General features: G+C 35.7%; 7 protein-coding genes across 9 annotated transcripts; 5 read left to right on the top strand and 2 right to left on the bottom strand.

Moving 5' to 3' along the window:
- Positions 1-9,126: 9,126 nt before the first annotated feature.
- Positions 9,127-12,788, top strand: LOC130947744 (probable serine/threonine-protein kinase WNK9). Its single transcript, XM_057876450.1, has 7 exons — positions 9,127-9,569; positions 9,700-9,737; positions 9,909-10,136; positions 10,234-10,454; positions 10,621-10,778; positions 10,873-11,314; positions 11,452-12,788. Exons 1-7 carry the CDS (start codon positions 9,489-9,491, stop codon positions 12,462-12,464), a joined length of 2,181 nt encoding a protein of 726 aa, XP_057732433.1. The 5' UTR covers positions 9,127-9,488; the 3' UTR covers positions 12,465-12,788.
- A 1,091-nt stretch (positions 12,789-13,879) lies between these two features.
- LOC130948247 (pentatricopeptide repeat-containing protein At2g22070-like) lies at positions 13,880-16,981 on the bottom strand. The gene has a single exon (XM_057876957.1). The coding sequence runs from the start codon at positions 16,865-16,867 to the stop codon at positions 14,501-14,503; it is 2,367 nt and encodes a 788-aa protein (XP_057732940.1). The 5' UTR covers positions 16,868-16,981; the 3' UTR covers positions 13,880-14,500.
- Positions 16,982-36,239: 19,258 nt separating this feature from the next.
- Positions 36,240-43,502, top strand: LOC130948185 (uncharacterized). The gene is made up of 8 exons (XM_057876900.1): positions 36,240-39,271; positions 39,492-39,621; positions 39,733-39,821; positions 40,007-40,245; positions 41,034-41,120; positions 41,308-41,407; positions 41,502-41,694; positions 41,799-43,502. Exons 1-8 carry the CDS (start codon positions 37,040-37,042, stop codon positions 42,647-42,649), a joined length of 3,921 nt encoding a protein of 1,306 aa, XP_057732883.1. The 5' UTR covers positions 36,240-37,039; the 3' UTR covers positions 42,650-43,502.
- Positions 43,503-43,913: 411 nt separating this feature from the next.
- LOC130948006 (uncharacterized) lies at positions 43,914-50,572 on the top strand. Of its 2 annotated transcripts, none has more exons than XM_057876720.1 (9): positions 43,914-46,510; positions 46,801-46,933; positions 47,039-47,127; positions 47,310-47,548; positions 47,867-47,953; positions 48,233-48,332; positions 48,432-48,624; positions 48,717-49,025; positions 49,107-50,572. In XM_057876720.1, the coding sequence occupies exons 1-9, from the start codon at positions 44,279-44,281 to the stop codon at positions 49,538-49,540; spliced, it is 3,816 nt and encodes a 1,271-aa protein (XP_057732703.1). In that variant the 5' UTR covers positions 43,914-44,278; the 3' UTR covers positions 49,541-50,572. The 2 variants fall into 2 exon arrangements, with proteins under 2 accessions (XP_057732703.1, XP_057732702.1); XM_057876719.1 differs by having other exon boundaries at positions 43,915-44,070; positions 44,200-46,510; positions 48,717-50,572.
- Positions 50,573-52,622: 2,050 nt separating this feature from the next.
- On the top strand, positions 52,623-55,658 carry LOC130947304 (imidazoleglycerol-phosphate dehydratase, chloroplastic-like). The gene is made up of 8 exons (XM_057875970.1): positions 52,623-52,993; positions 53,091-53,215; positions 53,453-53,557; positions 53,784-53,876; positions 54,344-54,418; positions 54,612-54,674; positions 54,991-55,100; positions 55,381-55,658. The coding sequence occupies exons 1-8, from the start codon at positions 52,759-52,761 to the stop codon at positions 55,406-55,408; spliced, it is 834 nt and encodes a 277-aa protein (XP_057731953.1). The 5' UTR covers positions 52,623-52,758; the 3' UTR covers positions 55,409-55,658.
- A 488-nt stretch (positions 55,659-56,146) lies between these two features.
- On the bottom strand, positions 56,147-57,666 carry LOC130947305 (photosystem II D1 precursor processing protein PSB27-H2, chloroplastic). Of its 2 annotated transcripts, XM_057875971.1 has the most exons (4): positions 57,580-57,666; positions 57,141-57,324; positions 56,645-57,057; positions 56,147-56,477 (listed from the first exon to the last, which is right to left on the bottom strand). In XM_057875971.1, exons 2-4 carry the CDS (start codon positions 57,220-57,222, stop codon positions 56,340-56,342), a joined length of 633 nt encoding a protein of 210 aa, XP_057731954.1. In that variant the 5' UTR covers positions 57,223-57,324; positions 57,580-57,666; the 3' UTR covers positions 56,147-56,339. The 2 variants fall into 2 exon arrangements, with proteins under 2 accessions (XP_057731954.1, XP_057731955.1); XM_057875972.1 differs by lacking the exon at positions 57,580-57,666 and having other exon boundaries at positions 57,141-57,569.
- Positions 57,667-57,803: 137 nt separating this feature from the next.
- Positions 57,804-64,960, top strand: LOC130947303 (uncharacterized). Its single transcript, XM_057875969.1, has 3 exons — positions 57,804-58,722; positions 60,929-61,236; positions 64,273-64,960. The coding sequence occupies exons 1-3, from the start codon at positions 57,896-57,898 to the stop codon at positions 64,629-64,631; spliced, it is 1,494 nt and encodes a 497-aa protein (XP_057731952.1). The 5' UTR covers positions 57,804-57,895; the 3' UTR covers positions 64,632-64,960.
- Positions 64,961-70,635: the final 5,675 nt, after the last annotated feature.

Below are 70,635 nucleotides of genomic sequence, written 5' to 3'. Positions count from 1 at the left end.
AAGCTTGCCCAAAAAATAAGTAAGGGTTTAAAAGGAGTTTTCCTTAGATAATAAATTAAAATTATATTAAGTATACATTAAAATTAATTATTAAAATTATCAATATTAATATAAAATACATGTTAAAATATAAAATATATATTAAAAATAAATTAAATAATATATATTCGTACATAAATAAATTGCTACTAATTTTAGTGTACAAATAATATTTTTAAATAAATTAATAATTAAATGTCACGTTAAAAGAAAATGAGCTTAAACTCCCATTATTCCATGTGAATAAAAAGTTTAAAGTTGTCCATGCGTGCTCAAACTTTTTTCGATCTTAAAGACATAGAACCAATAATTTGTTTCCATTTTCGACCTAAAGAACCATATCACTTTACATAGCTTCTTTCTCTAAAATAGAAAAACATTTGACTAATTTAACTACTTTGACGTTTTTCTTAACCATATGGAAATAATACATGGAAGACTGTACCTCCTTTAGTGGCGCATTATTCAATGGTCACTAATTAAGCGAAGAATATGATCCGATTGAAATGTATTATATATAAAGATAAAGATGTGAATAAAAATGTTACAAGGACTTAACCATCAGAAAAAGCAAAAGGGGTAATAAAGGGTAATTAATTAGTGGCAAGAACCCATCATTTTACAGTTGCAGGATTCAAAGCTTTTTGCATTAGTGTGGTAATAATAATGAATGTAATTGTTGGAGCACCCCATTATTTTGTCCAAAGGATGAAGATGATGATGATGATGATGTGGTGCTGTGCCTGTGAGGAACTACTGTATTGTTGATCAGTGGATATTGCATTTGTGATCTGTTCCTTTGCCTTTTTTCGTTGCTGCAATTTGCATATGGACCCACCGTTGCAAAAATTGCAATTGCATTCACCAATATAAATCCCTTCCTTTAACTGTTACATATATAAGCTAATTATTTTGGAAGATGTAAAAACAATGAAACACATACACAATATCTAATGATGCTAAATTGTATGGCTATCATATATATATTTTGCAGGAACTATTAATCGATGGCTTCACTGATATTTGTTAGAGCTATGACGATAATTGATATGTGCAGTGGCATGCACAAGAATCAACTTTATATAAGTCAAGAATCAGCCAACTGGTAAACCAGAGGCACCGGTGACTTTAACCGGATGTTGCTACTGATAGGCACACGGATGTTTCTTTTTCTTGTAAATTTGATGGTTTTGGATATGATTTCTATGTTTCATGTGTTACGCATTAATAAAACATAATTAATTATATAGAATCAACTAATGAATGATCAAAGCATCTGTTCCGTGATTCTCTCCTATCACTAACGTATCTTCCCTCATGTTTTGAACGTGGTCAACAATAATTTAAAAAACAAATTAAATTATAAATTAATAAAACTAATTATAATTAATTATGTTGTTCTATTTTTTGGCTGATTATTAGTTGGTTTCATATACTTTTCCTTATATTTATAGCAGTAAGTAGCAGAAAATAAGTAATGCTGTTCAATTTTTTTTTCTTTTTTGAATTTTAACGATTAGTTGATAAGTAGAGGATTTTATTTAAAAGTTTGTTATTAGTTAACTATGATTTACGAATACTAACATAAACATGGAATACGATACGATAGGAGACACGATAACACACAAATTTTAAAATCTTATAAGACACAAAAAATGATATATATAAAATATAAAGTATTTTTTAGATAAATTATAATAAATTTTTGATATTTTATTGGTATTAAAATATAAAATAATTTTTTAATTGTTTTTAATTTATTCTTTTAACTATATAAAAGTATTTAAAATATTTTTTGTTTTAATAAATAATAATATATATTTATTTCTAAACTCATTTCAAGAATATATGTTAAGAATAAGGCTGAACATGCTGACACGTAATGATATTTAGGTATGTTTAAGTGTGTCTAAAGAAAAAATTTATTTTTTATTTTTTTATTAAGACACGGTTGGACAAGACTGACACGTGTGTCGGATGAATGTCGATAAGTGTTGTATTTGAAATGTGTTGGACACACGTATATGATAATTCAATAAAATATCAGTGTTTCATAGCTAGTTAGTGAATTATTATTTATATAAGACCGTAAAATTTTAATTTCTATTACTTATTTAAATAGACCAATAAATTAACTACTCAATCAATCTAAATTATTTAATATTGATCAATCTAACGACTATCAATTGTAAGGGTAAACTGGATATATATATATTTGCGATTCAATATGATATTTAAGAGGTGTATAATGTATTAGCAATATAACTACTAATATTAATATATTGAGGACTAAATAAAGGTGATTGAATGATTTGAATCCCCACATAAGCAACTTTGCAATTGATTAATTTTTCCATTAATTAATAATTGAGTTGAACTACTTGTCATTATTTATTGGTTGAAAGCATCATCCCAAAAGACAATATACATATGACTGTTGTAACCCTTTCTAGTCTCTGCCATTTAGTCAACACAGGGATCAATTATCCTCAAGAAACGACGTATAGGAGACTATTGTGTGGGCAAAAGGCAATAATTACTTGCGAATATCTGTTTCTAGCAAGTTCAAATTTCAGAGATATATCTAATTCATCATTACTCATCCAATAATTGTATCTTGTCTAATTTGGCATATCCTACTACGAATCAAGTGTAGCATCTGCATCTCCTAAGGTAAAAATATAATCATATGAATTTTTGCTTTATATAAGTTTTAATGCTCTAAAGTTAATTCATTTTATTTTGAGTATATGTTATTTAATAGAATCAGTATAGAAATCGCTGAGAGCTCCTATGTATGTTGCATGCATGGTGATGATGGATTGTCACAAGTTGAATATACAATTAAGTATTTGTGATACTTTTAATTTCTTTTTTCTTTCTTTTTGGGGGGGTGGGATTGAGTTGGACATGGATAATGGGCTTGAAACTTTAAGCCCATATAGATAAATGGGCTTAAAACTTTAAGCCCTAAAGTACATTCTTGGGCTACATTTTTGGGGGGTTTAATAGCTTATCAGAAAAAGTGCGTATAAAAAGTGTTGGATATAGCCCAAGTCCTAAAAGAAAAAAGTAGAAGATAAACCATGTAAAACTCTTTCGGTATCAAAAGTGTGAGGAGTGTGTAGGTGTGTTGTGTACTTTTAGAATTGGGGTTGTTCAATCCACTGGCAAAAAAAAAAAAAAAGTAAAACTCTTTTTGTATCAGTATTAAGATAAATGAATCCCTTCTCATTTGAAAATTTAATATAATTTAGTTATATCTAGATTTTGTTCCAGGAGTAATTTGTAGATTATTTTACTATCAACTAGAAGAGTAGACCATTGTTTAATCAAAGATTTTCCGCAACATTAAATTTCTCCAAGGAATTCAAATAAAATAAAAAATTTCTCTCTTTCATTTTTCAAAAAAGAAAAAAACTTAAAAGTCAAAATTTCAATTGTAGGATAGAATGCTTCTTTCTGTAGTGATTTTTTCAACGTTTTGTCCAACAAAGAGTGTTAGGTGAGATTGTATTGAATAGGTGTGGGAATTCATATAAAATTTTAATCTTTTATTGGTAGGTCATATTTAAGTATCAATGTAAAGTTTATTTTTGTGACATATACCCAAAATTTTTCATGTGGTAACAAACCAAAGAGATCAGACATTGCTGGACATAAAAGTGAGCATTGATATTAGTATTCTTTTATAGTGCATTTACTAATTCATGCTTTAAAAATACTTATAAAATAGAATGAATAAATTTGCTGTAAGGAACTTCTGAGAATGCTAAGGTTTAGGGGTTTAGTAACTTGGTTATTCATGTAACAAGTTTTGAAACTAAGGTAAGTGAAGTGAGTGATGGGAATAGATTGAAACATGTGAGTGAGTGAGTGAAATTTAGCAGTCTTATAAGGCAACCTTGTGGAACAGGTGGACTCACATGGAAGCAGAGGCTTGTGGTAGATGCTCTTAAAAAGACAGGCATATACTTGCTTCAAATGCAAGAGGAGAGTGCCTTTTAGCACCTTGGTGAAAACCATGGTTTTCTTGAGGAACAAGTCAACTAGGAAAGGTGAAATGGATACCAATAGATGCTTCTATTCTGTGGTGATGATCCACAGGTTATTGGTCTTATTGTTCTTATGCCATAAGGGAGAAAAGGTTTGAAAGGGACACTGTACCTGCAACAACAATGTTAAATTCAATATATACTAGTTTCACCCTTGTCTAAGCAAAAGAAGGTTAGAGGGTCTCTGCTCTGATCTTTATCTATCTTACCCCTCTCTCTCATTGAGTTTGCTTCCTCTGAATGAGTCACAACTAGCTTTTAACCAAATGGGGTGGCTACAATCCCTCCTCTCTCCCTTGAAGAAGCTCTGGTTTCGGTTGAATTCGAATCAAAACAAGAGTATGCATTCTCATTATGTTTAGTTAGTTCTCTCTTCATGATGCTGGTTTACATTGTTTATCTCATGGTTTCTTCTCCTAATAACATTGCAGGAAGAGGGATTTACATTCTGTATGAAGATGTCAAATCTTGCCAGTATGAAGATGTGCATGTCCTTTGGTCTATACTAGTGGAATCACATTCCCCTTCTTTGCCATCCAAAAAATAAAAAGCCATGGGAACATAGCATTACACACATTCAGAAGCGGCTGCTCCTAATGTACATAAAAATATTTATAATTAATGTTCATATAACATAAAGAGACTATTTTATTTTTCACTTCTTTCTTTTAATAACTTTTGTAGCATCAAAGCAGAATGGTTTGATTCTCTTTCAATTTTGTTCTTAAAGGATCTACTATGTTCTTATACAACTTCTTTTCTTTTTCTCTCTGAATGATGTTAGTTATTGTTATTATGTCTATTTTAAGTTGCTGAGATGGTAGTTTGTTCCTTCTATTTCCCTCGTTGAAGTTGACCAATGAAAGTAACTTGGGTATTTAAATTACATAAAAATAAGATATTAGACTATTATGGAGGCATTGAAGCAGTGACATTGACATGTATATGCCATAGTAACCAAACCACTAGGGGCTAGATTATTTATTTGGCAGTTGAAATCGCTTTCTGCAAAACAAAGTAATCTGCAGAGAAAATGTAATCTCAACCTATGAAAAAGGTGGGTGGAAGAGGTGTGATATGCTGATATTAGAATTATTTTTAGTCATGTGACCCATGTTTTCCAATAGGAAATCAATAGTTGCAACTTTTTTAAGCGACACATGAGACAATTAAATATACTTTGTGACAATTATATGTTGTTAGCTGCATGATAAGCATTTAAAAAATTGCAATGTGTAAGTGCTGCTTAGACAAATTGCAATTTGTAATCTGTGTCATCTTGATCAAGTTGAACACCTCTTACCTACAAAAGTAAAGTGTAAAAACTAAAAACACATTACATTACATTACATTACATTTTAGCTTAAAACACATTACTAAAATTGAAGGATATTTAAAATATCTCAAGTTCTTAATACTTTGATGAAAGCAAAGTTACCTTATTCTTTTTATGTAATAAGATGCTATGACCTAAAATTTTAGCTTCTACATCCTGAGTTAAACCATTTCTTCAAGACGCCAAAGGACTAACAAGTAAGCAACCTTCAACAATCTTAACTCTGCCACTAACTATAAAATACTCTAACCTAAGAATTTAATTTTAATGCACTGTCAGTGTAAAGTAGGTTTACACGTGCATCTAATTACGTAATGTCACATCAGTAAAAATAACTATCTTTCACATTAACCGCGTGAATGGTCATTTAAAAGAACGGATTGGATATGATTGCACGACTGTATAAAACGTTTTTGTTGAAGGGAAACATATAGAAAATTGCATCAAAATTAAACTCATAACCTAAATCCCTGATCATATCTCCTAATGGGAAACATATAGAAAATTGTAACCAACTGCTGTATGTCCTGCATCATGTTAAATTTCATCATGCAATGAATTTAGATGATCATGATCATGTTAGTTATGTTGTCCAATAATGATGGTCATCACATTCTTGAAGGATGTGTGACTAAATTTTGTTGTTGTTTGATGCAAGGTGACCATGACTTGAAATATGGTTTATTATTCAGTGTCTCGGGACACAATGTCTATGTCAATATCTCATTTACCAAAAGTGATTGTGTTTCCGTGCTTGTAAACAAATTCGATATTATATGAGAAGCCAGGTTTCAAGTCCTTCCGAGGAAAAAGGATTCAGTGAAAAAGAGTAGACAGAAAATTGAGAATTTCACATGCAATGATGCAGACACTGTCCCATATTTATTTATTTGTTTTGTCTTCAAGCCTAATGACAAACACAAGATTAGGGGATTAAAAGAATCAATACAATGTGGCTTATTATTAAATGGAATTTTGAAAAAGGAAGAAAATTGGAAGTGAACTTCTCTGTAGCCTCTTGTTTTGGACAGACACACTTTGCACCTGGAAATCGTTTATTGGATCACTATAATATAAATAATAAATCATCAAGACAAACATAACTTTGGATTTTTGTACACTTTGATTATAGTATTACTACTATTACTCATATTACACGACTTTCTATTATTGTCTTTTGTTCTATCGTTTATCGCTTATTAAATCTTTTATGATGAAGGTGTTTGATCCAAAAGACCAGACAATGCATGAGGATTATTTAATTTTTGCGCAATTATTAAATGAACTTATATGTTTTTTTAGGGTACTAAGTGTAAACTCTCTAGTATTTGAAAATTGAGAGAGTCAACAACTAATTTTCAGTCTCTGTTTGAATTTACTTTAAAAATCGAATATGAGTCATAATGTTTAAACAACTAAAACAATTATCACCTTTAGTAACCAATTTGGGATTGATCGAGTGGTTAGCTCACTCATCTATTTAAACAAGTGTCGGGGATTTGAATCCCGACAAACTCTTAAATAGAGCTCAGAACCGCGACTGATTAGTGCTTGACGTGTGGGGGATAACCAAAAAAGTTATCTCCTTTATTAGGTTACTTAATACTTCTTTCTTTCCTTCTCATGTTCAATTAGTAATTATGTTGAAAGCTCATTTAATTTCTTATTGCCTCTCACTACATTTCAAAAGTACACCAAACATATCTTTAGGGCCAAGACAATGACAGTAGCAAAAAGGAAAGATGTGAAAAGCTATGTGAAAGAGCTAAAAAAAGTTTACAAACATAACTCTAAGGAATCTATATACAATGCTTAATTAAGTTATTGAAGCATGTATGTATGAGTTTAACAGGCTCATCAACCAATTAAGCCATACACAAGCAAGAAGCTTTGGGATTTTAGACAATCATTTACAGCAAGCAAGCATAAGAAGAAAAGGCCTAAATTAACAGATAGTGATGGTATACTGAATATTATTGACTAATGTTGATATACATCACAATTCAATTTAATTCAATTCAATTAAACCGAAACCTTTTCTAGTTTCTTATATATCAATGCTATTAAATGATGAAGTATATATTTTCCAGGCTTATTGAATGGTACAAAAAGCTTTATCATGGATCAGGTCTTACTTTCTAATATCTTTTATTTATTATTTTTATTCCAACAAAATACACACCGAAAGACATACAAAATGGTTGTCAGAAAAGGAAGATTCTGGTTCCTATAAGCTGCAAAATGTGGCAAGCTAAGGCACAATAGAAACAATAGAATACCAAACCAACCCTTTTGCCTTATCTGCCACCGGCCTCTCAATGATGGAAAGCACTAAAAGCCAGTTGGGGCAGCATGTGCTATGCATATAGCCATATATTATACCAACATCTGTTACAAAGAAATGCACATTAATCAAAATTTTAGGTCACTTGTTTGGTATATATCCTAAGGCAGAGGCATGCATGCTTATTTATCGAAGTGCTGGTTTTTTATTATAAAAATAAAAAAAAATTAATTTTGATGCACTACCAATATAAAATAGAATAATACAGTTTTATATAACGATATGTCAATCAAAATAACTATTTTGATCACAAAAATAGTCATCCGAAAAAACAAATAAAATTGGATAATAGTATAAAATGTTTTACAATGAATCAAAATTAAATTCTTATCAAAACTAGAAAAGAAAAAAAATCCTATATCCTAATTAAACTTGATAAAGTATTGCTCCAAAAACCAAAAGTAAAATATGAGGTGTGAAACAAAGCAATTGAGCTGCAAAAATCTTGCAAGTTCCAAGCATGCACGTTAGGGTAGAGGGTCTAGAATGGAATAGGAGTATGAGTGGTCCCCTACTCCACATTGGGGCCCACCAAGTTGATCCACCCTACTTACTTGTTAACCAATTATTTCTCCACTCTAATCCTCATCATCTGTGGTCCGTGGTCCCTAACACCAAAATTTGTAGGCTACCTGTCCTATGCAGTACACAACTCTGAAAAGGACACAACCTATTTAAGGGAGAGTACGTAGATGAAACTAACAACTCAATTTTTAAACATATTAGATTGCTGCTAAGTGCTAACTAGTGATCTAAACTCTTTAAAATGATAAGGTTTTTTGGAAAGGAAAATAACTTAGGAAGAAAAATATATTTGGATTGTAATCTTATTATTATTTATATTAAAGCAACTATGTATTAATAGTTTTACATCTTACTAAGAAAGCAACTCTAATAATAAGACCACCATAGTCCCAAGTAGATAGAACATTTGTGATGCAAAGCAACCTCTTCCCATGCCATAAATGCAAATGCCCAAATTCCACTCCTTTGTGATACAAACACCCTGAACACCACATAAATTATTTGTTTAACGAGAAAAGCTTAAAACTTTGGCTGGCCCATGAAGTGCAACCTGTTAGACTCAGAGAGTGATTATGGTTTTACAGCTCGTGATGAGATGGAAGAAAAGGAGAGTGTGTTTTGTCAGCTTCTTTATGGTGATCAATTACATGTTCTTAAATCACATGCCTACTATAAAAATATTTATATGGTTAAATTCATTTTAAATAAAATTATTGTTTATTAAAAAAATATAAATATTTATAGAATACATAATATTTATGCAGGAAAGCGTGGTGGTAGATTAGAGGTATCACTCTCCAACCTTGTGAAAATCTTTGCCTTGTATTCCAGGGTAGTTTAGTTGGCACTTGTTGGCAATTAACTTCATTTCACTTTGTCTTTTTGATGGAACTTCCTAGGCACACAAACACTTTCTCTCTCTTTCTCTTTGTTCTCTCTAGCTAGCGTCACGGAATACCAAAAATTAGTTATCAAAGTTTTGTTTAGTTTAGTTTGGTTTCATCTGATTCTTCCTTCCATATTCCATATGCATTGACAAAACTAATACCTTTTTCTTTTTTCTGCTTTTTTAAATCTTTTTCTGTTGTTCTTTATCTTTGTGCTCACATAAAAGCAAATAAAAGGCTTTGTGGAGTGCAAATCAATAAAAAACAAAAGAAAATAGCATATAGATATTAAGAAGCAAAGCATGAATGGTGGTGCAAGTGCAGAGGCAGAGGCAGAGTACTCTGAATTTGTGGAAGTTGATCCTAGTGGAAGATATGGAAGAGTATATACAATACACTTTATACAACTCTTCAGATTTTGGTTTTTTTTTTTTTTTTCAAAGTAATTTACACATTATTATGCTATCAAGGGCCTTATTTTGATTATTGGTTTTGAATTCCATGTTTTGACAGTATAATGAAATTCTTGGTAAAGGAGCTTCCAAGACAGTGTATGCACCATATCCTTTATTATCTTGTTTTTCAGCAGAGCCACCTCAAAATTTTCAAAGCAAAATCTTCAATTTCTTTTAGATTTTCTTCTTTTTGCAAGTTGAAAATTGTGGGGTGCCACCAAAATGAGATTTTTGTTTTTAATATGAGGTCATGTCCATTTGTTGCAGTTATAGAGCATTTGATGAGTATGAAGGGATAGAAGTTGCATGGAACCAAGTGAAGCTTTACGATTTTCTGCAGAATCCAGAAGACCTTGAGAGATTATACTGTGAAATTCATCTTCTCAAGACATTGAAACACAAGAACATCATGAAGTTCTACACTTCCTGGGTTGATACTACCAACAGACACATAAATTTTGTCACTGAGATGTTCACTTCTGGGACTCTAAGACAGTAAGCCTTATCCATTTTGTGTTATATCTTACTTTCAATGCTTGGTTTCATTTGCATGTCATTTCAGCTTCTTGATCTTGGCTTTTACAAACTGCAGGTACAGGCTTAAACACAGAAGGGTTAACATCAGAGCTGTTAAGCATTGGTGCAGGCAGGTTTTGGAAGGGCTTCTCTATCTACACAGCCATGACCCTCCTGTGATCCATAGAGATCTCAAGTGTGATAACATTTTCATCAATGGCAACCAAGGAGAAGTTAAAATTGGGGATCTTGGCCTTGCTGCAATTCTTCGCAAATCTAATGCCGCTCGCTGTGTTGGTGAGACAACATGAAATTAGCCTTTATTTTTTATTGTCACAATGATCAAATACACATGTTATTCCTTCTTCCACAATTAACTATTCAGATGAATTTTATGATGTTCTCAGCATATTTTGAGTTTGTTAGCATGGTTTATTTATGTTCATTGTTTTACTTCATTTAGGCACACCTGAGTTTATGGCCCCTGAAGTATATGAAGAGGATTACAATGAATTGGTTGACATATACTCTTTTGGAATGTGCATATTGGAGATGGTCACCTTTGAATATCCTTATAGTGAATGCAACCATCCTGCTCAAATTTACAAGAAAGTTTCCTCTGTAAGAATTATTTCTTTCTTTGGCCATGATTATTTTTGCAATTTGATTTCATTATTTTTGTCCAAATTACTAACATGGAATGCATATTTTTCAGGGGAAAATGCCAGAGGCTCTTTACAAAGTAAATGATCCCGAGGTTCGGCAATTTGTAGAGAAATGCTTAGCAACTGTGTCCCTCAGACTTTCAGCAAAGGAACTATTGGAGGACCCTTTTCTCCAACTTGATGATTATGGATATGACTTGAAACCATTCCAATATCAAAGAGACTGCTTTGAAGTAACCCCAATAATTAGACAATCTCTTAATGGAATTCATAGCAGCAACACCACCTTAATGAGTGGCTCCACCGATAATCCTAGTGGTTATGGACCTGTATCTGAACTGGATTATCACCAAGATGATTTTGAAACAAGTGAAATAGATCTCTTTGATTGTGAGGAGGACGAAAAATTAGCTGAATTTGACGCCTCAATTAAAGGTAGGAGAAGAGAAGATGATGGCATCTTTCTGAGAATCAGAATAGCAGATAAGGAAGGTTGGCATTTCCCTTGTTATTTCCTTCTTCAACATTTTCAGTCTTTGATGATTCCATATTCTGTTGCTCTTTAATTCTCCTTGGTTACTCAGTAATTAGTTACTAAACAAGCCATATTAACAATGTCTTCTACATAGGTCGAGTTCGAAACATCTATTTCCCGTTTGACACCGAGACTGATACTGCATTGAGCGTTGCTTCTGAAATGATAGCTGAACTTGACATAACTGACCAAGATGTAACAAAGTTAGCAGATATGATAGATAATGAAATTGCAAACTTGGTCCCTGAGTGGAAAAGGGGACCCAGAATAGAGGAAAGTTTACAATGTGAAAGTGAACATTTCTGCCACAATTGTGCTAGAAACAGTTCTTTATTTGATTATGCATCATCAGATAATCCATGTGCCAAGAATCTGCAATTTTTCCATTGTTCTAAGAACGGATGCGCAGCAGTTCATGGCAGATTCGAGGAGATTACTTATCAAGTTGAAGGGTCTGAAAACTGTGCTACAGAAGGTGCACAAGATCCATCATACCAACCCAAAGGCATTAGTTGTACTGATATCTGGGCGCAGCGCGATGAACCAGACTTGTGTTCTGAAGAGTTAAAAGACATACAATGTGACGACAAGTCTAATGAGACATCAAATCAATCAACCATCAAGGATGGTGGAAGAACTATTGATGTGGATGACCAAAGTGATCTCAATGCTAGAAAGCTACCTTCTATTCCTTCATCGGATTGTGTTCTTCTGGACTATGAGAATGAAATTAGACAAGAACTGAGATGGCTAAAAGCAAAGTACCAGATGCAGTTAAGAGAGCTTAGAGACCAGCAACTAGGGAGTAAACCAAAATTTGCTAGCACATCCCCTGACACCGAAAAATTAGAGCTATCAGCTACATCCCACTCGAAGTTACAGGACAAGAAATCATTGCTGAGGCCTATGGTTTGTGGTAACAATTTTCTTGTTGATGCTGAGAAGTGCACAAGTTTGGCTGATCAAATGGTTCAAAATGGTGATGAGACAAGTGAGGCTAACAGTCCAGAACAAATGATCACAGCCAAGGATTTCTTTGCAGGAGCTTTGCTTCCACAGTCCCTTTACAGGGCCACTTCTCTTCCTGTTGATGCAGTAGATGTCTAGAATCTCCAAACCACTCAAGTTTCCAAAATTTTCTCATCATTAAATGGGACACCATTGTAAGTAAAATTAAAGAAAACCCAGATGTAACTTAGTGTACGTAGTTCTAGGCACCCTTTTCTCTATGAAAATCACTTCGAACTTGACATGTTATGAAAGAGTCAGATGTAAATCATACACAGATTAACACAATCACATTAATGTAAGCAAAATCTTCTCCTTGTGTTGCAACTCCATCTCCTAGTTAGAGGTACCTACTTATGAGATGCTATTGTTGTGAAATGCTTTCTTGTATGCTTGGTTCATAAAATGCTCTAAGTTCTTATACATTCATATTTTTCTTTCTTCTTATACTGAGTTGTATGCATACCTTATCCAGAATGTAGGGGAAAAATATCTTAGACTTTTATATAAGCATGCACAAAGGTAGCTTGACCAACACCTACCTACTATTCTCCATTTTGATGGATAACGCCAAAGATCAGATGACCCCTCTGACAAACATTGTGGGGCGATTTCAAAGGACAAACCAACAAATTTGTGTGATGCTTGTTCACCCTTCTACAAAATATGAACATACAAACATAACAACGGCCATGTAGTTTTGCTGCTGCATATAACTAGTGGCCAACTTGGTAGGGTATATATACATACACACATTAATATAATAGAAAGTTCTAAGGTATAAATAAGTTAGGTCCCTATCCATTAAATGGCCACTTTATAAATGAGCCATGTAACTATTTTTATATCAAAATTAGACATAAATATGAATACAATAAAGCAAAGTACAGAAAAATGTAACAGTGGTGATGGAGGTTCAAACTCTCAATTTAGATCTTAAAGAAAAAGACACCTGAATGAGACAAGTCAAGATTATTTATAGAATTAACTATGTATAACACATCAGCAACAATGAAAAATAATGTGATGGCACTGTTATTCTTGGATGATTATCTGTTATCATTAATGCACATGCTGGAGAGGCAGGGTATGGTGTCCACCATTTTTACCAATAAAAGACTTCAATATGGCATGGCATTATAGGATAAGAGGAAGATATAAAAGGTTACGGCCATGTACACGAATGAAAGAAGAAATGCATCATAATTTATACACGTAGACGAATACTTTTATAACTCTACTTTAAAGTAATGGCACTTTACAAGTGAGTTGAACGGTAAATATAATAGAGATTAGGCAGTCGCTAGTTGGAAAGCAAAAAGCAAAAGCTACGTACTATCAACACCGGCATAGCAGATCCATCATTGTCTAAAATAACATATTGACTTGTCCATGATTTTAAGCAAAATTACGTTGCTTAACGGATATATCTTCCAAGCTTTTATTAAAACTACAATGGACATATATTCATTATTCCCAATGAATAACACAAATAACACATAAAATCAGCAACTTCTGTCAATTATGTTCTTGTATATTTCCATCTTACATATTACTCATTACTCTGTGCTTTACAGATATACTATCGACAGAGCATCACACCTACATATTTTATGCTCGTCTTAATGTTATTAATCTTGCTACAAACTACATTCCTATAGGATACATTTCCCTTAAGCCACTATGAGTAATACAATGATTAACTGTCATCAATATACCCAAAAAAAAAAATGAAAAATCATTTCCCTCAGGCCTATGAATCAGATGCAAGAATTGAAAGTCAATTAAAATGGGTGTGGATACTATGAACCAAAGCAGACTAGGTAAAGAGAGACCACCGAATTATCTGAACTGATTGATTCAAATCCAGGGTTATAGAAAATGTGCCGCCTCCAATTTGGTAAGATTAGACCTCAACTGCAAGATATCTTGACAGGCATGAACAAGAACACAAGCATTTGATTGTCTCGGAAGCATTCTAGCGCGCGTCCACTTGAAGTCAGACCTCAGGCAAACTCATCTAAAAAAGTGAATGATTTTAAGCTCCTGTGTACATTTATATATTTTCAGTTTAATATACTTGTAAATTACTCATCAGTTCTAGTCGGATTCTTCATGAAATTCCACTGTTTCTTCTACCAGTAATCCTGACATGAACATGAACCATCCTTGAAATGATGAAAACGTGTGGAGTCTCTTACAATAATTTCTCTACCGACAAGCTTAGAGATATATTTTATGGCGGAATGACAGTCATTGCAGACTCTAAGGTTCTTCATGATCCTCAGTGTGGCATATCCTGGAGTATTTAACAAAGCAAATGCAATAGCGAGTTTTTCGCTATGGTGTCTAAGGATTTGTTCCTTCACTTCCTGGTCTAGATCATGCAAGACAGAATCAGTGTCTGGAATAAAGCCCATTTTCTTTATCTCCGTCCATATTTTTGAAATCATTCTATATATTGCATCTCTTTGTGGATGAAGCCCATCTTCAACCCCAAAAATATGGACCTTGTTCTGGATTTGAACCCAGCTGATTCCTTGTTCCTTCTTTACTGCTCTGTCCTTCATTGATTTCCTAATCATAGCAGCATCTTTCCATCTTCCACAAGCTGAAAGCGTATTAGCAAGTGCTGAGTAAGCCCCACTATTGTTGGGATCAAGAAGCAGCAAATTTTCAGCTGCCACTTTAGCTAAATCCACATTTTTATGAACCCTGCAAGAAGCCAAAAGTGAACCCCAAGCTATAACATCTGGTTCAACAGGCATGTTTTTTATAAAATGATATGCTTCTTCAAGCAATCCAGCACGCCCAAGCAGGTCAATCATGCAAGCATAATGGCTAGAGGTGGGTTCAATCTGATGAACATTTTTCATTAAACTAAAGTAACTCTTACCCTGTTGTACCAATCCCACGTGCGAACAAGCAGACAAGACACCAACATAAGTAATTTGGTCAGGCTCTATGTCAAGTTTCAGCATAGTGTCGAACAGTTCTACAGCATCTTTTCCAAGACCATGTTGAGCTAGAGCTATAATCATGCAAGTCCAAGTCAATTTATTCTTGTTAGAGCATATCTGTTTGAATACTTTCCTTGCATCTCTGATGCTTCCTGATCTTGAATACATGGTAATTAAAGCATTACCAACAGAAATTGATGATGCTTCTTGCAATCTTATGGCAGTTGCATGAAGCTGCTTACCGTGATCAAGAGAAGCCAAGCTTGAAAAGACACTTAAAACTGCTGCTAAAGTATAGTTGTTTGGCTTTGGACCTTCTCTAACCATTTTCCTGAAGAGATCCAAAGCATCGCTAAGTAAACCATTCTGTGCATAACCTACAATCATGGCTGTCCATGCAACTATATCTCGAAATTCTAATGAGTCAAATATATCTCTTGCTGGGTTTATATCTCCAATTTTGACAAAGCCATCTAGCAGTGATGTGAATGCTATAACATCAAGATTTGAGATACCTGTAATATCTACAATCCTATGAGCAATCTCAATGCCACCAGACTTTGCATACATTAAGATCAGAGCATTTCTCACGGCTCCAGATATGTCTATATTAGCTCTTACCATGTATGCATGGACTTGTTTCCCAAGTTTGAAATTTTCAAGATTGGCACAAGCTGACAAAATACTTCCCAAGGTGTACTTATCTGGCTTTGAAGATGAACTGCTAAGCATAAGCGAAAAAATTTCAAGGGCTTTGACATCATGTCCTTGATGAGTATATCCCGTAATGATCGAATTCCAAGAGACAATGTCTGGATCAGTCATTTCCTGAAAAAGGGCAAGTCCAAGGTCAAGTTGACCAAAATGCATATGCATCGAAATCATAGTATTCCAAGTTGATTTGTCTTTGAGCCTCATCCGGTCAAACACAACCTTCGCCATTACTGAATCACCTGACTTTGCATACATGTTGAGAAGTGAATTAGCCACAGGAACAACACTGGACAATCCAAGTTTTACAATGAAGGAGTGAACCTTTCTACCAATATCCAGTGCTTCAGTTGCAGCACATGAAGCAAGAACATTGGTAAATGTGAACTGGGTTGGCGACACTCCACATGAAATCATCCTGAGAAACATATGAATGGCATTATCAAAACGACCCAACATGTTATACCCCACTATCATTGAAGTCCAGGAAACAGAATCGGGTTCAGGAATTTCATCAAACACTTGCTGTGCAGCTTCCAAGTTCCCCCTTTTGGCATAAGCTGACAGAATGGTGTTCCAGGAGAAAATGGTCTTCAGCGGCATTTCAGCGAACACGCGGTGAACATCAGAGAAGGAACCAGTTTTAGCATAAAAATTGAGGAGATTGTTCATCAAGAAGACACCTAAGTGAAGGCCGTGTTTGATTATTCGAGCATGAACGGATCTTCCGACAAAAGGGTCTCTGGATTTGATAGCGGATTGGAGAACATCGGCGTATAAATCGGAATGGGAAGCATAAGAAGTAGTGCAGGGAGGTTTTGTGATCCCCATCAACACAAAGTGAGAGTGTTGAATTCAGCAGCCGCATGAAGATGGAGGCTCTGGTGGTGAAGTCGCGGAGAAGTTGGAGGAATTTAGAATTTAGAATTTAGATTCTGAAATCAACCTACAAATTATATCGTGTGTTAGTTGGTTTATAAACTAACTTTAACTTCCGTCACAATTTTATCAAATTAAAGTCATATATGTCGTGGTAATGAATTGTTTTCTTTCTCTGAATCTAATATATGTTCACATTTTCTGATATTAATTTAGGCTACAATCTCCCACAACTAAAAAAAAAAATAGCTTGGCAATTGGCACTTAGTTACACCAGTGTATTGATAATAAGTATTAATCTGTCTATTTGTCCAATTTTTTCTTTAATGATAATAATAATTACTTAAGATGCTAAATAATAAAACGTCTTACTTTATAATTATATATAATAAAATATATCTTAAAAAAATAAAATAGATAAATAAATAATACAAGGAGGTTTTGTGGATCACAATCATAAAACATAAATATAAATATGGGGATGATCTTATTTTTATTGTGAGAAAATAATTTTTTCCTATAATGTTTGGTAAAGAATTTATTAAATTTGGAAAAAATTATATCAAATTTGATCTAAAAAATTAGAAATAGTTACCAGATTTTTTTTAAAAAAGATCATTAGATTTTTTATGTAATCAAATTGTTAGTTTTTGTAAAATTAATGTTGTAAATGATTGGTAGAATCTAAAGAAAATATAATTAAGTAAAATACTTAAATTTAAATAAAGTTGTTATAATTTATAAGAGTTTTAAATTCATGTACGTGCATTTTTGCATTTATGTTGCTGCTGTATTTTCTTTTTTTTTTCCTCTCAAGTTGCTACTGCTTTTTCTTTTTCTCCTTCTTTTTTTTTATTTTTATCTTCCGTTATCATCGTTGTCATCATCATCACCCCATTCTCCTCCTCCTTTTTTATTTAAATTTCTTCTTCTCCTTCCTTTTTCTCCTTCTTCTCGTCCATCTTCATAATCGTCATTATCATCATCGTTATCATTATTGTTATCATTATTGTTATCATCGTATTCTTCTTCTTCTCCTCCTTTTTCATCATCTTTCTCTTTTATTATTGTCATCACCACTACCACGCCATTACCTGCATCTTATTCTTTTCTCATTTGAATTTTTTTGATCTCATCCTTCTTTAATTTTTCCTCTTCCACTTCCTACCCCATCATCATTATTGTCATCATCGTCGTCTTCTTTTTATATGTACAATAGTTCTGTTAACTAGATCAAATCAAAACCAGATTCATAATTCCTTTCATGAATCTTTTATGTAAATAGAATTAGTTACAAATCTTTTTCCTTTTTGGTTTAGCTTAATTTAGAAATTTTATGATTAGAAATCTTTCCTTTATTTTTGGCTAATATTTTTTTCTTCTTTCACATTTTCTAGTTATTTCTATTTCTGTAATTCCTCTATAAAGAGGATTATTTCCTGTACATTTGACAGAACATTATATTCAAACACTTCAATTTGTTATCAGAGCAGAATCTCTGCACTATGTCTCTGATTTATAGCTATGGCTGACAGTTTCTCAGTCATTAATCCTGAACAAAAGAAAAACACCGCTCCTACTCTATCAGATTTAAAATCTGAACAATAGGTACTAGTTAGTGGTGATTTCCATTCATTTCAGATCACTACATTTTGACTCAATGGGTCAAACTACTTTAAGTAGTCTCAATCAATTCAGATGTATATTCGTGGAAGAGAGAAGATTGGATATCTCACCTGTGAGCGAAGCCAGCCTAAAACAATATAATGTGTGGGATACTAAAAATTTCATGGTGATGACATAGCTGGTGAACTCAATGAAGGAGGATATTAGTAGTAACTACATGTATTACCACTGCCAAAGAATTGTGGGATAGGTCAAGGAGATGTATTCTGATCTTGAAAATAAATTCTAAATTTATGAACTTACTCTAAAAGCTAGAGAAATTCAACAAGAGAGTGACAATGTCATTAAATATTTCCACACATTGAAGTGGGTGTGGCAGGATCTTGATCATTTCAATAACTACAAGTAGAATTCAGCCGTTGATACCAAACACTACCAACAAATAGTGGAAGAAAGGAGGATATTCCAATTTCTTGCAGGCCTCAACGTGGAGCTAGATGAAGTTTGTAATAGAATTATTAGAAGAGCAATCCTACCCTCAATTGGAGAAGTATTTGCTGAAGTTAGAAGAGAGGAAACTCGTAGAGCTATGATGATGGGAAAAGGCAAGACTGAATAGATTTCTTTGGAGTCTAATGCACTCTTAGTGGCACCTGCTGCACTTAAAAGTTCATCAAATCAGAAGCACCCCTCCAATCTTTGGTGTGACCACTACAATAAACCTCGTCACACCCGAGAAATCTGCTGGAAGATTCGTGAAAAACCATCACATCTTAAAGGTAGCAAACCTGGTCTCAAAATACGTTCTACCCCAACTGCCTATGATACTGAAAAATCATCCTTGAGTAAAGAATAGGTTGAGCAGCTCATAAGGCTGATAAATTATTCCAGTTCTGTGTCTAGTACTCCTAGTGATTCTTTAGCTCAAACAGGTAATTTTAGTATTCCTATGTTCCTTAACTGCACCTCAAACCTGAATGCAGTATGGATTGTCGATTCAGGTGCATCTTACCATATGACCGCCTCTCCCCTTTATTTAAAAATTATTCTCCTTGCTTTGAAAATGAGAAAATTAGAGTTGCTGATTGTAGTTTTTTATCTATGGCTGAAAAAGGTACAATTAAATTGTCCAAAAATATTGACCTAAGAAATGTCCTATATGTACCAAAATTTTCTTGTAATCTTCTCTCTATTAGTAAAATCTACAAGGATTCCAATTGTGCTGTGACATTCTTTGACGCTCATGGTATTTTTCAGGACCGGACCTCGGAGAAGATGATTGGAAGTGCTAAGATGATGGATGAACTTTATCATTTTAAGGATATTTCGGAGGATAAAGTAGCTCAAGAATTTTGTGGTATAAGTTCTATGCCTATAAAGGACCAAATAATATTCTGGTACAATAGACTAGAATACCCTAGTTTTCTATATCTCAAACATTTGTTTCCAAGTTTGTTTAAGAATATTGATTCTTTCTTAAATGTAAAAGTTGTATTCGTTCAAAGAGTCATAGAGTTCCTTATTACTCTCAACCTTATCATGCATCTAAACTTTTCCACTTGATTCATATTGATGTATGGGGTCTATCAAAAATAACAACTCAATTTTAAAAAAATGGTTTGTAACTTTTATCGATGACCACACAAGACTATGTTGGATCTATCTCATGCATGAAAAATCCGAGGTTTCTAAAATTTTTCAGTATTTTTCAACAATGGTAGAAACACAATTTGACACAAAAATTTCAATATTAAGAAGTGATAATGACAATGAATACTTTAATAAAAATATTGGTGAATTTCTTTAAAAGAAAGGTATTCAACATTAATCTACATGTCCTAATACACTCCAACAAAATGGCATTGTTGAAAGGAAGAATAAACATCTTCTTGAAGTAGCATGTACCATTATGTATAAGGGTAACGTTCCAAAGTATTTATGGGGAGATGCTGTCCTAACAACAGCCTATCTCATAAATCGAATGCCCACACGTGTCTTAAATTACTGCACATCGTTGGATACTTTTAAAAAGAATTTTTCAGCATATAAATTACATTTTGACTTACCTTTAAAAGTATTTGGTTGCACTGTGTTTTTGCATACACCTTCATATCGAAGTAAACTTGATCCAAGGGCAGAAAAATACATTTTTATTAGCTATTCCCCAAATTAAAAGGGTTATAAATGTTTCAATCCACACACCAAGAAATTCATGTAAGCATGGATGTTACTTTTTTGGAATATGAAACCTTTTTTTAGAAAAATTCTCTTCAGGGGAAGAGTTTAAGTGAAAAAAAATTTTTGCATGAACCTTTACCACTCCTATCTTACATATTGAGAATACAACTTTTACTGATCAAGTAAATTCTGAAATAATTGCAAGACAAGATGTGAAAACCAATTTTGAAATTCTACCAGAATTAGTTGGAATTCAAATAGAAAAAGAAATACCACAATCAGAAAATAAGTTTTGATATTATGTTTAGAAATATCCCAAGAAAACTAGAGACCAGTCCATCATCTCTGTACCAACCCAATCTAAAAAATCGAAAGACGGCTCAACTGTAGTATTTCAGAAACTTTCAGGTAAATCTGAAATTGTCACTTCTAATAATAACTTGCCAATAGCCCTTAGGAAAGAAACCAGAACCTGCACCAAAAAGATACTCAAAACCAGCACCAACAATCTTATTTCCAATTATGTCTCTTACCAAAATCTCTCTAAAAAAATCGAGCTTTTACTTCTAAAATTACAAATTTGTTTAAGCCTAGGAACATAGAAGAAGCACTAGATGATCCCAACTAGAAATTAGTAGTGATGGGAGAGTGGCATGCACTCAAGAAGAATTAAACTTGAGATATTGTAGATCGGCTACAAAATATAAAATTGGTTGGCTGCAGGTGAGTTTTCACTATCAAATGCAATGCTGATGGAAGCATAGAGAGATATAAGACTAGGTTAGTAGTTAGGAAATTTACACAAACCTATGGAGTAGACTATCGAGAGATTTTTGCTCCAATTACTAAACTCAGCTTTGTGCAGATTCTCTTATCTCTTGTTGTGAATTAAAATTGGCCTTTACATTAATTGGATGTAAAGAATGCTTTTCTAAATGAGGAGCTAGAGGAAGAGGTGTTCATGAAACTTCCACCTAGATTTGAGGCTGAACTAGAGAGGAATAAAGTGTGCAAACTAAAGAAATCTCTCTATGGATTGAAACAATCCCCAAGAGCTTGGTTTCAACGACTTGGAATGGTAGTAAAGGGACTTGGTTATACTCAAAGCTAAGCCGATCATAATTTTTCTATAAACATTCAGCAGCTAATAAAACTGTCATCTTAATTGTATATGTAGATGACTTTATTCTGATAGGTGGTGATTTTTTAGAGTTAAAAAACTTGAAGGAGAAGCTTGGCAAAGCATTTGAAATTAAAGAACTTGGCTCATTAAAATACTTTTTGGAATTGAATTTTCAAGGTCTTAGGAAGGCATTTTTATGAACCAACGAAAGTACATCATAGATCTTTTAAAAGAGACAAGATTACTTGGTTGTAAAGCTACTGAAACACCTATAGAGTCTAACTTAAAATTGAGGCCAGTTGAACCAGAAAATATAATGGACAAAGGGAGATATCAGCGGTTGGTAGGGAGGCTAATCTATTTATCCCATACACGCCTAAATATAGCCTTTTCTGTGAGCATGGTAAGCCAGTTTATGCATTCACCTAGTCAAAAACACATGGATGTTATTTTTAGAATCCTAAGGTACTTGAAGGGGTTGCCTGAGAAAGGGTTACTCTACAAAAAATATGGAAATCTTCAAGCAGAAGCCTATACATATGTGGATTGGGTTGGAAATGTCATAGATAGAAGGTTAACATCTGGGTATTGTATTTTTGTTTGCGAAAATCTAATTAGTTGGAGGAGTAAAAAATAAAGTGTTGTGGCACGAAGTAGTGCAGAAGCTGAGTTTAGAGCAGTGACTCATGGAATATGTGAAGCACTATTGGTAGAGAAAATCCTACAAGAACTAAAAGTTCTTATTTCTCCACCAATAAGGTTGTATTGTGACAACAAATCTGCAATTTCTATTTCTCATAATCCAATACTGCATGATAGAACTAAACATGTTGAAGTTGACAAGCATTTTATCAGGAAAAAGATTGAGAGAGGAAAGATTTGCATCTCATATGTTCCAACCACAGAATAATTAGCAGATGTTCTAACTAAAGGATTACCCAAGAATACCTTTGATAGCATAATAAGCAAGCTATCAATGAAAGATATCTTCAAGCCAGCTTGAGGGAGAGTGTTGACTAGATCAAATTAAAATCAAATTCTTAATTCCTTTCATGAATCTTTTATGTGAATAGAATTAGTTATAAATCTTTTCCTTTTTTGGTTTAACTTAATTTTATAAATTTTATGATTAGAAATCTTTCTTTTTTTTTTAGGCTAGTATTTTTTTTCTTCTTTCCCTTTTTCTAGTTATTTCTATTTCTATAATATCTCTATAAAGAGGATGATTCCCTGTACATTTGACAGAACATTATATTTAAACACTTCAACTAGTTCAAATTCAGAATGTATTGAAACTAAATCCAGAATGCATCAAAGTTGCTGATGATACGCAAACAAACTCGATTTAAAACAAGTACATACCAAGTGCACCTTATTTAAATCCAAAATGTACCAAAATTATTTAATGATGATGTCACACAAACGAACACAATTCAAAATAAATACAGACTAAAAATGCATTTTATTTAAATCTAAAATACACCAAAATTACTTAATGATAACTCAAAACTACTCATCCTTCTTCTTCTTTATTATCATCATCATCTTTTTCTTTTCTTATTCTTCTTTTCATTCTTATTTTACCTTCTCTGATTCTTCTTGTTTTACTCTCTTATTAAAAATAAAAATAAGAAAAAACCAAAAAAAACACATAATACTATAAAATCATAAAGAAGAGGAGAAACCTACATTTATTTACCTAAATAAGATTGCAATACATTACAAATATGTTCATTCAAGTCTAATATGAGAAGTAGTGCTCATAAAAGAAGAAATAAGATTAACAGAAAAAAGAAAGAAAGAAAAAAGAATAAAAAGAAGAAAAAATACAGCATTAAAAAAGATATTTTTAAGCTTTTGTAACAAAATTTTGGTGTAAAAATTAATAAATTTATGTTATTGTTAAAAAATTTTGGTGTTATTTGTTTTGATAAATGATGTATAATTCAAAATTCTTTCTCTTTCTCGTTCTCATGTTTTGCTATTTCTTATTCTTTTTCATCTTTTTCTTCTTCTTATTTCATTTTTTCATAATTCTCCTTGTTTTCTTCTCTTAAGAGGAATAAAACAAAAAAAAAAAGAGAAAAAAATCAATGCTGCAAAATTATTAAGAAAAAAAGAGGAAAAAAAAGCACAGTAACAACAACGACGATGGGGAGAAAACATACAAAAAAGGAAAAGGAACGTGAAGAAAAAGGAGGAAGCATGCGAAGAAGAAGGAAGAACGCAAAGAAGAAAAATGATATGAACGTTCACATTTATGTTTACATTCATGTATTCACACTCTCATTAATGAAACTGATTTTTGTTGGATTTAAACTAATTTAATTGGACTTAATTGTCAAAAGACTTAAATGTGTAACAAGACTGGTTGAATTCACTAGTTGCATATATTTCCATTGCCACAAGAGGTTAAAATTGAGACGACGATGAAGGCAGCAGTAAGTAACGACTAACTGCAATGAAGGAGGCTGTCGAGATAGAGAAAAACAAGAGAAAACGACAAGAAAGAGAAGAGGATGAGCGCCAGCAGCGAGTAATGCCTCCAGCGTGCGACACAGAAGAGGGATAGCGGTGGTAAATCATTGATAAGCATATGAGATCTGAGACATGAGAAGAGAGAGTGAATTGCATTGCTTAGTTCACAGAGCCTTTTAGAATTTTTCGCTGTAAATACGTGTATAAAACTTGTGTTAGTTATGGTCATTGGGGATGTAATAAAGTTTTATGGAGTTAAACCCCAAAATGGTCTTTGAGATTGGCGTCGTACACTAAAATCATCCTTGAAATTTTAATTGAACTAATTACGTCCCTAAGATTGACAAAAATGCACCACATTAGTCCCTGATCCATTTTTCATTAACAACGTGATGACATGGCTTGATGACATGGCATGTTAGTGATACGTGTCACTCCATGATTTGGCCACGTGTAATGGTATGATGATGTGTTGACCAGTGACATGTGGCATGCTGACGTGGATGGTTGTGACACGTGTCACAACACTATTTGGCCACGTATCTGTTTGTGCCACGTGTCTCAACAGTATTCGTCTACGTGTCATCCATTATGTCATCATTATAAATGCTCCAAATTAATCCCTCACTTTACATTAAGTGATTCATTTTAGTCCATGAAATTGAATGTCGTGCACCAAACTAATCCCTTCACCAGTTTTTTCTCATTTTTTTAAAAAATTTAAAATTTTCAATATTTTAGATGTATTAATTTCAACTCTATTTTTTTACATATTATTTAAATACAAGTGCTTTTATAAAAATTTTAAAATTTTAGTTTTGATTATATAAATTTTTTTTATAATAATTTAACATTTGTAAATTTTGTAATATATAAGTATGTTACTATAAAAAAAGAATTATATAATTGATTAGACACATATTTTCATAAAAAAATGTGTTTTTAACAAGAAATCAATGACTAAAATACACATTTTTTCCAGTTCTTATGAAATACACGTTTTCATTGTGTGTAAATGGGCTAGATCGAAGGCACTTCAAGTATCCTCACTACCATCTCCGACCTCCTCAGTCTAGACAAAAGAGGTCGGAGATGGTAGTGAGGGTGCTTGAAATATCTTCACGTCAACTCCAAGACAGCGGTTCAAAGTACCCGCAACAGAAAAAATATTTTATAAAAGCACTTGTATTTAAATAACATGTGAAAAAATATAATTGAAATTAATGGATTCAAAGATATTGATAATTTTGAATTTATAGAAAAAAAGGAGAAAAAACTAGTGAATGGATTAGTTTAGTGCACGACATTCAATTTTAAGGACTAAGATGAGTTACTTAACGTAAAGTGATGGACTAATTTGGTACATCTACAATCATGACATAATCCTGTGTTTGGTTTATGTGTAGTTTGAGATATAGACACAAATACCATAGACATTGAAGACATAGACATAGTGATACATGTATCTTTTTAATTTGTTTGGTTACCAAGCACAAGACACAATAATAAATTAACTCTTTATAAAATGTCAACATTGTCCTTGCCACAAAGTATCACCACCACCATCACCATTTTCTCTCTGTCACGGTTTAAACAACCACCTCCACTTTTTTTACTATCATTAACAACTCTTGAACTATTAAAAGAAATTAATCAAATAAAATAACCCAAGATATTTAACAAATGGTCCTAACCAGCTTCCGATAAAATACAATTTCTTTTTAAAAAAGCAAAGAATATTCCATTAACAAATAGTCCTAGCCATTTGCCTCCAACAACACCAAAGTCTTTCTTTTATCATCAGTTTAAAGATCCACCGGCAAGGTCAGTAGCCATTGTTGTAACATTGATTTTAAAAATGATAAAAATGATAAAACCCTTGAATAAGAGAGGCAAAGACAGAAGCAAATCGAGAAAAAGAGAAGAAGAATGGCAGATCTGAAAGCTAACGACATTAAAGACGATGATAGATGCGATATGGAGTACTAACAATGGCGGATTTAGGCATAAACAAAGGTAGATACACCAAGAAGTAGAAGAGGCAGATGAATATGCCAAGAAAAAGAAGAATAAAAAAGAAATTAAGAAAATAGACAAAGGTGAAGAGGAGGAAGAGAAAAATATGTAACTATTCTTGAAGAGAAATAGACTATGATGAAAAAAAAAAAGAGAAAGATGGAGGTGAGGAGATAGAGGAGTTCAGATTCACTGAGAAAGATGAAGTGGGAGGAGATGAAGTAGGAAGGAGAGTAGTGATAGGAATTTTATAAAATTAGTAAGGGTAAAATTGTCCAAAAAATGATATAATTTGTGTCCATCTTTAAAAATCTGTGTCTCACCATTTGGAAGAGACACAAAATACACGTATTCTATGTATTCTTGTGTGTAACCGTGTCTCTCATTTTTTTGTGTCTCATCAAACAAACAGTGAATGTGTGTCACTGTGTCCATGTCTCTGATAGACATGAACACTAAACAAACGCTGCCTAATGGATGATTGTGGACAAATACTGTTGCGACACATGCCACAAACAGACACGTGACCAAATAGCATTATGACACGTGGCGCAAGCATCCCCGTCAGCATGCCATGTGTTACTGGTCAACACATCATCATACCATTACACGTGTCACTAACATGTCACGTTATCAAGCCATGTCATCATGCCGTTAATAGAAAATGGATCAGAGACTAAAGTGGTGTAGTTTTGTCAATCTCAGAAATATAATTACAACAATTAAAATCTCAGAGATGATTTTAGTGCACGACGCCAATCTCAAAAATCATTTTAGAGTTTCACTCAAGTTTTATGGCTAGTCAGTAATAATGCTATCCTAAACCAATTAGGAATTTATTCAGTGACATATATCTAAGAATTTTGAGTTGCATGCGGATGTAGAGGAATTAATACTCCATGTCCTCCGCAATTGTCCAATACCGAAGAATATTTGGATTAGCATTTGCATTAGCAATTTCCTTCAAACATTTTGGAGTGAAAAAACTACCATTTGTACCCATGAACTTTGCGAATGCTGACAAAAGTATCCATAGAAGAAAAAAAGTGACTTTATACCCATGAAAGGCTGGATCTGTCTGTCGATAGTACCCGAACGTCATTAAAACATTAGCTCTGTTAACTTAAAGGCCAACATGGCACGTTAAGTGCTTACCTGGCTTTGAATCAGCAGTCTGATGTGTCCAAGCATGTTGTTACCGTTATAACATCACTCAATTCCCTAATTTATCGTCAAATATTTCCCCAATTTTAATTTGAAAACTCTAGAATGTCTAGGAGAAGCAGAGGTTTGAATGGAAGCATCAGCGAAGAAGGGACTTTGTCTTCCAAGAGGGGTGAAGAGAAGACTTTGTCTGGGAGATGCTTTTGTGGACAGGGTGTGGTATTGCTACAATCTGGAACCTTAACAAATCCTGGGAGATGGTTCGTAAGGTGTCCTCTATGGAAGGTTAGTCTTTTTGTTTTTGTGGTTTTGTTCAGATTAACTTATTTGCGAACGATTCCTTATTCCTCCCTTTCACGCTATAGACGATGGATTTTAAGTATTTTGTATGGGTGGATGAGATTAACGGAGGATGGGAGGGACTGGCAAGAGCCCTTGTTAGAAAAAATCAAGATAGCTCATGTGGTAACCATGAGGTCAATGTCACTGGACAAAGAAGAGATATTCAAGAGAATAGTGTGAAGATCTTGTTAAAGATAGGGAAGCTACAAGGTGAAATTAGAATTATTAGGTCATGGATTATAATAATATTTTTGAGTTTATTGATTTGTGTAGGCCTGAATCTACTCTAATTAATCAATATGTAACTGTGGGTATGGTGTATGTTGTTATGGGGTCTTTTTGTGCAGCTATTTGGTTTCAATGATGATGAACTTCAAAGTTGTTTGGTTTCGATGATGATGAACCTCAAAACTCTATTAATATATTCAGTTGTTGTGAAAAAAGTCAAGTTGTGTTATGACATTAATGTCCATGATTGTTAATGTATTTGATATCTGTGATATTGGAGCTAACACAATTTTGACAAAAAAAGACATATAAATATCGTGATTTGACAAATCTAGCCGGAAATCTGGTATTGTATACTAAATAGCGAAATTGTAACCTAGAAATGGAACTAAATATTCATTCCATAAGCTATAATAAACCTTGACATAATTTTAACATAAGCATTTAGCAACAAAAGCCTCAAAACAAGTGTATGAGTCTGATGTAGCAGTAGCAAATCAAATGTACCTAATAGTACCAATACAAACTATGAACATGAAAGCATCAGGTTGTGAAATATAAGCACTAGGCATAAGTTACAAAAAAGCCATAGTATTAGAGTTGATAGAGCTCTCATTACAGTAAGTCCTTGATCAAAAAACAAAGTCACACTAGAAACTCCTATTTGTTGGGTGTGGAGTTGCTGCTGCCACTAGAAACCCCGTTGTTGTTGCCACTTGAAGATGTTCCTGTTGGTGGGCGGAACCCAGGTGCTGGCCATCTGCCTGCTGTTTGAATTGTGGATGGTGGAGTTGGCATGAATCGCATAAATCTTGTAGTCGTCCCTCAACTTGCACCATGCATCGTTTGTCTGGTAACTTTTGGAGGAGGTTGGTTAGTTGGTGATGTAGGCCTAACAACATAAGGTTGTGGTGTGGTAGGCATTATGGGAGTAGATTGTGGTGGGTCAGGTCTGAGGGGAGAAGGTTGTGACGGTGGTGGCCTCTTAACGTTTCTCCTCATAATTGGTCTCTTGGACATGATTGGATTCATAATAGGTCTAGGTGGCACATATGCAGTTGAGGAGTTAGAAGGTGGAGGTCTTACTGCCATAGGTTCTTCAAAAGGATTCACACAGTTCAGATCATCAACATTCACCTATAAATGGGTAATTGCATTAAGTCAAATGTTTAATGCAAGATAAATTTATCTTCATGCCAATAAGTAGAAAAAGAGAGTGCATATAAATAACTTACATTGGGTGAATCTGAAGCTGATGATGCTTTAGCATCTGCTGCCTCCAAAGTCTCTTTCCAATACATCTCTTGCTCTCTGGTAGCATCCTCATCAAGATCATCAGCAGCCATACCTTCAGTTGTTGCTGCTGCACCCTGATGCTGACTACCACTACTTGGTGCAGCTCCTTCGCTAGCCATAGCTTCTTTCTTCTTGTCACATCCTCTGTTGTTATGACTAGTCTGAGACCATAGCAGAAATAATTGCAATTTTAATTTTTTTATAAGACAATCAATATGCACAAGTAAACGAAGGAGACATTGAATGTTAAGTTATACCTTTAGACAATATTTACATTTAATGGGGCCATATCTCCTCTTTGCTCTATGGGGATCAGGATTCTTTGTAGGACCATCTCTACGACTGTCTCTCTTTTTAGTAGGTCTCCCAATAGGTTTCCTATACACAGGAGGCAACAATGGATAATGATTTCCCTTCTTCAGATACAGGAACTGTGTTTGGTGTAGCTAGAACTGATGGATTTGGCTGGTATCTACTTGGGCCTTTTCTGTACCATGGGTCTCCTCTATAATTTGGGTTTCAGTTTGTACCCATTTCAGTTGAAGAATTCTTCTAAGACCTTTTGCCTTCTTTGGAGTTGGAGTCCTCCTAACACAAACCTTCCTCCTCCTCCTTGATGGAGTAACATTAACCTCACCAGGTGTTTCTACACCAGCTTCTTCATTCGTATCTATAACATTTGCTTGGCTAATGGGGTGCTCTGTGTATAATTCAATCTTATGCCCATTCTCTACAGTAGCTTCATACATCTTAACAACATCCATGTCAAGTCGCAAAAGCCTCAAACCACCCTCAATTTCCATTCTAGGCTGTCGCCAGTAGAAATCAGAGATGATTGGATACCCAATGTCTTTCAGTAGGTCATTAATGAAGAAGCCATTCAGAATATCCACGTTAACTCTCTCCACTTCAGTAATTTCACCTTTTGCATAACACAACTTGCCATCCGACTCCCTTTCAAGTCTACCCCTATGGTGTATTACTAACGTGATATGCGTCGTGGTAGTCATTTCTGTCAATAAAAAAATTTTCATATCTTCTAATATTACCCAACACCCAAATGAATGAATCATCAAAAATTGAATGAACCATCAATAAACATAATCAGTTTATAACATTACCCAACACCCAATTTTTTTCAACATTAAGACATGAATAAATCATTAAAAAATAAACAGTCCATATCAATACACCTACTATTGTATATGCTCATTTATGTTCAAGAACACATGAATAAGCAACTCAGCAATTCACTAAACAAAACATGGTTTGCACTACTACAAATTTCACCAAAAATATGATTAAGAGCTAAAATCTGCACATATTAACGAAATAAATTCACCAATTTGGTGTTCAACAAGGATATTCAACTAGCGCATAACCAAAGTTTAATCACAATCATCATCAAGAAGTTCAGAAAACAACTACACTTTATTTGAGACAAGCAATAAGAGAAGCTAAACTGCATTTATCAGCCCAATACATCCCTTAATCCTTTCCATTATTTATTACATGAAAAATGGGGTTTCAATTATTGATTTATAGAATAATGATTTGAGATCTATATGTTATGATGTTTCGTGAGAAATATGTAATAGGCTATACTTACTGCCAACCCGTGTAAAATAGTGAATTTTTTCAGAAAAATGTCCCCTGAAAACTATAATTATCTTATGGTGGTGGCGGTATTGTTTTCAAATGTGTAAAATATGAAGAATTTATCAAATTACATTTTGTTAGGTATCTCTTCATTGAGTGACAACAATATATAGATAATTTAGGACCATCGTTAAGAGATATACTGTGTATCATTGATGGCCAAGCACGAGAAAATTTTATAAATTGGTGACTTGAATCACTCTTTTACTCAATACACCTATTATTGTATATGCTCATTTATTTTCAAGAACACATGAGTAATCAACTCAGCAATTCACTAAATAAAACATGGTATGCACTGCTACAAATTTCACCAAAAATATGATTAAGAGCTAAAATCTGTACATGTTAACTAAACAAATTCACCAATTTGGTGTTCAACAAGGACATTCAACTAGCGCATAACCAAAGTTTAATCACAATCATCATCAAGAAGTTTAGAAAACTGCATATTTGTGAATTAAAATGCCTAATGAAAACAAAACTTAAGCCCTATGCTGATCAGACATGAGGTTTAAATAAAAAAACTCCATTCAAGCGATATATCGAGCATGTGGTGTGCAGCAAATTCAGATAGCATGTTTAGTTCGATGTAGGCATCAAACAACCCAGAAAATTCAGCCACAGCAAACACATTCACTCTAAAATACAAAAATCATGTAACTTAACCTAACCAGATCACTAAGACAGAATGAAAAAAGTAATAAAAATAAAGAAAAGAAAGACAGGGAAGCAGGGGAAGGGAATGGAACCTGCGTTGATGAGAGGAAAGGACGAAGAAAGTGGGCGAGGCAGACGAGTGGCGGTCGCAGCGGCACAAAAGTTCGCCACGTTGGTTCCTTACCGGGCTGGAAGATGCGAAGCAGGGGCTGTTCGTGCAAAGACAGGGTGACTTCGCGCAAAGGAGGGAAGAAATGGGGAAATGGAGAAGAAAATGTAAGAAGGATTGGACGATGCTGGTCGCCGGTGGTGTTTCGGGCGGACGGAGGTGGTTGGGCAGATTGGTTGGTGGCGTAGGGTTCAGTACGTGGTTCACGTCTCTCTCTCTGCTAGGGCATACAGAAAGATGGTGAGGAAGAAGATGGAATGGCGCGAAGTGCCTCTAACGTTTCTCTTTTTCTCTCTTCTATATCCACCTGGAAGGTTCTTAAAAATATAAAAATTAAAAATCAAAAGCCAGGTAAGCACTTAACGTTCCATGTTGGTCTTTAAGTTAACGGAGCTAACATTTTAATGACGTTCGGGTACTATCGACAGACGGATCCAGCCTTTCATGGGTATAAAGTCACTTTTCTTCTTCTATGGATACTTTTGTCAGCGTTCGCAAAATTTATGGGTACAAATGGTAATTTTTCCGTATGTTCACAACTCTTAAATTCGATTGATAACCATCTAAAAGAAGTTACCCCTAATTTCAATGGGGTTCTAATATCCGTATTTCTTTTTTTTTATAACTTGTTATAACATTGTCATTTGGCACTAACGTAAATGTCAGATGTTTGAGAATTTAGATTGTTATCTGGATTCGTGTCTTTGTCAAAGTTTTGAGTATGACCGAAAAATATGAATCTTTGTTGGAGTGTTCGTATAAAAATAAGGTTTGTTTGAGTTTTCAATTATTCACATAACTTAATATCGTCTATCGAAATTTTGGATAAAAATCAACACAAATGGATTAATTATAGGTTCGGGATTAGCATCATTTGGTAGCATCTTTTAGTGTCAAATGAGTAAGAAACACTATATTGGTGTCTGATTATAGTGTTAAATAAGCAAGTGTTCCCGTATTTTCGTGAACGGACGAGAGTAAATAAGCTAGTTCACAAAGAAAAAGATAAAGGTCGAGGTGGCAGAAGGTTGAGATTTGGGACATGGACATAGACACCGTAATAAAAAATTCATGGAGGTGGTGGATACCATGACAAGGAGGAAGATTAAGATCACGTGCCTACAAGAAACAAAATGGATTGGTGCGAAGCCTAGGAAGTTGGATACTCTCGGGTTCAAACTTTGGTATTTAGGAAATGTGAAGAATAGGAATGTAGTAGGTATTATCGTGGATAAACAGTGAAAGAAGAATGTAATGGATGTCAAAAGGGAGGGAGATCGGCTCATTTCTTTCAAACTTGTGTGGAAGGAGGTACTTTTCATGTGATTAGCGCCTATGCACCGTAATTGGGTTCGAAAAAGCAACACAAGATAAGGTTTTGGGAGGATCTCGAGAGTTTGGTCCAAGACATACCTTTAAGAGATAAGATTTTTTTAGGAGGAGATTTAAATGGTCATGTTGGAAGAGAAGCGACTGGGTATGGAAGTATTCACGGAAGCCATGGTTTTGGTGTGGTCAATACCGAGTGTAAAACTATTTTGGATTTTTTCTCAACTTTTGATCTCCTCATTGCAAATACATATTTTAAAAAGAGAGACGAACATCTTATAACCTATAAGAGTGGCATGACCAGCTCTCAAATCGACAACTTCTTGTTATGGAGAGTCGATAAAATTTTTTGCATTAATTGTAAAATTATTTCGGGAGAGAGTTTAACAACACAATAAATGATGCTTGTCATGGATTTTCGAGTTGAGCAAAAATCGAAGAAAAGACATCATACAAAGAATCCAAGGACGAGGTGGTGACAGATGAAAGGTGAAGAACAAAGAAGCTTCCTAAGGCAGGTAGAAGAAGAGGCAAAGTGGGATGGGATTGGAAGCGCGAAGGAGATGTGGAGAGAAATGGTAGAAGTTATTATAAGAACAGCAAAAGAAAGTTTTGGTGAATCTAGAAGGATAGGACTAAGAGACAATGAGTCTTGGTGGTGAAATGCAAGAGTACAAAAAAATATAAAGGCAAAGAGGGTGTGCTTTAAAGAGTGGTATTTGTGCTACAATGCAGATAATTAAAAAAATATAAAATGACTAAGAAAGAAACAAAAGTGGCTGTAAGCGAAGTAAGAACAAGAGCATATGAGAATCTCTATCAGTCCTTAGGTACAAAAGAAGGAGAAAAAAGTATATATAGAATCGCAAAGTGCCATGAAAGAAGAACGAGAGACTTGGATCAGGTTAAGTGCATAAAGGATAAAGACGTGGAGGTGTTGGATCAAAAGGAGAAGATCAATGAGAGGTGAAATAGCTACTTTTACGAGTTATATAATGAATGACAGAAGACTCTTCCGAGTCTTGATCGGTTATGCACGATGTAAGAAGATCAAAATTTCGACTACTATCGAAAGATTCGAGACTTCGAAGTAAAAGAGGCTTCAAAGTGGATGAAAAATGGCAAGGCAGTAGGACCTGATAATATCCCGATTAAAGTTTGAAAGGGTCTTGGAGAGAAAGGCGTCAATTGGTTAACCAAACTTTTTAATGAGATTTTAAGGTCTAAGAAGATGCCAGATGAGTGGAGAAATAGCACCTTAATACCTATCTACAAGAATAAAAGAGATGTACAAAGTTGTGAAAACTATAAAGGGATCAAGCTCATGAGCCATACCATGAAGTTATAAGAAAGGGTGATAGAATGGAGGCTGAGATAAGAGACACAAGTAACAGAGAACCAATTTGGTTTTATGCCAGACAAATCCACCACTGAAACGATATACTGTTAAGAAGGATGATGGAGATGTATCGTAATAATAAAAATGATCTATATGTGGTGTTTATTGATTTGGAAAAAACGTACGATAGGGTGCCAAGGGAGGTCTTATGAAAGGTTTTAGAAAAGAAGAGAGTAAGGATTGCATATATTCGTGCAATTAAAGACATGTATGATAGGGCTACAACTAGTGTGAAGACTCAAAGAGGTGTGACAAAGGAATTTTCTAGTGGTATAGGATTACACCAGGGATCATCCTTAAATCCATACTTTTTCATATTAGTCTTGAAAGTACTCATAGAGCATATTCAAGAGTCTGTATCATGGTGCATGCTTTTTGCCAATGATATCGTCCTTATGGGAGAGTCAAGGAAATACCTAAATAAGAAGTTGGAGTTTTGGAGAGAAGTTTTAGAAGTATATGGTATGCATACGCTGTAGCAACACGGAATATATGGAATGTAAGTTCAGCATACGAAAGAGAAATCCTAACATAGAGGTGAAGATTAGAGATAACATCATACAAAAAATTAAGAATTTTAAGTATCTTGGGTGCATCATACAGGATAATGGAGAGATTGAATATGATATAAATCATATGATCCAAGCTGGTTAGTCAAAATGGTGGAGTGCGTCTGATTTTATATGTGACAAAAAAGTGCCTTTAAAACTTAAAGGTAAATTCTATCGCATTACTATCAGACCGGCTATGTTTTATGGTACAAATTGTTGGGCCGTCAAAAGAGAGACGGACATAAGTTAAGTGTGGTAGAGATGAAGATATTCAGATGAATGAGATACGCGATTAAATAGAATAAGGAATGAAGATATAAGAGAGAGAGTTGGAGTAGCATCTATTGTAGAAAAGATGGTAGAATCGCGTCTTAGGTGGTTCAGACATGTGAGAAGAAGACCGATAGAATACCCAGTCAAGAGGGTGGATGAGATAGAAGGTGGACAAGGGATGAAAGGCAAAGAAAGACTTAAGAAGATCATCCATAAAGTGATCAAATGAGATCTATATGTAAACGATCTCTTTATAAAATGATAGAATTTAATAATATTGTTTGATTCATGTAGACCTCACTTGGTGGGACAAAATTTTGTTATTGTTTATTTCTTTCCAATAAAGATATAGTAACATCTAAGTATATTCTAAAATTTTTGCTAAAATCATTTTGCATGACTCTTATGCAACTCTTTTATTTGTAGCGGTGATCCAAACTTTGCTAACAAAGGAGTGTAATGCTCAATCATGTTCATGTATGTAGAACAACGAATGATTGTGCGGATGAATTAGTTAAATTTAAACACACCAAAATTCTTCGTTTAATTATTTATGATTTATTTTACAATCAGGTTTTTATTAATATTAAAAGATAATAAAAATTCATATACAGTCATTTTGACATAAAATTAATAATTAAAAATTATTAAATAATAAATTAATTAAATTTATTAAATTATTTAATAATGATCAACTATTAAATTTATATAAAAATAATTGTAAGCGAATTTTTGGTAAAAAAATAATTTTATTTTATTTCCTTCTCTTCCTTCTTTGAAAATTCATCATCATAGTACCCAGCATCGGATTTCCCATCGGCCAAACTGTTCGTGTAATAACTGCCTCCAACTCCATATCAGGACCGCTCCGATCATGCCACGTCACGCAAAAAGTCCAACATGCAGGGTCTACATGACGTGGTGCCATCAAGAGCGTCAACAGCGCCAGTAACCACTGAAGCAAACTTGGAAAATTGGAGGGGAAAATAGAATTCTACGTACTGCGCGTATTTTCTGTTTATTTTCCAAATTTCAATTCCACCGAATGCAAAGAAAGAAAAAGAAACGTAAAATAAAAGAGAAAAACAAAACCAGTGTAAAGAAAAAGGAGGAAGGAGAGAGAGACAGAGATAGATAGATAGAGAGAGAGCAGCGTAGTTCGGTAATTGCCAAACTTTTTTTTTACAGAAGAGCGATCACACTGCAAATCCGAACCTGAAATTCTCTATTGAGTTTTTTCCCATCTTTCCTTCTCTGTGGGTCGCATTGTTCTTGAATTACGCTGCTGATCGGCGTCACCGAGCGAGGTTTATTTTCTCGGTTCAATTTTCTGCCGAGGTAAGATTCTCGGCGCCTCGCCTCCCCAACAAAAAAAAAGAGAACTCGCATTTTTGTTTTCTTTTTTTTCTTCCATTTTGGTAGGGTTTGGGGTTTTCTTTCTGGCGTGTGGGAGGCTTGGTTGCATTTTGATTGGTTACGATTCAGATCTGCTACTGTGTGCTGAGGGATTGCTGGTGACTTTGATTTAGGGTTTTCCCTTTAAGATTTTGTGGTGAATTATTGAGGATGATATTTTGGGGGATTTAAGCCTTTTTTTTGTTTTGCTTAATTCGTATATTTTCCGCTTGGTTTGATGGAACCGGGCATGAGATCCGGCGGCCCTCCTGGGGTTTTTGTGAAGAACAGGAGTTCTTCAGGGTGTTTGATTGTTAGGAAGAAAGGTGATGGGCTGAGTGGTGGGGTTGGCAGCTCTTCGAGCTCCAGGAAGATGTATGAATCGAAGAAAGTGAAGAAGAGGCCCAAAGTTGAGCTGAGTAGAGATTCGGGATCAAGTGGTGATCTACCGATGCCGCCTGCTAGAAGGCTTGGTCCTGAAACCATTCGAGTATGCAATGGTTTGAACGCATTCGAGCGAGGCGTGGCTGGTGGCAGTGAAATTGTCAGGAAGAGGGACAGGTTTGAGCAGATTAGGCGTAATGGGGATGATTTATCTGAGGAGGATGGGTTGGAGAGGATGGAAAGGAAGCGCAGTAAGATTGATGCGTTTGGTTCTGATCAATATGATGATGCTACGGACGTGGACATGATGAGAAGGAGGCATTTTGAAAATAATGGGGGTGGTTTAGGAGGAGGAAGGTTTGCTGGGGCAATGCATACTGCTAGAACTGGCATTGATAGGGAGTTTGAATCTGGGTCAAGCAGACACACCATTGATAAGAGGAAAAACTCTTACCACAGCAGGGCAACTGGCTCATACCCAGGAGATAGTGTTGACCATAATAGGTTCAAGATGAACAGGGATGCAGCTCAGCGCCCTCTGCCATTGCTGAGGGAAAAGTTTAACTGTGGAGAAACTATCAGGATTCAGGGGAAAAATGGGGTTTTGAAGGTGATGGTTAAGAAGGATAAGATGGGTGGGCCACTGGAACACTATGATAATCGCAAACCTGTAGAAAGCAGACAAAGTTTGAGGGCAGAGGGGATTGCCAAGAAGAATGTTCTGATACACCCTTCATCTTACTTGGAAGCAAAACCTATTGAGAAACAAGATTTAAATGTTAGGCCAGAGAAGAAACTGTTAGCAACAAGAAAATCATCGAGTAAGGACAGCAAGGGTGATGAGCAGGATTCAGATAACAGTGACACTTCATTGAATGTAGGCGTAAAAGGCAGTGAAGCTCCCAAGTCTTCAAAGAGAGTAGCATCTGAAGATGAACAGATTCCTAAGCATGAAAAACTCCAAACTACAGCAATTAAAGAAGGCAAAATAAGGCGTGGTAGTGGCACAGAAAAGCAGAAGCTTCGAGAAAAAATCCGGGAGATGCTTCTTAATTCAGGTTGGACCATAGACTATCGCCCTCGGAGGAATAGAGACTATCTTGATGCAGTTTACATCAATCCCGCTGGTACGGCCTATTGGTCTATCATCAAGGCCTATGAGGCACTTCAGAAGCAATTGAATGATGACGACCCTGGGGCCAAGCTCAAAGGGGAGAGCTCTTCTTTTGCTCCTATTGCAGATGATGTGCTTAGTCAGTTGACAAGGAAAACTCGGAAGAAGATGGAGAAAGAGTTAAAGAAGAAGAAGAAGGAAAGAGATAATATTGAGAGTGACAGTGAAAAAGAGCGTCAATTTAAAATATCTTCCAGCATCAAGCATGACATGAATGGCACGAATAGTGAAATCAATCCAGAGAAACTAAGCTCCTTTTTAAAGCAAGGAAGTAAGTCAATGAAAACTAAAATGATTGAAAATGCTGTCAACAGTGGTAGTTCTAAAAGCCAGAACGTTGTCTCTCAACCAAATGATGGGACTGACAAATCATTTCCAGGAAACAATCCCCATGTCTTACATGGGAGGAAAAGTAGAAAAGACGGAAGATGCACTTTGTTAATTCGTAATTCTAACATAGGTTCAGGTTCAGAATCTGATGACTTTGTTCCATATACTGGGAAAAGAACAGTTCTTTCCTGGTTGGTTGACTCAGGGGCTGTACAGTTAAGCCAAAAGGTTCAGTATCGTAGAAAGAAGCGAGTGATGCTGGAGGGATGGATCACAAGAGATGGCATTCATTGTGGCTGCTGTAGTAAAATCCTCACAGTTTCAAAGTTTGAGCTTCATGCAGGAAGTAAATTGCGCCAGCCATATCAAAACATTTATTTAGACTCTGGAGATTCTCTTCTACAGTGCCAGATTGATGCATGGAGTAGACAAGAGAAGTCTGAGAAAATCAGTTTCCATTCAGTAGATATTGATGGTAATGATCCAAATGATGATACTTGTGGTATATGTGGAGATGGAGGGGATTTGATCTGTTGTGATAGTTGTCCATCAACATTTCATCTGAGTTGCTTAGACATACAGGTATACATACATTTATCCAGCTATTTGCCATTGATCTCATTGTTGGGATCATCATTCTTTCTCAAATGTTTGGATGAAAGTTTTATTTATAATTGATAAAAGATGAAACAACTGTATTTTTTTTATTGATAGTGGTTCTATTGGTAGCTTAATTTGGCTGCATAATAAGTTTATCCTGGAAAATTGTTCCCATTCTGAGGAACCCGTATATTTGTTGCAGATGCTTCCCCCTGGTGAATGGCATTGTCCAAATTGCACCTGCAAATTTTGTGGAGTTGTCAGTGGACCTGTGAACAAAGATGAATTAACTATAAATGCCCTGCATATTTGCAACTTATGCGAGAAAAAATGTATGTAATTTCTATTTGTTTGTTTAGTTTTATAGTTTCTTTCAATATGCTATGATGTGCTTTTGGCACTTCTTTTTTTAATTGGTTTAGTATGTGTTTCTGAATTTGTAGTTCATGAACATTGTACAAAGGAGATGGACACCCTTTCTACTAACTCTGATTTCTCAGGGCCTTCCTTTTGCGGAAAGGGCTGCAAAGAGGTACCTTTACAGTTTCTTGTGCAGTAGTTTATAAGTACATTTTATGAGTTGCAGGACCCTTCTTTCTAAGAAATATGTTTTTTAAATTCTTACATCAAAACTTGAAAAAGGAAGCAGCAGCACAATAGAAATTATTCAGGTAGCACTGAGACTTGATTCTGAGGTTTATGTTTATCCTTTTGCAGCTCTTTGAGCATTTGAAAAAATACCTTGGTACCAAGCATGAATTAGATGCAGGCCTCACTTGGTCTCTCATTCGTAGAACAGATGAAGACTCAGATGCAGCTAATAGGGGGATTAGCCAGAGGGTGGAATGCAATTCCAAGCTAGCTGTTGCACTCGCTGTGATGGATGAATGCTTTTTACCAGTTGTTGATAGGAGGAGTGGGATCAATATACTACATAATGTTTTATATAATACTGGGTAAGAACTAGTGAGTGTCAGGAATGCACCTAGTGCTTCCTTTTTCCTTCTTTTCCATATGAGTTACTTGGTTGCAAATTTAATTAGTTAGAAAGAGGATTGATAGATACATAAAATGGTTTTACCAGATGCATATTGTTTCACAATTTCAGAATTGCTTAAATATACCATCCGTTGCTGAACTTTAAATATTAACTCTTGCCGCAGTACAAACAGTAGGAAATGATTTACATTCTGTTCTGTTAGAATTAGTTTTCTCATGATAAAATAAATCGTTAGAAAGAACAGAAAGTGGGAGGATAAGATGTTGTCAAGGCGTAGAAAGATGAGCAAATCTCTGAATAAGAAAGACAAGCCCACTTGGAATGGCTTTAAGCCGAGAATGCAGAAGCCTTGAACATAAGCCTTCTTTAAAGCAAATGTATGGTGAATTAGATACTGCTTAATAGGGCATGGGATACAGTATCAGCAGTACAATGTTGGCTTAGCAGTACAATGTTGGCTTTTGATAGGGTGTAACCTATTGCCAGGGCCAGTGAAATATGTCTTATGCTGAAACCTAGATAGCTGGGACATGCTACTGCAATCGCAACCTTCAATCTGTGCTCAAGACAGTCATCGTGACACACTTTAAGGGATAACATTGTATTTGTGTAAACATTTCTTCACTGTGTTACAGATTTCCATTAACTTTGTTTATATTCCATGGCATAGTTTGTATGATTTCTTTCTTGCAACATGCATACTTCTTAGCCTAAAGAGAGTTTCTGCCTTCTTTTCTGTTGTAGGTCAAACTTCAGTCGGTTGAATTATACTGGTTTTTATACTGCTATTTTGGAGCGAGGGGATGAAATGATTTCCGCCGCATCAATCAGGTATTATGCTTCAAACCCTGCCTTTCATTATCTATGAAACTTTACAGAGCCTTATACTCATACATTGAATACTTTTCCTTTTTTTATATATAGTCTAGGGGTTAATATGTTGAGTTTTCTTATTCATTACTGCGAAAAAAATAATCAGACTGAAGTTACCCGTTGGCTATTTCTTGTACTGTCTTAGGTTCCGTGGGACCAAGTTAGCTGAGATGCCATTCATTGGAACTCGCCATATGTATAGGAATCAGGGGATGTGCCGCCGGCTCTTTTGTGCAATTGAATTGGTAAAACTTGATGTTTACTATGTGACTTACTTTCAATATCTATATAAAATTGTCTTACATTCTTCTCTTTACCTCTCTACTTTCCTGTTGGAAGGTTCTTTGCTCTTTGAAGGTTGAGAAACTGGTTATTCCAGCGATTTCTGAACTCATTCATACATGGACAACAGTTTTTGGCTTCACGCATCTTGAGAAATCACTCAGACAAGAAATGAGGTCATTGAGTATGTTGGTCTTCCCTGGTATAGATATGTTGCAGAAGCTGCTAGTGGAGCAAGGAAAACTTGAGGGTATTATATTATAACCTTGGAAAATGCTTTTTTTGTTTTCTTTTTCTACATTCAGCAAATTAATTGTTTTACTATCCACATGTTTGACTTTTCTTTTCCAACAGGTTTTGAGAGAATTAAAAATAGAGATGAGGTTAATACTAATCCCAGTATGGCTAGTAGGTTGGACATGAATTCCTCAGCCCTGCAAACTCCTCATGGAACCGATGATGCTAGTTCAAATCCTGACAATGACATAAGCAATGAATCTAGTGATGCTTCTCAAGAACAAAGCAACAAAATCTTGGTTGACAGGAATGTGTGGTCAAAATCTCATTCTGAGGATAGGTTATCTGATTCTGCTTCAGATAAATGCGTTTCATCTTCTAGTACCAGTGATGATGTGCTAGAATCGAACAATAAAATAGTGACAGCCTCTCCTGGTAATGATAAATTGCATCCTTCTGCGAAGTTTCAAAAGGACAATTGTATGAGTACTCCTCCAATAGATGCTTCAAATTGCCATGAAAATCCAGCTTTGGGTTCCGAGAATGCTTTTTCTGACCCTGATTCTGCAGAAAATATGGTTGAACCTGTTTCTAGTAGGAAATGTCACTCATACACTGATATGAATTGTGATCCCTCGGAGCATGGTATCAATCCAGCATTGGATTTGCGTGTGGGGGGTAATGCTTTGTCTTTTAGAGAGTTTGATATGAATGATGCCCATGATGAGGCTTTTGAAGCTGATCCATCAGTGAATTTGCTTGAGGAGAATAATAAACACGTGGATATCTCTTGTTCTATTCTTAATCAAGGTGGTGAGAGTTCTTTGCGAGTAAGATATGATTTGAATGATGAAAATGCTCGTGAGGATGAACAAAATTACGACAAAGGATTTACTTCACGGGAAATGCATATGAATGATACTGAGCTAAGTGCATCTGGTGATAGTTCTGAGACTGATCCAGCATAAAAAAATGGCCGAATCCGGTCCTGCTGATAATTTATTTTCTTCTGCTCATACTACTTTCCTCACAAGCTTTCTTCCAATGATTCAATCGCCTTGTGTGCAATCAATCTCAAGGCTTTTTTGGTCATGGCTTAATCTGGATAGTATGAATAGTTTCTATTGATTCAAATGAAGTATAAATTGGTCCATTTTGCCTTTTTGCTTAGGATGGGTCTCAATCAAATGGTTCAAGTTGCTGTCCTGTACTTGCAACAATTCAGTAGACCCATTTTACTGACATTAGAAGAATATTGCTGATGCTCTTCATTCATACGAGTCTTCATGATATGGATTTGGCTTTCTTCTCAAGCTGTGTGCCATTCACTATTTGGCCAAATCAATTCATCACATGACATCAGCAATCGGAGATGGCTAGATCAATTTTCGGTTTTGATTGGCAGAATTGTTTTATTGGCTTGTCTACATTTTGACGGAGGCAAGAAACTTAGTTTTTATGTTTTATTTTTATGTAATTGTTATTGGAAGATCAGCATCTTTTCTATCCATCCGTGTGATCTGTCTGCCCCAGTTCCTCCTACCAAAATTGAAGGCATTGAAATAAGATTCTCGGATAGAAACCGGAACCTTATCTTCCGGTGCACTTTGTTTGCCTCTATGATGTAAAGGGATGTTGTATGGGGTGGGGAAAGTGTTGGTTTTGTTCTGTTTCCCTCTGTAATTAAGTTAAGGTGGAGGTAGAGTTGGTGTTTGATGTCGAAATGGCACTACATGCCGTCTCCAATAAATATTATTCTTGTAGTACTTTCTATCCTTGTTTACAATTATAGCTCCTTTGTCCTTTCTTGTAATACTTCTATTTCATTCTTCTCTCATTTTTTTTACAGTGCCTTCTAATCATATATTATATCATATTTGAAGTTTTGTTATTGTTATTATGTATTTATGTTAGCAAATTAAAGATAATCTGTGGAAAAAAATTAATTTATTTTGTCTATGCTCCAAAAAAAAATTTCATGTGAAAAAAATGGAGCAGTACGTACGAAGTACTCCTGGAATTCTCATAAGAACTCAGAAGTACTGTGCTTGTACGGCCGAACCAATCTAAACCAAACTGCATGTCACGTCAGCATAAAAGTCCAAAAGACCAAAACACTGCAACTCAGTTAACGTGGCGCCATCATAAGCAGCGGTAATTTCCCATATTCCACTTACAGCGAATGCAAGGAAAAAAAAAAAAAAAAACACTGTAAAGAACGTAGCTTCGTATTTGCCCTTTTTGTTTTCCATAAAAGCAGCAGTGCAAATCCCAATCTAGAAAAATAAAAATCTTTCTGTCCTCGTCTTTGTATCAATCTGGCGAATTGCGTCATCGTTTAGCATCATCCGGCAAGGCTTTCCTTTTTTCTCGGTTCGTTTCCGGCGAGGTAAGACTCTCGCCCAAACACCCCCCTCCCCAAAAAAATTTCCAATTCTACCATTTTGGCCGGGTTTAGGGCTTTCTCCCTTCGGATCTGGGGCTCTGTGCTGAGGCATCTGTTTTTCCTTTGATTTAGGGTTCTTCAGTTAGGATTTTGCGGTGAATTACGAGGGATGATGCGTTTTGGAATTTAGGGTTTTTATTCTCTTGGTTGGATGGAACCGGGCATGAGATCCGATGGCCCTTCTGGGGCTTTGGTGAAGAACAGGAGATCTTCAGGGTGTTTGGTTGTTAGGAAGAAAGGTGATGGATTGAGTGGTGGGGTTGGTAGTTCTTTCAGCTCCAGGAAGCTGAATGCATCAAAGAAAGGGAAGAAGAGGCCCAAGGTTGAGTTAAGTAGTAGCGATTCGGAATCGAGTCAGGAGCTATTGATGCCATCTTCTAGAGGGCTTGGTCCTGAGACCATTCGAGTATGCAATGGTTTGACAGCTGTTAAGCGGGACGAGGCTGGTGATGGTGGAACTGGAAGGAAGCGGGAGAGGTTTGAGGACATTAGTCATAACGGTGATGAGATGGGGGAGGGAAATGGTTCAGAGAGGAGGGAAAAGAAACTTAGTAAGATTGATGTGTTTGATTTCGACGAATACGATGCTATGGATGCAGACATGATGAGAAGGAGCCATGTAGATAGCAATGGGGGCGGCTTTGGAGGGGAAAGGCTTGGGGGAGCAATGCATGCTGCTAGAGGTGGCACTGAAAGGGAATTCAAAACTGGTTCAAGCAGACACACCCTTAATAAGAGAAAGAACTCCCATTGTGATAAGGCAAGTCACTTGCACCCAAGAGATAGTAAATTAAAGAAGTGGGATGCAGCTCAGCATCCTCAGCCCGTGCCGAAGGAGAAGTTTAATTCTGATGAATCCATTAGGGTTCAAGGGAAAAATGGTGTTTTAAAGGTGATGGTTAATAAGAAGATGTGTAAGCCATCAAAGCACGTTGATAATCGCAAACATGTAGAAGGGCAACGAAGTTTGAGGGCTGAGGGCATTGCCAAGAAGAATGTTCTGATCCATCCTTCATCTTGCTTGGAAAAAAAACCTGTTAAGAAACAAGGTTTACATGCTAGGACAGAGAAGAAATTGGTAGCAAGAAGAAAATCTTTGTCAAGTAACGACAGTAAGGGTGATGACCAGGATTCAGATAACAGTGGCACATCATTGAATGTGGGAGTGAAGTGCATTAAAGCTTTCAAGTCTTTAAAGAGGGGGACCTCGGACGATGAACAGACTCCTAAGCATGAAAAGACCCCAACCACAGCAGGAACTAAAAAGGAGAAAATAAGGCGTGGTAGTGGCACAGAAAAGCAGAAGCTACGAGAACAGATACGGGAGATGCTTCTTAATGCAGGTTGGACCATAGACTATCGCCCTCGGAGGAAGAGAGACTATCTTGATGCAGTTTACATTAATCCTGGGGGTACAGCCTATTGGTCCATCATCAAGGCCTATGAGGCGTTTCAGAAGCAATTGAGTGCTGACGACCCTGGGGCCAAGCCCAATGGGGAGTGCTCTTCTTTTGCTCGTATCACAGATGATGTGCTTAGTCAGTTAACAAGGAATACTCAGAAGAAGATGGAGAGAGAATTAAAGAAGAAGAAGAAGAAACAGAAGAAGGAAAGACATGATAGTGAGAGTGATAGTGGAAAAGAACCTCGCATTAAGAGATCTTTAAGCAACAAGCGTGATATGAATGGCATGGAAAGTGATAGTGATGAAGAGAAATTAAGCTCCTTTTTAAAGCGGGAGCGTAAGTCAATGAAAAATAAAATGATTGAAAATACTGTTAACAGTTGTAGATCTACAAGCAAGAAAGCTGACCTTCACACAGATGAAGGAACTGAAAAATCACTTTTAGGAAATGATCCTCATCAACTACATGGGAGGAAAAGTAAGAAACATGGAAGGTGCACTTTATTGGTTCGTAATTCCAACATAGGGTCAAATTCAGATTCTGATGACTATGTTCCATATATGGGCAAACGAACGGTGCTTTCCTGGTTGGTTGACTCTGGAGCTGTACAGTTAAGCCAAAAGGTTCAGTATCGTAGAAGGAAACGTGTAATGCAGGAGGGATGGGTCACCAGGGATGGGATTCACTGTAGTTGCTGTAGTAAAATACTCACTGTTTCCAAGTTTGGGCTTCATGCAGGAAGTAAATTGCGCCAGCCATATCAAAACATATATTTGGATTCTGGAGAGTCTCTTCTACAGTGCCAGATAGATGCATGGAATAAACAAGAGAATTCTGAGAAAATTGCTTTCCATGCAGTAGATATTGATGGTAATGATCCAAATGATGATACTTGTGGTATATGTGGAGATGGAGGGGATTTGATCTGTTGTGATGGTTGTCCATCAACGTTTCATCTGAGTTGCTTGAATATACAGGTAATATGTCATGTCAATGTTCTTCTTTATTGCCTAATCTATCGTTCTCTGTACAGTTTATGCTTTCCTTCTTTCTTTCCCCTTCTTCTTCCACTTCATCAAAGATCCCAATAATTGGATTTCATGGATACTCTTCCACCAAAGAAGATATATCTTAAAATGTCCCCTACAACCCTGTTCCTTCCAAAAAAAAGGAAGAAGAAAGAAAAGAAAAGAAAACTTCAGATAGCTTAGTTTGGCATCACAGATAGCTTCTTTCCCATTCTGAGCAACTTCTATAATTGTTGCAGATGCTCCCCCCTGGTGAATGGCATTGTCCAAATTGCACATGCAAATTTTGTGGAGTAGTCCGTGGTCCTGTAAACAAAGAAGATGAATCAACTTTAAATGCCCTACATAGATGCAACTTATGCGATAAAAAATGTATACAATTGCTCTTTCTTTGTTTGGATTGGAAGTTCCTTTTGATATGCTCTGTACTTTTGTCATTTTTTTAAAGGTTTAATATACGTGTTTACAATTCTGTAGTTCATGAATGTTGTGCTAAGGAGATGAAAACCCTTCCTACTAACTCCGATATGTCAAGCCCTGCCTTTTGCGGAAGGGACTGCAAAGAGGTACCCTTTACAGTTTGTCGTGCAGCAGTTTATAAGACTTTACATTTTAAGTGTCGCAGAACTCTTCTTTCTAGGAATTTATATATTTTAGGTTTTAACAGCAAAGAAGCAGTGAAACTGACAGAAATAACTCAGGTAGCACTATGGCTTGATTCTGAAGTATACTTTTAATGCTTTGACAGCTTTCTGAGCACTTGAAGAAATACCTTGGTACTAGGCATGAAATAGATGGAGGCTTCACATGGTCTCTCATTCATAGAACAGAAGACGACTCAGAGGCATCTAGTAGGGGAATTATGCAGAGGGTTGAATGGAACTCCAAGTTAGCTGTTGCACTGACTGTGATGAATGAATGCTTTTTGCCAGTTATTGATAGGAGAAGTGGGGTCAATTTAATACATAATGTTTTATATAATAGTGGGTAAGCAATAATATGCATATTCTTTTTTATATAATATGCATATAGTTTTGATTTGTGAGCACTTCATTCTTCTGACGTGATTTTTTCTTTAAGAAAAAAATTATTTTCATACAGTTTCTAAAACATCAAATAGGAAGGGGTTGGTCAATCTACAAAAATGATTTTACCAAGTGGATTGGTCACTACAATCTCTATATCCCATTTTACCATTGACCATAGCTTGCTTTGTACCCTCTAGCTGAGTTCATATTGTTTGCTGCAACATGCTCACTTTTCCAGTTTACTTAATAGACTTGTTTGCTGTCTTATTTCTTGTAGGTCAAACTTCAGCCGGTTGAATTACACTGGCTTTTATACTGCGATTTTGGAGCAAGGCGATGAAATAATTTCTGCAGCTTCTATCAGGTGCATGCTTCAGACTGTCTTTTGTATTTGGATAAACTTTAGATCCTTACTAACTCGTGGGGAATGCTAGGGGACCAAAAAAGAAAAAAAAATGGGGAGTTGGCTAATGTAGGAAAATACAAGGGAAAAATGTTAGTCCCTTAACATTTGTGCTAACGTCATGCATATACTTTTTCCATATTTATGGTGATTTCGGTTAAAAGTGTTCAGTTTGTCCTTATTTATTACTGTGAAAAAGGAGGCTGAACTAACTATAAGCCATTTAATATGCTGTCTTAGGTTCCATGGGACCAAGTTAGCAGAGATGCCATTCATTGGAACTCGCCATATGTATAGGCATCAGGGGATGTTGCGCAGGCTTTTTTCTGCCATTGAATTGGTAAACATGGAAATTTTCTGTGATTTTCCTTTTATCCAATGTCTATACAAAAGTTTGACTTACATTCTTCTTTTCCCCTCTCTATTTCCCTATTTGAAGGCCCTTTGCTCTCTGAAGGTTGAGAAATTGGTTATTCCAGCCATCTCTGAACTGATTCATACATGGACAACAGTTTTTGGCTTCATGCATCTTGAGGAATCACTCAGACAGGAAATGAGGTCATTGAATATGTTGGTCTTCCCCGGTATAGATATGTTGGAGAAAGTGCTAACCAAACAAGGAAAACTTGATGGTATTATAACCACTGCATTTTCTTTTGAACTCTAATTTCAGCTAATTACTTTTATTTGATGGTACCCATGTTTCACTTATCTTTCCCATCAGGTGTTGAGAAAATGGAAACTAGAGATGAATTTGTTACTATGCCTAATATGGCTGGTAAGTTGGATATGAATTCCTCAGCTCTGGAAGATCCTGAACGGAGTGATCATGCTAATTCAAATCCTGACAATGAGATAAACGACGACTCTAGTGATGCTTCTCAAGAACAGGATAATCACATTTTGGTTGACAGCACCAAGTCTCATTCTGCAGATAGATCATCTGATTTTGTTTCAAATCAATGTGTTTCTCCTTCTAGTACCAGGGATGATGTGCTAGAAACAAACAATAAAGCAGTGACAGCTTTTCCTGGTAATAATAAATTGCATCCCTCTGTGAAATGTCAAAATCACACTTCTTTGAGCAGTCCTCCATTAGTTTCTCCATCTGCAGATTGCCATGAACTTGCTGCTTTGCATTCGGTGAGTGTATGTTCGGACCCTGATTCTGCGAAAAATCTGGCACAACCTGTTTCTGATGGGAAATGTCACATGCACACTGATGACGTTAATCCAGGGTTGGATTCTCAAGTGGGAGATAATGCTTTGTTTTCTAAAGAGGTTGATATGAATGATGCCCGTGATGAGGTTCCTGAAGGTGATCAATCAGTGAATTTATCTCAGGGTAAAATTACGAAGGAGAAAAATGAAGTTGTGGATGTCTCTGGTTCTGTTCCCAATCATGCTGATGAGAGTTCTTTGCAAGTGAAATCTGATTTGATGGATGAAATTGTATTGGAGGGAGAAAAGAATTTGGACAAAGAGGTTGCATCACGTGAAATGTGTGTGGATGAAACTGGCCTAAGGGCATCTGGTGCTAGTTCTTAAACTGATCCAGCTTAAAACATTGATCTAGTCTGGTGCTGCTGATGTTTTGAATCTACTGCCCATGCCACTATTCTTACAGGTTTTCTTCAAAAGATTCAATGCCTTGTAAGCAATCAGTTTTCAAGGCTGAATAGCTTCTCTATTGATTCAAGGGACAGATAAAATAAATTGATCCCTTGTATCAACAAGTACGAATTAATTAAGGTTCCAAGTTGACTTCATCTCATGTCAATTATCCTTTTGCCATAATGCTTCAAGGAGCTGTTTGCACAGGATGTGTGCTTTTGGCTGAAGAGGCGTGTCAATCAAATGGTTGAGGTTGCCGACCTGTAATATGCGATGATCCTCTGTACACCTGCAGATCCTTTGTAGATGATTATGATTCACAACATTTATATCTGATGTCTGAATCCGTAGGAGTCGATTAGTCTTCCTTCTCAACCTTTGTGTGGCATTCACAATTTGCTCACATGACATTATCAGTTGGAGATACCTAGACCAGGTTTTGGTTTTGGTTGGCAGCATTTTTTATTGACTTGTCTACATTTTGATGGGCCATTTACTGAAAGCAAGACACCAAAAGTTCTTTTTCCAATCCACAGCACCTTCTGCTCATTTGTTTGATCCATGTCTGCCCAAGTTCCTCATCCAGAAATTTTGTCTATATATGTTCCTCAAAAGGTCTGTGCAATTCAAAATGAAGACTTAAATGGGATTTTCGTATAAAACACGAACTTTATCCTTTGGTGTACTGTGTTGCTGTAGATAACATCCTCTGACTGTATGATGTTAAGAAGTTTCTTAGCAAAGGGGATGTTTGGATGGGTTGGGAAGGTTTTGTTTTTTGTTCTTTTTTCTTTCTGTAACCAATGTAAGGTTGATGTTTGATGTAGAATTATATTGTTGTAACACTTTTATGGTCGTTTAGGATAGTGGCTCCTTCCTCATTTTGAGAGCTTTTATGTATATTTTTGTTGCTCAAAAGCTGGCGGAATTTTGAAATGAAAATGCTGCAGCTGCAAGTGCCAATTTTGTGGTATGGACGCACAATGTTTATTGATAGATTCACAAATAGGATTCTCTGACCTTTCCCTTTTTTTTTCTTTTTCATTTGTTTGGATCTGGTATAATGGTTTTAACTTTCAAGAGTATATTCGCATTTAAAAAAATGACAAATTGATCAATGTTTTTTGTACATTTAAATTTCTGAGGATTTGAAAATACATGTAAGTTTTTTCTTTTTTCAAAATTTGGACACATTGATCTCTAGGTTAAATTTATTTCATTTTGAAAACTCTCTCAATATAGGCATTTGTATTGGATCTTGGATATGACAAACTCAAGTGAACAGTAGAAATTAATGTGTTCAGATTTTGAGAAGGTCAGACACTTAAATGTATTTTTAAATTTTCGAGACCTAAATGTCCATAGACTAGAAGGTCAAAGATTTTTTTTTTACCAAAAATAGGATTTGTAACTTTATAGATAAGTATGGAAAGTCAAAGACCTATTTATTATTTTCTCAAAAAATAAAAACAAAAAAATAAAAAAGTCTTAAAATACTATAATGACACAAATAAATTTGTCATTTTAAGGCTTTACCTAATCTATGTTTGTAAGGAATAATCTAAAATATTTTTAAGAGTATATACCAATTTTGATTCTCAAAAAATTTTAGACCGGACATTTTAGTTCCCAATTAAAATTAATTACTCAATTGGTCCTTAACAATTAATTTTGTCAGTCATTTAGGTCCTTTACTCCGTTAATTTTAACGGAGGACAAAATAGTCTCTGACAACTCTAACAGGGGACAAAATGGTCCCTATCAACTCTAACAAGGGCTAAAATGATCTCTGATTCCTTCATTCGAAAATGACACTGTTCTTCCCCAATTTTTATCATATCTCGCATAACCCTAACATTCATACTCTCCTTCTTCACCTTCAGAGTCTTCTTTTCCATCTTTTCTTTCCTCCTTTTTAGCTCCAAGATTAAGCCATAGTGTAATTGTCATACGTGTCGCACCTACCTCAACATGTCATGGACCACACACTTCCTAAATCTTTGTGACTGGTACATTCACCTCCTCTGTACTTCATCCACCAAAAACATCCACTTCCATGTCTTCGATAACATCACCTCCAACCCCGACACGTCCACGACATCCTCAATACCAAGTTCTACAACTAGTCCAAGGGCATGCATTTCTCCACTCTCCGACAAGCAATATAGATTATTGGACATTAGGACATTATTAGAAGATTCTCCTTCGACATCATATATAGATTCTCATTTGAATTAGACACCAAGTGCTTCATTTCTTCTTTTCCAGAATCCAAGTTGGAAGACAGCTTCGACCTCGCATCCAAGCTATCAGTACAACGAGCAATGTCGCCGTTGCCGCTCATATGAAAACTGAAGCGATTACTGAACATTGGTTCGGAGAAGAAGCTGAAGGAAGCGATCGGAGTGGTGGACAATGTGGTCATTGAGATGATAGGGCAGAGGAGGAGGGAGATAGCAACGACGAGGATGGGTCTTAACAAATCAGACTTGCTGTCTAGATTCATGGGATCCATCGAAGACGATAACTAGTTGAGAGACATAGGCATTAGTTTCCTTAATATGAATTAGTTGAGAATAAGTTGAGGATTTTTTTCTTGTGAACATTAAATTTATAGAGTGTGCATTGTGTAATTTGAAGTTATAGTGTTAGACTGCTAGTGTTATACGAGATATGATAGAAATTGAGAGAGAACAGTGTCGTTTCCGAACAGAGGAGATCGGGATCATTTTGTCCCCTGTTAAAGTTGTCAGGGACTATTTTGTCTTCTATTAGAGTTAACGGAGTAAATGACCTAAGTGTGTTACGGAATTAATTATTAGAGATCAATCGAGTAATTAATTTTAGTTGAGGACTAAAGTGTCCGATCTAAATTTTTTTGAGGATCAAAATGGATATATATGAATTAGAAATTTTAATTTTTTTTTAATTAAAATTCCCAATAAATTATTAAGGACGCTATTTAGTAGAACTCTTATTTTAATGAATAAATTATTCAATGCACAATTAATTGATAGGATACTGTAATGATGACAAGTGGAAAACTGGAAATCCTCTTGCAAACAGAGGAACTCAGTGAATAAATATTGAAAAATGAAAAATGAAAAATCACGATTTGAAAATTGCGATTTTCTCCGTCCTCTGAAATCTGAATGGAGCTGTCTGCACCTCCATGTCTTCCAAAATGCCCATCATCCCTGTTTCTCAAATCTAGGGTTAGGTTTTTTCAGAGGACGCTGAACCCAACATCCCTACATTCCAAAGCTTCAATCTTTTCAGCGAATCACCGCAGTCTCACCCGAATGGACCCTCTCATAAACGTCTCTTGTGCTGCTTTGGTGAGAGACAACAACTCTCCAGCTACATCAGCTTTGCCAGTTGACTCAGGTCAACGCAAAACCTCAAGCTTTCTTCCTTTTACCTTTCTCTCTCCTCAAATGGTGGCTTTCCAATGAGTTTGAATGTCTTAATTCATCATTTTCAGGTGCTAGAACAGGTGAGGTGAAAAGGGTCACTAAGGAGACTGATGTCTCAGTCAAAATAAACCTGGATGGTTGTGGAGTTGCTGATAGTAGTACTGGAATTCCCTTCCTTGATCATATGCTAGATGTCAGTAATTTCAATTTATGTTTGCTTCTTTGGTAGAATGTTATTTGAAGTTTCAGTTACTGCTCAAGCACACTTCTTGTTAGCTCACAGCTTCAAGAACTGTTGATAAAGTTTTGTTCTAAATTTCATAATTGATTTTATCCAGATGCATGCATCCTTCTAACTTGGAAATAAAAATCATGGCTGCTAAAAATGAGTCACATGAACTAAACATGGTTATGACTTGTGCTTTTTCAGCAACTTGCTTCACATGGGTTGTTCGACGTTCATGTCAAGGCTACAGGTGACACACATATTGATGATCATCACACAAATGAAGATGTTGCTCTTGCTATTGGAACGGTACTGCAAACACCAGCTACATGAACTGTGTTTTCATTTTTTTTGGTCTGTTCCTAGAAACTGTAACATGCTTCATTATATGATATTTGGCAACAGTATAGATGTTAGTTCTCAGTTTCTTACCTTATAATAGTTAGTTTATAATTATGCACTTTTTTTTTTTAAAATGATAGTTGCATTTAACTATTATGTTTAATCTAAGTGTTGTCTATTACTCCATCTTCAGGCTTTGCTACAGGCTCTTGGTGATAGGAAGGGTATTAATCGGTTTGGTGACTTCTCTGCACCACTTGATGAAGCATTAATACACGTTTCACTGGTAATTCGCATACCAATTGCAGAAATGATCATTAGGCATTAGTCAAAGTTTAAATTTAAATGGTGTGAATAGGATTTCATTATAGAACACATTGATGTTAATCCATGTATCGATCTCATATAGTGGGACAATGCTTAGTTGTTTCTTATTATTAGGGGAGAAGGTGTGATTTTTTCCTTGCTTAGGCATATGATAATTGGAGTAGGTTTGGTATTACATTTGCAAATTCAATGATCCGATATTATTATGCTGATTAATGTACATAAAAATAATTTGGGACTATTGAAGTTCAGTTAGTTTTTGTATTGAGGCTCTTGCATTCTCAAGCAATAAATGCATACAAGGCTACTGAATTGTAATTAGAAATTTCAAGTGTGAATTATGTTCCCATTTGTTGTAAGCTTATTTTTCTCAAAAAAATTTTGCTTGTTCTTAATACTTACATCCTTCTTCCTAACCTTGTCCAGGATTTATCTGGCCGGCCACATTTAAGTTATAATTTGGATATCCCTACCCAGAGGGTTGGGACATATGATGCTCAGGTAGTGCACTTTCATTTGATTATTTCATCATTGAGCTTAGAATTTTATTGAATAAGCTTTAGACTGTTGAGCCCCTAATTTTTCCAGCATAGATTTATTCTAATGTGGCACTCTTATTGTATTTGCTGTTGGCCATACTTTTCCCTTCATTTCTATTCTTCATTGATGAGAACTCTTGGTATCCTGTATGTAGTTGGTGGAGCATTTCTTCCAGTCCTTGGTGAATACTTCTGGCATGACACTTCACATTCGGCAGGTATTGAGACACCGGCTCTTGGTCGTTTTAATCAGCCATAGAAACTGCATTTGGAAGTATAGTTCTGCATATCGTCACAGAAGTATAATTATTATAGATGTTGTACTAGGCGGCTAGGCCTCTCAATTAGTCCTTAGCTACATGGGTTAGAAAATATAGGTTCTTTTTGCCTCATGGCTCTTTCTATGGTCTTCATTTGTTGAATACATTTTCAAACTTCAAATTTCTCTGGTTTTATTGGTTTTCTAGTTGGTGTTCTTTTATTACAAGTCTAACAACCTGTTAACAGAATATATATGTATTCCTCTGTGAACAGCTTGCCGGAAAAAACTCCCATCATATTATTGAGGCAACCTTCAAAGCTTTTGCTAGGGCTCTTCGACAAGCAACAGAGTACGATCCACGTCGCCGTGGAACAATACCAAGGTCTGATATCTTTGAACCTGATTTTATTCTATGAATATCTTATTTATCCACTATATAACTCTGCTGGAATTTAGAAATCGTTCACATTTTTTTGCCTCGTCCTTTTATAAAATGATCATACTCCTCTTAAGCGAGAAAGTTGGTAAAGTAGTAAGGGTCTAATTAAAAATATGTTCTCAGTTCTCTGATCAATCGCACAGTTTATGTTTTATATCTAAATGAGATTATATTAAATTTACTTGTTAAATATGTTCATTATGCCTCCTTTTTATATATGCAGTTCAAAAGGAGTTTTGTCAAGAAGTTAATTGGATTGAGCTCCTACTATCTACATAAGCGGACTTCCATAGTTCTTCACACACTTTCATCCAAAATGAAGGTGCTTAGAATAGATGTCAGAGATGATAAGCACCAGTGCTGTGTGCCTGTATTTGTCATAAAAGTTACTGGCCTCTGTAAACCATATTGTAGCACCCATTTACTCTTGGAGATAGAAATAAAATTCTTCTTGTATTGCTTTTCTTAACTAGTGCGTGCAGCACACTCCTTTGTCTGTCATTTTGTATCCATTTAAAAACCTTTTGATTTTTTTTTTTTGGTCGGTAGATTGGACAACCCCCAATCTTAGGTACCCCAATGGATTGGACAACCCTAATCCTAGGCACACAATACACCCACACACTCTTCACACAATCCTAGGTACCCCAATGGATTGGACAACCCTAATCCTAGGCACACAATACACCCACACACTCTTCACACATTTTATCACATTTTTCCTCAATCGCATTTTTTAGGGTTTGAACCCTAGACCTTTGAGGTGGGGAGGGGGAGATATGCCATTAGAGCCAAGGTTCATTCGCAAAAAACCTTTTGATTTGAATCTAAGAAATCAAGCTTGTCGTGCTAAAGACAAGGTCTACTGGTCTAGGTATAAGGGAAAAAAAAAAGGGACATGAAATTGATTCTATTTTTTTCCCCTACCTTAGTAACTGTAAATGTTAATCTTAACAAAGAACAATAACAATCATCAGATATCTAAATAACACCTCTCATAAAGGTATAAAATTAAATTGACAATTTACATGCAGATTACAGTTATCTTTATATGAAATTGATAATTAGATAATTTTTTTTATATGTTTGATTATATTATGATCTAGCGATTCTCAAAGTAAATACAGTATATATATCATAAGATGCTGTGCCTTGAAATGGTGTGATTTGTTGAACAATGGTCTACAAAAATTCCTCAGCAATATTTAGGTAGTCCAATATCTCAGACTTAACCTCCTCCGGCAATGGTGCAGATGGCCCTGCCTTTGAGTAAAAATTCGCCAAAGATCTAATTGCCTTCTCCAGCATAACGTATGATTCCTGCAAGCAATCAACCCAAAACATGATGATATATTTGATAACAAGCAGTAATAGAATAACTTGTTTTTTTGTGTAATAATTTGGGATGCATAATCTTATTAACGAAGGATCTACTTTTATACAAGACATGTAATAAAATGTACTTAGAGTTGAAAGAAAGTATATACTTCTTGAACAACAGTCTGCTTCCCCCTCCAACTCCCCAAATACTCTCTAATTGACTCTTTTGCTGAGTCTGCAGTTCTTCTAAATTTGGCAATGTCATCAGGTGGTTCATTCAAAGATTCACGCAGTGTTTTCACAACCTCTCTTGCTGACTTTAAGTAAGCTTTTGGCAACACCTTCCCTTTCTTTGTTTTCTCATTAGGATCAAATAATGATGTGATGTCCCCAACAATCCCTTTGTTATCATCATCCTCTTTGTCAGATGATTTCTCTTCTGCCCACCCCATTGATGGAGATAAACCATAACAACACGCCGTGGGAACCAATGAAGCGCCAGCACCGACTATAAGCTGCCTGCGACTCGACAAAGGTTCCGAAGGAGGCAGTGCAATATTAGACCTGGATTGCACTTTATCTGTTATATTGTAGAAGCTGTCAATAAATGAATGACCTATTGCTAAGTGCAATTATGTTGTTGAGTTTTTAGCACACACATACCCTCAAAATCAAATGTTTTGATCCCTTGAGCTGGTTTGAAACTTGTAATGGAACACATGGTTGCTGCAAGGATAATTGCCATCCTCCTTTGTAAATAAATCTCAGAAATGTTAAGCTACATCCACCGAATACACAAGGCTGCAATGGTATCTTACAATCTTGCTAGCGAAGCATAGCATTTCACCTTGGTTGAGTCATGACAATGAAATTCATAAGTTTCATCTACTTTGTACTACACTAAATGATTGATAATCATGTATTTTAAGACATTAAGTAGAACTTATAATGCTGAAAAAATGAAAACATTAGAGAGGAACTGAAAACAGAAGACCATCTGAATTGACAGCAAAAAATTGAAAGGGAGAATGGAACACGAGATGTGGACGTAAAAAGAATGAAGCCTACAACGTTGGATTTGGAAGAAACGAGAATGTCTTACCCAAAATCTCTCTGCCTCAACTTCATTGGTTTGCACTTTGCACTAACCATAACAGATGGCTTATCCAAAGCGACAAGGTCAAAATGGTCATTACATCATATGTTTCCAATTTTACAAAACGTACCCTAACCTTTTCTTAATAACAAATTTTACCTTTTTACTTTTAGGTTTTCACCCCTCACCATTGTTTCCTTCTTCCTTTAAGTACAGAGACTCAGAAAAGTTGATGCAAAAATCCAAACTTTAACGGCAAATACTTGGCTTGCAGCTGCTCTTGGCAACAAAGACTAGTGTCGATAGCGACAGCCGGATAGGGATGGCCGGCGGTAACCACCCCAAGCCTCCGCCCTCCTCCTCTTCCCACCGCAAATCCCGTTGGGAATCCAACGCCAACAATGTTAAATCTCCGGCGGATCCCCAACCGAATAACGATCCCAAGAATCCCAAACCCTCCCCTAGAACCAAACCAAGCAACCCTAACCCTAACCATAATCATAATCCTAGCCCTAGCAAACGCCCTTCCTCTGATCACCCACTCCTAATCCCTTTCCCGGAGCCTCCCGCCCTCCCTCCGCCCCCTCCCCCGGCCTACGGATTCCACATGCTGGAGCGCCGTACCATCGTCCTTGCCGACGGCAGCGTCCGATCCTACTTCGCCCTCCCACCCGATTACCACCACCTCCCTCCAGCTCGGCCCCCCATTGACCTCCCTTCCGCCGGCGGAGCTCCATTTGATAACCGGTTCCCTAGCCCCTCCTCTCGATTCGACCGCCCTAGGCACCCTGATTACCGGAACCTGCCCCCAGAAGCTTCCGGGAAGAGGAAGTTTGGTGACGAGGATGGCGGCGGCGGACGGGACGAGCTCGCCAGGCAAAGGGAGCAGCTCTTGCGGAACGCGAATCTCAATAATGGGTTTTCTGCTGCTGGTCCCAGTGAATTGAGGCCTAATAAGCAGATAAGGGTTGATGGGGTTGTTGCTGGTGGTGGTGGTTTGGGTGTGAAGCACCACCAGCAGGTTGGTCAGGAAAATTTGAAGAAGGCGTTTCTTCATTTCGTTAGGTTGATTAATGAGAACCCCAGCCAGAAGAAGTCTTACTTGGAAGATGGAAAGCAAGGGCGAATTCAGTGCATTGCTTGTGGCAGGTTTCGTAGAAATGATTTAGCTGAGATTTTGCTTGTTACTTATATACTTTTATGCTTGCAATTTGTTTATAGCATTAAAAGCAAATTAAGATAGCATCAAGGCCAAAGACTGATGCTAGGATGCAAAAAGTATGTTAAAGGTCTTTTTCTTTTATGTCTTTTTTTTTTCAATAATTTTTTTAGCATGCTTAGCAAGTTAGAAAATTGATCAGCATATGGGTTGTTTTGGTAGATTATATTACCAAGGCTCCAGTGGTATGCCTTGTCTGAAGTAGAAAGGCATGCCTTTAAGCTAGCAAGAGATTCTGACCCCTTCTGATGCCTCACCTCTATGTCTTAAGCCAACTTTGACTACCCTTTTAGCTTAGGCATAGGAGAAAACAAAGGAAGTATTGATTTTTTGGGATGTCATTAGTTCTAAGTTCTAACTTCTTAAGAAATGAATCACATTTAGTTGTAGAAAAAGCAGCTTTGCTTGCTCTGTAACGTTTTTCAGCTTAGTCCGCTTAGCTATGTAGTGGGATTTAATTGCCTTTCTTCAGGTTAACAGCATTTCAGTTTTGTTGTTTAATCTTTATAGGGGGTTATTTCCATAAGTAAGCAGTAGCATCCATGTTGAACTAGAGCTTATATTTTTCTGCTGTTGCTATAGCCTCTGCATTAAAAATATTGGGTTTTGTCAGGCAAGCAGTGTTTGCAAACCTTACTTAGTTCATATGTAGTTAGTTGATGATTCTGTAGGATTAATGGATCGAAGAACTCGATTCTTTCAAGAGATATACTATCAATGTTATGGTTGCTGTCTGTCCGTAGTTTATATGCCACACTGATGATTTTTATGTAATTTAATGCTTTTGGTGACTGGCTATCTTTTGCTAGAGTCGTCATTCATTGGAGCTCTTTTGTGTTCTGCCATGGCTAGAGTTTTTATGTTTTCTAACCTGGCCTTGCAAAACTTTTTGAGGAGTTGTTTTGCATTGGATCTCTTATTCAATGCCTCTTAGCAATGGTTGCAGCCCTTTATGGCTTCTAATATAGCAATGCTGCTATGTTCACCTTTTCTTTTTTCTTCTAATGTTGTACTTTTTCCTTGATTTATGAATTTGCTGACCCTGCCATCAATTTCTAACCTATAGAAGTAGTGTAGCCTTCCTTGTTCAATGTAGTTGGGTGTCGTTATGATATGAGAACTGTTGTGTTGGTTACTAGCTCTTGTGACTATGTCTGCTCTGCACCCCCCCCCCCCCCCATTTATTTTATGTCGTAGTTCTCTGATTTGGAGATCGCGACTCTCAAACTCTATTACTCGGTTATATTCTTGTTGAGAAGGACAAGAGTCGAGGTTTCTTTTGACTTCTGCCCAATATTCCCCCTTCTCCTTATCAAGGAGAAAAATGCAATCCGTATTTTCAAGTACCCTAATTCTATTCCTCATGGAGGATTCAAGGGTCTCATTGTGAATAACGGGCCAAGGCTCCGACAGGACCTGGATTCCGCACGCGCGGAAAAAAAAAAAGGGATCACGGATATCTCATATGAGAGTTATGGAGTTGCTCACCTTTTATTTGTTTCAAAACTGATAATTGATCTGCATATTTGAAGTCCCTTTTAGACTTTCTGTTCCGTGTGAAGCTTACCTCCTTCCTGTTAATGGGCTTAAGCACATTACTTCTCTATTGTTGTGTTTTGTGAATACCTCTGAATTGTGGATAATTTGTTACAGATTAGAAACCTCATTCGGTATCCTTAAAGTGAGAGCTTCATTAGAGTATGAATATCTGTATAATCATCTACAATAAAATACTTATTATTTTTGTATACATACTATGCCTTTGCAACTCATGATTTGGGAAGGACAATGGATGCCATAAAATGTTTTCAATTTTTTAATTATACAATTTTAAGGTCATCTGTGTTTTGGGCTATATATCCTTGACAAACGAAACTTAGGTACCTATAATAGTTCATTACTTGACCATGTTATGATACCGAATTGCGGAGATTTCACCACAATTGTTTTGGTTCCATGATGCCCTAATGTAACTTAGGACGTAGATTCTCTGTTTGCCTTAGCACAACTAGATCTTTGTTAGCTGTAAATTTTAGGTGTTCAATGGTTCTGTATTAGTTTTCCTTTTGTAACTTACAGGTTATGGTATGAAACCTGAAATATATTCTTCAATGCCCTTGATATGCCAACTTTCAGGTCAGCTAAAGATTTTCCAGATACTCATGCTCTCATTATGCACACTTACAACTCAGATACTGCTGATTTGCGTGTTGATCATTTGGGGTTACACAAAGCTCTGTGTGTCTTAATGGGTTGGAACTACTCAAAGCCTCCTGATAACTCAAAAGCATATCAGTTTCTTTCTGCTGATGAAGCAGCAGCAAATCAGGATGATCTGATCATGTGGCCGCCACTGGTGATTATTCATAACACAAATACTGGAAAAAATAAAGAAGGTCGTATGGAGGGTTTGGGAAACAAAACAATGGACAATATAATTAGAGGTAGATTGTTCCCCTCCATTCTTTTTTTATCTTCTCTTATAATTACTCTCTTAAAAAGCCTGAGTAGTTCAGATAAATCTGCCTTGCATGCATGCATGCTCACTTATAGCAGTTTCTGCTAGAAATCCTCCGTGATCTTCCCCAATATGTCTTGGTTAGCCAGATCTTTATTAAAAGACTCTTATGGCATTATCTCATTATAGACTAATGAGATAAGAGATCAGTTTGATTTGGTAGTTGCTTTAAGTTGAAATTAGACCAACTTCGAGAAAGTTACATCTAGCTTTGAAATTAGACCACTTAAACCATCTTTGACACAATAGAGAGTAGTGTTACATCTAGCTTTTGAAATGGTTGCCAATCAGCGTCTTCAGAGGGCTAAGATTTACTTTTTGTTTATCTATGCCCCCTTGTTGCTTGGACTATATTCTTAAACTGTCTTATTTGTTTGTTTGTTGCATTATGTAGCTGGTAAGCCAATATTGGCTTTGTATATCCGTCCATTTCAATATTTGATAGGAAGTCCGGTGTAGCTGGAATTCTGTGCATATAACCTTCTTTCCCATCTAGTGGTATAAAGCCTGGTGGTGATTGTTATGACTCTGGTGTAATTACTTGTTATGGTTGCTTTATAACTTTACTAGTATAGTTGTTTTAATATTTTCTGCTTTTCACTTTATAATTTTTGTTTTGTTCATGCGTGCAACTTCCAGATTATGAGGAATTGCGAGTCCAAAATAGTTTCTGTTCTTTTAAGAGTTCTTGGCGTTATTTCTCCAAGCTTATTTCTTTCATTTGATTACTATTTTTTCACTTTGGATGGAGTTGACCTGTATTATACGTTTTGCGTTCTTGCTCTGGTTTTGTTGTTGAGGTAACCAATTTGTTCTTATGCAAGGATGGATCATTTTGTTTGACCTTTCATTAATACTCTTTTTTGTCCCATTTATTCTTATGAAAGGCTGGTTCATTTTGTTTGACCTTTCATCAATTCTCTTTCATTGTGCTACTCATCTGCATTCACGGTTACAAGTCAAGGGACTGATTTAGGTTTAGAATACAATAATGTAAATCAGCTTTTTTGAAGCTGTTTATATTGTCCAATTTTTGTTTATTACTTCTTTGAACTACTCTGTAAGAGTTGATCTTGATTTTGCAAGTTTCAATGTCTTCTTGACATGCTTTCCTTTAATTATATGCTCTTACAGTCTCAATGACTGAAGCATAATTTACACAAACACTAACTTGTGACCTCTAGCAGTATTTGTGTACTGGCTTTTACAATTTTGAAGTTTCATTCTACTTTACCCCTTATTTACTTTGATAAGTATTTGGAAAATTTGACATATATGATGATTTGTTCATACATTTCACTTTTAGTAGAGTAGATGGATTGTAGTCATTAGAATCATTTTCGTACATTAGGTAATAGCCCAATTTCTCTATAATTAATCAAAATACTAACTTTATGGGGGTTGTAGTCAGAAATGTTGATTTTGCACTGATAGGATGAATGCATCTCAATAGAATGATAGTCCTTTTATTGGGCACTTTGACAGTAGTCCTTGCACTGTTAGAAATTTAGGATTAAGCTCCTCAATAAGATCAATCTTGAAATGAGAGATGTAGAAGCAATACAACTATGCCAGTCCTCCAGATGGTGCTTAGCTGGATTTGATTTGTTCATTTGATGATTAAGAATTGTACAATTGTGCAAGCCTTTTTGTAAAATGTTTACATAAATTTCCAGAATAGCAGTGTCCACTTGTGTCATCTGCAATTTGCTGCCCTTGAATTTTAAGCAGATGACTTCTGGCATCAGTGGCATGTGGCCGAATCTGATGTAAAATTTGTAGACAGTGTGGCTTTTACAATAGATATGGATGGTGGAAAGAAAATGGAGTGATATATAATAATTGAAGGAACTACCTGATCCCTTATTTGGATTATAGATGATCGTCAATAAATTAAAAGTGGACAGACATTTTGATGACGTTGATATTACATCCAACCAAGTTGGTGAACATTGGCGATAATGTGGTAGTATTTAATACATTATTCCAGTTGATTCATAGCATTGAGGCTATATATTTTGTGAATTTTATATCTATTCAATATCATACTCTTGCCTTGATTTTAATTAATGGCAAGAAGGAAGTGATCTGAATTATAGGCTTTCTGACCTGTTTTTTTTTTTTTTTAATTCTTGTGATTGTCGTGAATCCTAATAATGCAAGTAGAGCAGGTATTGTTTTGCTCATTCTTGGATTCTGCCTGACCTGACTGTATTAAATTAATTTTCTCCTCTTTGATGAGTGAAATGGGAATTTTGTCTTTTGCATATTTGTTTTCTCCCTCTTGGGGGATTGTTGATTTCTTATTTAGTTATTCCCTTTATTAAATCCCCTTATCATGGGATCTGGGATCTGTTAAACCCTCTACATACCAGTAGCTTTTGATTTCAGCTGATTTTAGTGACTCTGACACTAATTTTATCGTAGTGCTTACCTGGTATTATTTAGATGTTTTGAGTAGCATGCGAGCTATAATTGGTTTATACCTGTTTACTGTCCTATGTTTTAGTCATATTATATATCTTGATATTTGTCCTAATGGGGACACTGGTGGATGGAAATTTGTTGAAGGTAGAAAAAAATCTGCATTTTCCTTGTAAGTTGTAGTACATTCTCTTTATCATCTAGTCATAGCATGATTTAGTATCTCCCACAGTTTTCCTCCTTTACTCCTTTTGCTTCCCTCGTTTATTCCTTCCACCAGCGTCTCTCCGATAGTTTTCCTTAATAAACAGACCATTATGTTGGGCTAAAGTCTACTCAATGATGCAAGTTGCTTGGAATAGCAACATTTTTTGGCCATTGCTGTTGTCATTCTTTCAACTTTCGGTTTGATGTAACCGCCAATAACTTAGGAAAAGCTAGCTGAATCATTGGGTTGTGGGAATCATCAGTCAAATATTTGATAGTGAACTTTTGAAAATATATATCTTCCATCTGATATTCATGCATAATTTTCCAGAGCTTGGATGTGTGAGTGGCAAATCAAAGTCATTATACGGAAGAGATGGTCATTTGGGCATAACACTGGTTAAATTTACTGGGGATCAATCAGGCCTTAAGGGGGCCACGCAGCTTGCAGAACACTTTGAGAAGGAAAAGCATGGGCGCAAAGATTGGGCCCGTGTACAGCCTGTCATAACATTTGGGAAGGAGGATGAGAACAATCCAAACCTTGTAAAGGTGGATGAGAAAAAAGGAGATAAAAGGAGGGTGTTGTATGGCTATCTAGGAACTGCTTTTGATCTTGACAAAGTTGATTTTGACACAAGGAAGAAGGCAGTCATAGAGAGCAGGAGAGAATACAAACAATCCGTGTAGTTTCTATGAATTATACATGGAATAGCAGTGCACTTGAATGAAAGAATTGCGGCTTCTTCTGGAAAAAGTCTTTCCAGTTGAATGATAATTAGTCCTGATTCTTGAAGATGATAAAAGCTGAATGTTATGTTATGTTGTATTGATCGTTTTTCAAGGCTTCAAGGCTGCAATAGGATGCCAAGTTGCCATCATTTTTTATTTAGTTCCCGGTGGTATATTCTTAATACTATTGAAGCATTAGGATTTAGGAAGGTGTGTTTGCCTTTTCACCATCTGACACCGTGGAATGCACTCAAATTTAAGTCAAATGTTCGGAATTTTTAGACTTAGTATTGTCCTATCTTTTCCCCATGTTGGACGGGAACTGTTTGCTTTCGTTTTTGTTACCCTTTTTGGTCATAATGTCATGGAAATTATTAGCTATGATTTCCCAGCCAATTTCTAGTTGATTTGCTTGCATGAATCCCTCTAATCACCTTAACCCTAGTTGATTTATAATTTAATTTTAATTTTTCCTTCAAATTCTTGGACGTGGCATTGGGAGTATACACTGGCGATGATGATGATGATGATGATGATAAATGATACTTGTAGTCTAGTTTTGCATTCTAAGCTTTCCCCAGATGAATCCAATGTATAAAAGGATTTTTTTTTTTTTGGATTCTGTGGCTGTTATTAGAGTCGCCTTTATATAATCTGTTCAAATGTGTTAAAGGATTATACCAAGATCACTGCATGTTGTGGTGTTCCATGCATGCTTATTACTCGTCTACATCAAGTGGTGTGCGAAAAGCTTGAGTGGTTTTTATTGGTTTTCCGTGTAACCCAGTTATTGCCACATGGTGCTTATGGAACAGCAAATTACACACACGTAGATAATGGCTAGGAAGATTATTTTAATCTATGAACAACAGTGATTGGTGTAGAGAAGGGTTATTGTTTTTTGTGGATGAAAGACGAAACAGCATTTTAATATCTCACTACTGTTTGTAATTTATATTCCTAAGGAGTCCAATTAGCCAATCTGGGTTACTTGTTCCCCTACATCGGAGATGGACTTGGGCTATTATGCAAATATGTTTTAACCAATTATGGACTTGGTTTCTCCCCACTAACATGATCCGGTGCCCATGAATTCGTTATTCCCATCTATCTATGTTAAATGAAGAGATTATTTTATCAATTAAAATGACTGTAATTCACCAGAAGAAGAAAAAATTTTAGATGATGTCATATAAACAAGTCTGTAAATCGGAATAATATGCGGCACTTTTTAGCTTTTAAAAAATATATATGTATGTTACGTTGATTTTTCAAAAAAAATAAAAAGAAAATGTAAAATGTAAAGAGAGATGATTCTGACTTGTGAATCTCACATGTGTGTGTGACAGTGTGAGAGGTGGTGAATGATAGTGGCTTATCTGAAACAGGAACATTGCATTTGTACGCATGCCTGTGTCTGGTTGCAGGTTGCAGGCACTGACTTCCAGCACAATGTGTTTTGTTTTTTTAACCCTTTCAGATTAACTGCTTTAGATGCTGTTTCACTACACTTGCACCTCTCTTTTATTTTTACTTTTTCTTTTTCTGACTCTTCCCATGTGGCGCTCACCACTCTTGTCTTGTCCCACACACTCCCCACCCACCCATTCTCTCTCTTCATCTCTCTTCGATTTCCGCGAAAGTTCTATTACCACTCCTTTGCAATACCCTCGTACTACCCTTCCACATTATACTATTCCATATTCTTGTATACGCAACTCGTTACACGCTGCTATAAATCATTGTATTTTGTGTGTATCTTCTATTTCTCTTAATTCTTTATTCGTTATTCCATTCTGTTCTAATCTAATCTTGCCTCTTTTAGGTTATCGCACATTTTTTCCATATATTTTATTTGCACTGCATTCTTTGCTATTATGACATTTTTTATTATTTTAGTACGACACAAGTATATCCATAAATCACCAATAAGTTGATACAACTCGTATTAGCTGGACTCTTACGTAATTAACTAATTATACATGTTATCCATGCGTGATGAAAATCTTAATTCCAGGTTTCAAGAGTTAATGAAGGAATTAATAGAAAAGAGAGTGTAGCCTTTTTATCTTGTTAAACATCTTAATATTCAAATCAGACATTTTTTATTTTAAAAAAGTATAAAAGACGCATTAGCTTGACTATTACGTAACTAAAATTGATTATCGTACATGGTTAAAAATTATTAATAGTTTAATACCAGTTTTCAAGAGTTAATCAATGTAGTCAAAACTAAAGAAAATAGCAAAGCAGATGTATAATTAGTTACATAGTTATGAGTTGAGTATAGTATGTCTATGATATGATACAAGATGATTAAAAATCTGAGGTGATGGCATATGATAGATATGATAATACTACCAAAGTGGAAACACAGGTTTATCCTCGTCCCATATTGTGCTTTTACCAAATTAACCCCACCCTCCATACCCTATTCATATGTAATGAACTGAGTGTTGAAAATCAATCCAAAGTGAATAAAACTGATTAACTGAACCGAAAAAATAAAAAATTGAACAAATCAAAAGCTAAAAGAAACCAAAAAAATCACATTTTATTATTTTTTTGCAGTTTGATTTGGTTTTTTAATTTTGACACTGAAAATTTTAATCGAACCGAATTAAATCGGTTCATCTAACTTTACCAAAACTAACCTTCCAAAGGCCCAAGCCTAGATAACCTAAACCTAGTAGCACCACTCTCAGTCTCTCACAATCTCTCTCTAACGAAGTCCCAAGTCCCAGCCGCAGAACCCCTTCCTCCCAACGGCCAGCACCATCTTCTTCCATTGTCCACATCATTGTCGCTGACTTGCTAGACAGCACCCAGCCACCCACAGGCCACAACACTGTCTTCCTCCACCGTCCACAGCATTGTCGACGACTCGCTAGATAGCACCTCGTGGATGCACCTCGAGGATAGCACCCACAGGCCACAACACCGTTTTCGTCGCCGCATTTCCTTCTTGTCGACACGGTCCTTTCTCCCTCCCTTCCTCCTCGATTGTCGCGCTTCCCTCGCCATCTCCTCCAGGAGGCAGTAGCTGCCATCGTCTTCGCCGAGTCAGATATAGAACCTCCAAGTTAGGTATTCAATTTCTGTTCAATGTATTTATTCAATGTATTTGTTCAATGTATTTGTTGTTTATTGTTGTTCATTGTTTAATGCATTTGTTGATTTTTTGAAATTGCTAGTAAGCTTCTGATTTTTGAAAGTTTGTTTCATTGATGCAAGGATTGCGGCACGGAATAGATTTATTGGCTTGGATCGAGGATTGGGGCCCAATGCTATGAAAAACTTACCAAATAGCAGATTATGTGATCTTCTATTTTATTATGATTTCAACTTTTATTATGTTGTTAATGCTCAGTCCATTTGCATAAAAATAGTTATATAATTGACTAAACCTAGTTTGTTTATTTTAGATTGAGTTAATATTAAAAATCGTCCCTAAAAGATACCTCGATCTCCATATAAGTCCCCAAATGATAAAGTTAATCAAAATAGTCCCCGAAAGATGATGGACATGACCACGTTAGTCCTTCTGTCAATTCGTCTGCTGAGCTGGCTAACGTTGGGTGACGTGTTCGGTTAACTGCCTGGGTGGCTGATGCCTACGTGTACGCTGGGTTTGCTGATAAGGTAAGTTCGTTAAAAGATATCAAATCAGTCCCTTGGATGATGAACCCTAATCCTAAATGCGATGATCAATACAGTCCTCATTATAAGCCAAGAAAAATACAGTCCTCGATAAACAAAATGAGATATTAGTCCACAAAAAAACAAAATGAGATATTGTACAAGGAATTTCCAATTTGTTGCATCAAAGATGAACTTAACACTTAGTGCTTCATCTATTTCACGGCAAAATCATGCAAGTGGTTTCAGATGGACAGCACGAACCTAGTATAGGGTCAATTGGGCAGAAAGAGTTGTAGCTTTAGTCTAAAGGGTCTGAATTTTGCGCTCAAGTTCTTGTATATAGCGGGCCTTTCTCTCTTTTAAAGGTGCAGTAAATTGCCGATTAGCAAGTATTCTGTACATACAAGATACAACAATATTCGTCAGAATACTAATCCACAGAAAGTATTAAGATATGGAAGCACAAAACGACATGAAACAAAAGTGCAACGTACCTTGAATCTCACTATCCCTCACTTTTGTTTCTCCCATCTCAATTTGAAATCAAAGCACACACAAAATGGGAGGATACATGATGATCTTTGTTTTTCAGAAATAATAAATTATCTATTGTAATGTCACTAGATTGAGCATAATTCATGTTAAAAAGGAAGAGTCTTCATGACAAATGGTTTTGAACTGTGGCCTGCTAAGCATTTGTATTGGTTTTGAAGATTCTGCTACAAATTCACAATTGCAGCTGCATCAGCCATGTAACCTTAAAAACTTTCAAGGTGCCTATTCAAAAACTACCTATCAATTGCTATAACAACTCATCTGATTGTGAATTCCAATGCTTCAATTACTTCCAGGGTTAACAAACCAACGCTACAATAGAGCTAGAATGCCAAAATCCATTCATGTATGAAATTAAGAAAAAACATGACAAGAATCAAATATCATTGCCAAAATTCAGCGTTCCAACGTCAAGAATTAGAGATTTCCCAAAAGGAATTATTTGTAAATAACATTAAGACCAACGGAAAAAATCCACGCATACAAATCATTGCATTACTGATGCGTGAGCATCTTGTCTATCATTTCCTAGTGAATTTGCATTTAATTTGTTGAGTTTAATTAAGAATTAATTATATTTTAGCCACTATGAATGCTATTTTGAGTTTTGTGCAATCTTATTTATTTTAGGTAGCATTCGACAGGATTTGATGGAGTTTCTGCAGCTCAAGAATCAAAAGAGATTTCAGCGAGGAGCAACGCGTACGCGTGACTGACGCGTACGCGTGATTTGGAGCTTTCCATGGCGACGCGTGCACGTGAGTGATGCGTACACGTGATTTGAAAATTTTCTCAACGACGCGTACGCGTGACCGACGCGTTCGCGTGACTTGCGAAGAAGACCAGCGACGAATACGTGTGACATGCGCCACGTGCAGAAAACGTAGAAACCGCTGGGGGTGATTTCTGAGCCACATTTTAGCACCCAAGTTAGGCACAGATACAGTGAAGTCAAGTGGTCTCCACGTTATAAGACGCGGAGTAGTTAGTTAATTCTGATTTAAATTCAAATTTGATTTTAAAATAGGAAAAGATATTATCTTAATTTAAAATATTAAATTTTAAATTAATTATGATTAGTTATAAAAATGGGAGACTTCTCTTCTATTAGGTAGATTACATTAGAGGGATTCCATTAGGGAATTCTATAAAAAATTTACATTCTACATTCCATGAGCAACTAATCCTCCACTGTTAAGGTTAGAAGATCTGTCTATTTGTATGGATTGATTTTATTACTTTTTCTATTTTAATTTATGTTTTGGATTTATATTTAAGAATTATTTTCGTCCTTTATTTTATGAATTTGGGTGGAACGGAAGTATGACCCTATTTCTATTTGAGTTCTTGTAAAACTTGGAAAAGCTCTTTACTTGAATAACAATTTGAAAACATATTCTCCTAAATTCTAATTATCTGGATTTAACGGGATACGTGACATATAATCCTTGGTAATTAGAATTTTTGTGGCATATAAACTGAAAATTGATTTTTACCCTCCAATTGGAATTAATTGACCAAGGAATTGGCAGTTAATGAATTTTAGAGGAGACTAGAAAGGTCTAAAGAATTAGGGTCTAGTCACATATAGTTTGCCATAAATTAAATCCTACATAATTAAAATAGTTAGTAAGAAAAGTTAATTCGGAAAAATAGATAATTCTGAAACCTTAACTGTTTTCCCATATTTTATTCCTAATTTATTTAATTGTCTATATTTTTGATATTTTGAATTTGAACTTAAACCTTTTAAACATCTCAAAAC

This window comes from Arachis stenosperma, chromosome 9 (assembly GCF_014773155.1).
Source record: "Arachis stenosperma cultivar V10309 chromosome 9, arast.V10309.gnm1.PFL2, whole genome shotgun sequence".
NCBI classification, from domain to species: domain Eukaryota; kingdom Viridiplantae; phylum Streptophyta; class Magnoliopsida; order Fabales; family Fabaceae; genus Arachis; species Arachis stenosperma.
The sequence above is the reverse complement of the archived record's forward strand: the minus strand, read 5'-3'. Positions and strand labels throughout refer to the sequence as shown.

Bases quoted from the DNA above. Each gene is read 5' to 3' on its own strand.
- LOC130947744 (XM_057876450.1), top strand. From the start codon at position 9,489: ATGAATGGTGGTGCAAGTGCAGAGGCAGAGGCAGAGTACTCTGAATTT. The intron at 10,137-10,233 runs GTAAGCCTTATC...TACAAACTGCAG, and splicing joins ACTTCTGGGACTCTAAGACA to GTACAGGCTTAAACACAGAA. The intron at 10,779-10,872 runs GTAAGAATTATT...CATATTTTTCAG, and splicing joins TTTACAAGAAAGTTTCCTCT to GGGAAAATGCCAGAGGCTCT.
- LOC130948247 (XM_057876957.1), bottom strand. From the start codon at position 16,867: ATGGGGATCACAAAACCTCCCTGCACTACTTCTTATGCTTCCCATTCC.
- LOC130948185 (XM_057876900.1), top strand. From the start codon at position 37,040: ATGGAACCGGGCATGAGATCCGGCGGCCCTCCTGGGGTTTTTGTGAAG. The intron at 41,408-41,501 runs GTAAAACTTGAT...TCCTGTTGGAAG, and splicing joins TCTTTTGTGCAATTGAATTG to GTTCTTTGCTCTTTGAAGGT. The intron at 41,695-41,798 runs GTATTATATTAT...CTTTTCCAACAG, and splicing joins GGAGCAAGGAAAACTTGAGG to GTTTTGAGAGAATTAAAAAT.
- LOC130948006 (XM_057876719.1), top strand. From the start codon at position 44,279: ATGGAACCGGGCATGAGATCCGATGGCCCTTCTGGGGCTTTGGTGAAG. The intron at 46,511-46,800 runs GTAATATGTCAT...TAATTGTTGCAG, and splicing joins TGAGTTGCTTGAATATACAG to ATGCTCCCCCCTGGTGAATG. The intron at 48,625-48,716 runs GTATTATAACCA...CTTTCCCATCAG, and splicing joins CAAACAAGGAAAACTTGATG to GTGTTGAGAAAATGGAAACT.
- LOC130947304 (XM_057875970.1), top strand. From the start codon at position 52,759: ATGGAGCTGTCTGCACCTCCATGTCTTCCAAAATGCCCATCATCCCTG. The intron at 53,558-53,783 runs GTACTGCAAACA...CTCCATCTTCAG, and splicing joins TTGCTCTTGCTATTGGAACG to GCTTTGCTACAGGCTCTTGG. The intron at 53,877-54,343 runs GTAATTCGCATA...AACCTTGTCCAG, and splicing joins CATTAATACACGTTTCACTG to GATTTATCTGGCCGGCCACA.
- LOC130947305 (XM_057875971.1), bottom strand. From the start codon at position 57,222: ATGGCAATTATCCTTGCAGCAACCATGTGTTCCATTACAAGTTTCAAA. The intron at 57,058-57,140 runs GTATGTGTGTGC...ACAATATAACAG, and splicing joins CAAAACATTTGATTTTGAGG to ATAAAGTGCAATCCAGGTCT. The intron at 56,478-56,644 runs GTATATACTTTC...GATTGCTTGCAG, and splicing joins AGCAGACTGTTGTTCAAGAA to GAATCATACGTTATGCTGGA.
- LOC130947303 (XM_057875969.1), top strand. From the start codon at position 57,896: ATGGCCGGCGGTAACCACCCCAAGCCTCCGCCCTCCTCCTCTTCCCAC. The intron at 58,723-60,928 runs GTTTCGTAGAAA...GCCAACTTTCAG, and splicing joins CAGTGCATTGCTTGTGGCAG to GTCAGCTAAAGATTTTCCAG. The intron at 61,237-64,272 runs GTAGATTGTTCC...ATAATTTTCCAG, and splicing joins AATGGACAATATAATTAGAG to AGCTTGGATGTGTGAGTGGC.